The sequence below is a fragment of the Xiphophorus maculatus genome, chromosome 21 (genome assembly GCF_002775205.1).
Source record: "Xiphophorus maculatus strain JP 163 A chromosome 21, X_maculatus-5.0-male, whole genome shotgun sequence".
NCBI classification, from domain to species: domain Eukaryota; kingdom Metazoa; phylum Chordata; class Actinopteri; order Cyprinodontiformes; family Poeciliidae; genus Xiphophorus; species Xiphophorus maculatus.
Genome location: NC_036463.1, coordinates 930260 through 1002348, shown reverse-complemented (window position 1 = coordinate 1002348; position 72089 = coordinate 930260). Strand labels below are relative to the sequence as shown.

Here is a 72089-nt window from a genome sequence, read left to right as displayed (position 1 = left end):
TCAGTGTCATGGGTGCTAAAGCATACAGACTTTTATGAAACTTAGTATAGCCTGAAAAACCTAAAGACAAGACATTTGGTGAGATTGTGGACATTTTGAAAGATTATGAACCCAAGCCCATATTAGTTGCTGAACGTTTCCGTGTTAATAGATCCAACCAAAAGACGAGTCAGACTGTTGCCCAGTATGTCGCAGAGATAAAACAACAAGAAGCTAACTGTGATTTTGGTGCGTCGCTGGATTCTGCACTGAAGTACCGCTTTGTAAGCGGAATTAAAAACGATGCGTGCCAGAGGAGGTTACTTTCAGAGGACTGACTGACTTTCGCCAAAGCTTTTGAGATTGCTCTCAATATGGAGACTGCAGACAGAGACACTCGACAGCTTAGAGGTGCGGAGGGACTAGTGAGGCAAACATTCACAAGGTGAGGCCAGTAAAAACAAATATGTACTACAGATGCAAAGGAAAAAATCACAATGCAAATGAATGTCATTTCAAAGAGACTAAATGCCATAATTGTGGGAAGATTGGAAACATTAGAAAAGCACGTTGAACTAAAGTGCCAAAGGGTCATGAAAAGAATGTGCCAAGCAGGGGCAGCATGTGACAGCTGAGGAAGACCCAGAAGAGGAGTTAGCCATTTTGACTGTTAATGGTGAGGATGATGAACGATATAAAGCAACATTTGCAATAGACAATGTTGCTTTGGAAATGGAAATTGACACAGGCGCAGCACAACGTGTCATTTCACATCCTACATACTTGAAAAAGTTCTCTCACCTACCTTTGCAGCCAGCTAAAGTGAAGCTCAAAGCTTACAATGGAGGATGCATTTGTGTTTTGGGACAGCTTGTAGCAAAAGTGGTGTATGAAGACCACGCTGCGGATTTGCCACTGTTGGTTGTTAAGGGACATGGTGCATCACTGTGTGGAAGGAACTGGTTGACAAAACTTTGGCTTAACTGGCAGCAGATTAAGTACGTGGGTGAGCCAAAACACCTATCACTCAATGAGCTTTTGGATACTTACGGTGATGTATTCAAGGAGGAGTTAGGCACATTGAAAGACATTAAAGCTACCATCATGGTCAAACCTGAGATGCTGCCCAAATTTAATAAACACAGGCCTCTTCCATTTGCAATGAAGGAAAAGGTGGAAAAAGAACTCGAAAGACTGGAAAAGTGTAACATTATTACACCTGTGAGACACAGCGAGTGGGCAGCACCTATAGTGCCGGTGCTAAAGAGCGACGCTTCTATTCGCTTATGTGGGGATTACAAAGTGTCAGTGAACCAAGCCCTTGAAGCAGATGCGTACCCTCTACCACGTTTGGAGGAACTATTGGCAACACTCAGGGGGGAAGTATTTCTCAAAGATAGATCTGGCAGCAGCCTATCAACAAGTACTGTTGAATGAGGATTCCAAGAAGTACACAACTATCAATACTCATAAAGGACTGTTCGTTTACAACAGGCTCCCTTTTGGAATCAGCACAGCTCCATCGATTTTTCAGCGCATTATGGAAAACATAATGAAAGAGTTACCAGTGGTGGTCTACCTAGATGACTTGCTCATCACTGGATGCTCAAAAGCAGAACATCTGAGCAACCTGGAGAAGGTCCTGCAATTTCTTCAGGAGAATGGTCTGTGAGTAAAACATCCCAAGTGTGAGTTTAACAAGCCACAAATTGAATATCTGGGACCTGTATGAACACGGAGTCCACCCTTCAGAAGAAAAGGTGAGGGCAATACAGGATGCTCCTGCTCCTACTAATGTGAAAGAACTTCAAGTGTTCCTGGGACTTGTTAACTATTATGGGAGATTTGTGCCAATGCAAAGCACGGCCCTGGCTCCACTTTACATGTTACTAAAAGACAGTGTGACCTGGAGATGGACCGACCCAGAGCAGGCAGCATTTGATAGGTGCAAAGGTCTGCTGACAAGTGATTGGCTGCTAGCGCATTATGACTCCAACCTGCCCCTCACTTTAGCATGTGATGCTTCTGCATATGGCATCGGTGCGGTAATACAGCACACAATGCCAAGTGGGGAGGAGCGACCAACAGCATACGCTTCCCGAACACTGTCCCCAGCAGAAAAAATGTACTCTCAAATAGAAAAAGAGGCTCTTGGTCTGATTTATGGAGTAAAAAAGTTTCAACAGTGCCTTTGGGGCAGGCATTTCACCTTAGGAACAGACCATCGCCCCCTGTTGACTCTTTTTGGTGAGCACAAGAACCTACCTACCCTAGCTGCAGCATGCATTCAAAGGTGGGCTATCATATTGTCAGCATATGATTACCACATTGTATTAAAAAAATCAGCAGAACACAGCAATGCAGATGGGCTCTCTCGCTGTCCTCTGCCGGAAACAAGCGACACTGGAACAGCATTGAGTTCAGCAGCAGTACACTCACTGTTAATTGCGCATATGGAAGAAGCTCCACTAAATGCAACCCAGGTCGCTCGGGCCACACGCACGGACAGGGACTTGTCAAAGGTTTACCAGTATGTCACGGAAAGTTGGCCTACTGTTACAGATGAGAGTTTAAAGGCTTATCACAACAAGAGGAAATGAGCTTTCAACTGAGAGGGGTTGTGTTTTGTGGGGAACCAGAGTGATTATACCCTCTAAAATGAGAACGGCTGTGTTAAATGAGATTCACTCTGGTCACCAAGGCATCGTAAAATCCAAGGCCTTAGCTCGCAAATATGTCTGGTGGCCAAATCTGGATCATGACCTGGAACAGGTTTGCAAAACATGTGAAACATGTCAGCTGGAACAGAAGATGCCGCAGCATGTTCCATTGCATCCCTGGGAGTTCCCTGGTGAATCCTGGAAGAGACTGCATATCGACTTTGCTGGACCTTTCCTCGAAAGCATGTTCATGATTGTGGTTGATCCATATTCGAAGTGGTTGGAGGTATTTCGTATGCCACACATGACATCACAAGCCACGATTAAAAAGTTGAAGAGACTGTTTGCTTCTTATGGACTCCCTGAACAAATATTCACAGACAATGCCACCACTTTTACATCTGCAGAGTTCCAAACGTTTGTGACACAAAATGGCATTTTGCACACAAGTGCACCAGGACACCCTCCCACAAACGGTTTGGCTGAAAGATATGTGCAGACATTTAAAGTAGGCATGAAAAAGCTTGCCAGCTGATCAGCCAGCATTGAGGACCAACTTTCATTGTTTTTGCTACAGTACCGTTACGCCAAACTGCATGACGGGCCAGTCTCCAGGTGAATTGTTCTTGCACAGACGCATCCACACCAGACTAGATTTCATCAAACCTAACACCAAGGAGACTGTTCGCAGGAAGCAGTATCGACAAAAGGCTCAACATGACTTCACAGCCGTGGACCGTTCCTTTTCTGTTGATGATGATGTTTATCTTCACAACACAGGGGAAGGAGTTCACAAGTGGATACGTGGACAGGTTGTAAGACAAACTGGTCCAGTCTCTTATGAAGTAAAAGAGCGGTACTCGAAGACTGTGCACAGACGACAAGGGGATCAGCTTCGTACCCAAGCTGTAGCTGAACCAGATATTGAGGACATTGAAACACCAACACAAGAGCAAAATGATGTAAACATTACACCAGAACAAAGTGCTCTGGAGTCTGGGGTGCACCCTCCTGTTTCCCCAGATCCTTCAGTGGTTGTGAGGCATTCCACACGACCACGGAAGACACCAAAACAATATTGTGAATAGCCTTGTGTTTATCTAGGCATAACAGTTATGCATGTTATGTTCTGTTATTATTCATGTTGCATTAAGGGTTATATCTGAGTTAGATGCAGAGGTAAACGGAAAGGAAAAATGTCTTGAGTATCAAGTAAATATACATTTGGGTCATTGTTTGGTTCTACATGAAAATGCACTTAAGCTGGAATGAGTGACCTTTAGCTTATTTTAGTTAATGTAGATCACAGGTGTCAAACTCCAGTCCTCGAGGGCCGCAGTCCTGCAGTTTTTAGATGTGCCACAGCTACAAAACACTGAAATGAAATGTCTTAATTACCTCCTCCTTGTGTAGATCAGTTCTCCCAGCCTTGCTAATGACCTAATTATTCTATTCAGGTGTGGTGCAGCAGAGGCACATCTAAAAGTTGCAGGACAGTGGCCCTCGAGGACTGGAGTTTGACACCCCTGATGTAGATGAAATTGTTATTTTCATCTAAAAGGGGGATGATGTGGTGTATTTACCCGAGTTGGTACAGTTCTTGTATTCTGTGACGTGCAAGCTCTCTCTCTGTAGTTTCCAGTAGGATAGCACAACAATAAAGAGATACAAATATAGTCTGAGCCTCCTCTGTTTATTAAGACATTACAAATACAATAACTTAAACTTACTACCTGTCGGTGTTTTATTCACACACACGGTCTCCTCAGCTGACCCTTTCTGACTGCCTATTACCATAGTCAGGCGCCTAGCCTGGCTAGCTAGCCAGGAGCCTGTGGGTGTGAATATTTTCTTTGTTACTTATTTACATTTTGAATATTTATTTCAGTCTTGGGGAAGAAAATCTTGAGTAAAATATTCAAAATAAATAAAACAATCAAAGATGGATTTTGCTGCGCAATCTGGCATGAATGTATCACAGTCAGTAGCACCAAGGCCGATGAAGAAATACTTGATTGCTTGAATAGCTATGGTAAACTTATCGCACTTTGTATGCAACTTATTCCTCAAGCATTTAAAAAAACAAAACCTGATCATTGAGTTTGTGGATTTAACTGCTTTTTCGGAGTTACAACCGCTTCTACCTCATACTTACTACTCTCAAACTAATACTGACCTTGTATTCCCTGTCACTGCTTTGGCACTCGAGTACGCAGCCACAGAGGATAGCAGCAGCAGCAGCCATCAGCTCAACTACATTGCTGAACTTAAGAAAACTGCCGATCAAAGCGACCATAATTTTGAAGATGTCCTGAAGACAGTAATGAGCCAGATAGGCCAACATTTGCACGCAGCTGGAGCAGATGAAAATTTTGGAGGTGATGATAACGATGATGAGGAGGAGAATGGAATAAAGGTAAAAGAGGAATTCACTGCTGCACAGCCAGTGCAAACAGGGCCGAAATCAGGGTCATTATCCTCACTTTCTCCTGTTCATTCTTTCACGTACCAGGGAGCACAACCCTGTTGAAGGCAAATGGGACCAGCTCCAAGGCTGTCAATGTCCACCAATGACCTCAATCCACCTCAAATGGAATGGGTTGTTATTGAACATGTAGTCAGAAATACTGATTTGACTGGTTCAACCTCGCTTCGTCTCCGTACTTTTTCTGGAAGGCTTCCTAAGCCGAGTAATGAAGCTGATTTTGAGTCTTGGCATTTCCAGATTGAGTCTCTGCTTGCTGACCCCAACCTTCCAGTGCTTCATGTCACCAGATGAATCACAGAGAGCCTGTCATCACCTGCAGCTGATTTGGTCAAAGGTTTGAGCCCCAACACATTACCAAAAGTTTTGCTAAATATACTGGATTCTGCCTTTGGACCAGTGCAGGATGGCAAAGAATTGTATGCCCAATACTTAAACATTCTCCAGAATCCAGGAAAACGACCGTCCACTTACCTTCCACAAGGCTTCTGCTCACTCTCAACACTGTTGTGAAGCAAGGAGGATTTTCACCTGCTGACATTAATAAACATTTACTGAAAAAATTTTGTCGTGGGTGTTGGGACAACATTGTCATAACCAAGTTACAGCTGGAACAAAAGAAAGATAACCCACCATCTTTTTCTGATATGTTGTTGCTACTGAAGACAGAAGAAGACAGACAACATGCTAAAGAATCACTTATGCACATCAAAACAGAAAGTTCACATCCAGTCCCTAAGTGCCTGCCCTTGTGAACATTCTACATCCAATGAAGAGCTGAAAGAAATTAAAAAACAACCTCAGAAATTACAGCAGCAAATGTCTCAACTTCTGTCCAGGAAGAGTTCAGCTGAATTCAAGTCCACGTCAAGACAGAACAAATCCTACTCTCCTTCACCTCAGTTAAAAACTAAGCCCAAGCTTTGGTACTGTTTTAATTGTGGAGAAGATGGCCATCTTTCCTCCTGCACAAATCAAGTAAACCCCAGTTTTGTTGGGCAGAAAACAAAACTGTTACGCCAAAAGCAGCAAGCATGGGATGCCAAGAATTCAAATTCATTAAACTAGACACGGCTTCTGTTGTGGGACACAGAAGCTGTGTATATGGACAGTCCCAAATAACGCAAAAATAAGAACACTGCCACGAAGTCTTGTTGACACAAAGAGCACAGGTCAAGTTCAAATAAAAGGAGACCAGTTCAACTGCCTCATTGATTCCGGCTCACAAGTTACTACTATCCCCTACTTTTTCTACAATACTTACCTCACGGATCATGAACCAATAAACAAACTATTGGAAATAGAAGGAGCAAATGGACAAATTGTGCCTTACCTGGGATATGTAGAGGTCAACATAACTTTCCCGCCTGAATTTTTTGGTTTACCTGTTGAGGTCGACACACTTGCTCTTGTAGTGCCTGATATTAAACCATCTCAACATCTGATTCTCATTGGCACCAACACCCTAGATGTTGCTTACAGCAAACATTTTGATACTCATCCTGACCAGTCATTTCAACCCATAATCTCTGGTTATATAGCAGTGTACAAGATCATCCAGCACCACTGCACTCAGAGTTTGGATCTCCAGAATGGAAGCAGCAAATCATCCAGAAACTCAACAGTATTCCTGAGGTATTTGCAAAGCACGACCTGGACTTTGGCCGGACAGACAAAGTTAAACATCAAATCAAGTTGTCTGATCCCACTCCTTTTAAACAAAGGCCAAGAAAAATCCACCCTCAGAATGTCAACACTGAAAGAAAGCACTTGCAAGAACTTTCTGATTCAGGAGTCATACGAGAGTGATTTGCCATTTGCTTCTCCAATTGTGGTTGTACGCAAGAAGAATGGCAGTGTACACCTCTGTATTGACTACAGAAAACTAAATCTCCAAACAATAAAGGACGCCTATGCTCTACCAAAGCTCAGACACATTTTCTGCCCTTTCTGGATCAAAGTGGTTCACTGTGTTAGACCTCAAGTTGGGTTATTACCAGATTGAGATGGAGGAAAAGGGCAAGTCCAAGATTGCCTTTGTCTGTCTATTGGGGTTTTGGGAATTTAACCACATGACAAGGGGTCACCAAGCACATTCCAACGGTTGATGGAAAGATGCATGGGAGAATTATATCTAAAAGAAGTTTTGGTTTTCAGTGATGATTTGATCATTTTTGCACCTACCTTGGAGGAATATGAAGAACACCTGATGAAAGTTCTCAATAAACTTAGACTTTGGGTTAAAATTGTCAATTGAGAAATGTGTATTTTTCCAAACATCTGTGAAATATCTTGGGCATGTGGTGTCCCAGAATAGTGTTGAGACAGATCCCGATAAGATCAAAACACGTGCCTCCTGGCCAGTGCCCAAGAACCTGAAAGAATTGAGATCTTTCCTAGGTTTCTCTGGATATTACCTCCGTTTTGTCCAAGGATATTCAGCCATAGTTAAGCCACTGCATGACCTGACTGCTGGTTATCTGCCATCCCAGAAGAAACTGAGATCAACTGTAAAACCAGAGAATTACCTGAACCCCAAAGCACCATTTGGAGGATGGTGGACACCAGTGTGCCAGCAGGCCTTTGAAACCATCATTGAGAAACTAACTTCTGCTCCTGTACTGGCATTTGCTGATCTACAAAAGCCCTACACACTGCACACCGACGCCAGTTCCACCGGTCTCCAGGAGCAGGGCGGAAAGAACAGAGTTGTGGCATATGCCAGCAGAGGTCTCTCGCGAAGTGAGTCCAAATACCCTGCTCATAAATTAGTTTCTTGCTCTAAAATGGGCAGTGACGAAGAAATATATTGATTATCTCTACGGTGCTTAGTTCACTGTTGTCACAGACAGCAATCCACTAACTTACCTGTTGTCCTCAGCAAAACTCGACGCTACGAGTTACACATGTCTACTTTTACGTTATTAAAATGTCTCCATCGACCAGCACACCATCGCAGCAGTTTGTGCTCGTCACATGGTGTACAGGGCAGGTGTACATCTTGACCATACTCTGGTGTTGTCTATGTCTGCCCATGTCAACAGTCTACCTGACAGTTTTACTGAGGAGTTCAGCTCCTCTTTTCTTCCTCAATTCTCAGCAGATGACATCACAGCAGGGCAGCATGACGACCCGGTTATCTGTCATGTCACAGCTCAGCTTGAACGAGGAGAGTCATCCTCACCATCGGTGAGGGAAGAACTTCCTGAACTGCCCCTTCTACTGTGAGAAGTAAACAAAATGGAGCTCCAAAACAATCTTCTCGTTAAGAGATGAGTGGGAAGTGAACCAACATACCAACTACTGTAGTATTACCTGAGAATTATCAAGCTGTTGTGCTGCATCAACTGCATAACCAAATGGGCCATATGGAAATTGAAAGAACTCTCGACTTAGTCCGTTCCCGTTTTTACTGACATAGAATGTTCATCGATGTTGTCGACAAAGTCAGAACCTGTGAAAGGTGTGCGAGATGCAAATCATTACCTAAGCGAGCTGCACCTTTGGTCAACATTAAATCCACTCATCCTTTGGAGTTGGTGTGTATAGATTTCCTCTCTGTAGAACCGGATCGCAGAGTCAAAGACATTCTTGTCATAAAAGACCACTTTACAAACTATGCCATTGCTGTGCCTACTTCAAACCAAAAAGCCAGGACTGTTGCAAAGTGTTTGTGTAACAATTTCCTTGTGGCATTCCGGAAAAGTTGCACAGTGATCAGGGTTCAGATTTTGCATCACAAACCATTTGAGAGTTCTGCAAAATGGCCAACATCCAAAAAATAAGAACCACTCCATACCATTCAAGAGGAAATTCCGCCGAACGCTTTAATCAAACACTGCTGGACATGCTGGGAACGTTAACTGAAAAGTTAACGTTGTCGAAAAAAATTAATTGGAGAGACTTTGTAAAACCGCTAGTGCATGCCTACAATTGCACAAAAAATGATGTTACAGGATACTCACCATATGAGCTGATGTTTGGACACCAACCTCACCTACCAGTGGACTTAGCCTTTGGACTACCATTAAGTAAGGATGGATATACCTCCCACACACAATATGTGCAGAAGTTAAAATGTGCAGAAGTTAAAAATTACAAACTGGCCAGAGGAACTCAGCTAAGGTGATGCTACGTAACAAGACCCAATTCGACCGAAAAGTTAATGCATCAGAGCTGAACATTGGAGACAGAGTTTTGGTGAGGAATGTGCGAATAAGAGGGAAACACAAGTTTGCAGATGAGTGGGAGTCATCTGTGTATATTGTTGTGAAGAAAGCCGGCAATCTTCCTGTGTACACAGTCAGACCAGAAGGCCAGAACAAACCACTAAGAGAAATTTTGCATCGAGACCATTTATTGCCACGTGTGTACTAATCTGTTCCTGAGGAAGATATACCTACCAGATATAAAAAGAAATCTCCTGTGTCTTCTCCAGCATCTGCTGATGATGACGAGGATCCATCAGAGGATGAACTGCGGCTGCATGGGCTCTCAACAACTTGTGAGTATTTGAGCAAAATACGCCGCCTAAAACACTACAAACTTTGCATCCACTCAGTAAGTTAGCATATGATTGCCAGCGTCTGCTGGAATTACGATCATCAAGTGATTTTAGACTCATAAATACGACCACTCTGGAGTGTTTACGTGATCTCGGAGTGCTACGGAAGCAAGACCCAGCGGCCCACAGAGCAGCGAATTCGCGTAGCAGCACTAGTCGGAGGAGGAGAAACCGAAGCGCGGCTGTCGAAGTGGACTAACAGCTAAGCTAAACGCTAACCCCCACAGATCGCTGCTTCCATCCATCTTCCTCTCCAACGTCCACTCTCTGGACAACAAAATAGACCATCTGTAATTAGAACTGTCTTCAAAGAGAGAGTTGAGGAACTGCTGCACTCTCATTCTGACGGAGACATGGCTCAACTCGTCCATACCGGACAACGTTGTTAGCCTGGAGGGGCTCGCTACATTCCGCGCAGACAGGAGCAGCGCTCTCAGCGGTAAAAACCCGAGGAGGGGGGCTGTGTATTTACATCAACAACAACTGGTGTAAAAATGCCATGACTGTCACCAGTTACTGCTCCCCGGACATCAAGCTTCTGACTGTTAACTGAAGACCATTCTACCTGCCCAGGGAGTTTACTGTTGTTAGCAACACTGCTGTGTATGTGCCCCCCAGTGCTAACACTAAAGAGGCTATGAGTGTTCTCTACCGGATTATCAGTGAGTTGCAATCCTGACACACAGAAGGCGTTTTCATCATTGCTGGGGATTTTAACCAGGCCAACAGGCCAACTGTTCTTCCTCACTTCAACCAGTATGCGAATTTTCCAACCAGGGGAGTGAATACTCTAGACTTGGCCTACACCAACATCAAAGAAGCATTCAGAGCAGCCCCCCGCCCCCACCTTGGCTCTTCAGACCACCTATCCGTCATGCTAATTCCTGCATACAAGCCCCTGCTGATCAGAACAAAACCTACAGTGAGGCAGGTGAGAGTGTGGACTGAGGGGACCATGGAGGCACTTCAGGACTGTTTTGAGTTCTCTGACTGGGAGATGTTCAAGGCAGCAGCCACTTACAATGACCAGATCAACATCGATGAGTACGCCATGACTGTGTCAGCCTACATCAACAAGTGCACAGAGGACGTCAGCATCACTAAGAACATTATCACTCTGGTCAACCAAAAACCCTGGATGACTAAGGAGGTACGGGAAATGCTAAAAGCACGGAACTCAGCCTTCACGTCTGGTGACAAGGAGGGACTGAGGACAGCGAGAGCCAACTTGAACCATGCTATCAGGTTAGCAAAGCGAACCCACAGTCAGAAAATACAGGAGTTCTTCCACGACACCAGCAACACCAGGAGTATGTGGCAAGGCATACGGGCGATCACAGATTACAACCCCCCCCCCCCACACCCCCCCCCCAAGTGGGTGAAGTTGATGCTGACTTTCTAAATGGACTCAATAACGTCTTTGGGAGGTTCGAGGCACTGAACAGTACTCCGGCAAAGAAAACTGTTCCCCACCAGGAAGAGGAGGCACTCTGCCTGGACACAGCCAATGTGTTGAAGACTCTGAAAAGAGTCAACCCACGGAAGGCCCCAGGCCCCAACAACATACCTGGGCGGGTGTTCAGGGAATGCGCAGGTCAGCTGGCTGGTGTCCTAACAGACATTTTTAACAACTCACTGCCACAGTGCCAGCCTGTCTCAAAACTGCCTCCATCATTCCAGTGCCAAAGAAACCTCAAGTCACCTCTTTCAACGATTACCGGCCTGTGGCACTGACTCCCATTATGATGAAGTGCTTTGAAAGGCTGGTAAAAGAACACATCGTCTCCAGACTCCCCTCCACATTCGACCCGTTCCAGATTGCCTACTGCCGAAACCGCTCCACTGAGGACGCCATCTCCTCTGCCCTACACCTGAGCCTGGCTCACCTGGAGGAGAAGAACACTCATGTGTGGATGTTGTTCCTGGACTTCAGCTCAGCGTTCAACATAATCATCCCACAGCATCTGGCAGAAAAACTGGGACACCTGGGCTTCAGCACCCCCCTGCGCAACTGGCTGCTAGACTTCCTCACTGACAGACCTCAGTCAGTCCGGATCGGACAACACACCTCCCATGTCTTCACCCTCAGCACAGGGTCCCCTCAGGGCTGCGTCCTGAGCCCTCTGCTGTTCAGTCTGATGACACACGACTGCGCCCCCAGGTTCGCCACCAATCACATCGTGAAGTTCGCGGATGACACAATGGTGGTGGGCCTCATCAGAGACGACAACGACCTGGACTACAGAGAGGAGGTGGAGCAGCTGGTGGACTGGTGCAGAGACAGCAGCCTGATCCTGAACGTTGACAAGACGAAGGAGATGATCGTCGACTTCAGGAAGAACCGGCCCAGCCACGCTCCACTGCTCATCAACAGCTCGGCTGTGGAGGTGGTCAGCAGCACCAAATTCCTGGGGGTGCACATCACAAACGACCTCACCTGGACTATGAACACCATGTCTCTGGTCAAGAGGGCACAGAAACGCTTGTATTTCCTGCGGAGGATGAGAAGAGCACACCTGCCCCCGCCCATCCTCAAGACGTTCTACAGAAGCACCATAGAGAGCATTCTGACCAGCTGCCTCTCTGTGTGGTGTGGAGGCTGCAGCGCCTCCGACTGGAAGAACGTGAGGAGAGTGGTGCGGACCGCAGAGAGGATCATCGGAGCCCCCCTTGCCTCCATTCAGGACATTTCATCCCAGCGCTGCGTGTCCCCAGGCCGAAACATCGTCAGTGACCCCTCACACCCCCACCATGGACTGTTCTCCCTGCTGCCCTCTGGAAAGAGGTTCCGCAGCATCCGGTGCAGGTCCACCAGGTTCCGAAACAGCTTTTTCCCACTTGCCATCAGACTGCTGAACTCTTAACTGGACTGCACTCAAAAACTGGTCTCCACTTCATACCTTGCACATATACAGAGCTAAATAACTTATATTTTACTGTCAGTCCTGCACTTTATATTTTATATTCATATTTATATTCATATTTTATACTGTATTTTATTCTATTCTGGAATAACCTCACAACATTGGAACCTCAAAACATTGTCCTGAGCCGTGTGCAACGAAATTTCGTTCTGTATACACCCTGTGCATGCAAAATGACAATAAAGTCAGTCTAAGTCAAACTAATCGATCCACCTCTGCACATTCCATCATCTTTGATGGAGGGCAAAGGAGATCTACACACAGCTCCCTCTGGTGGTCATTATGAAGCCATGCTTTTCCACTCGGCTACATACTCCCCTGCTAAAACAGTCAACGTCCTCGATGACTTAAGTTTTCTTTCATTACACTTCTGGCCTATCTGAAGCTACATTGCATGCTGACTAGGGTCATGATGGGGGTTTGAATGAAACCCTGCACTTGTTCTCAAAGTCCTACGAGGTTCAGGGGCCGGTACAGTCCATGTAGTCATCTGGATGACTGTGAAGGACTTCAGGTCCAACATAATCCTTAGTTGCTTTCCAAATCAATGGTTCAGTTTCTGGCCATAAATCATGTATTTACTCTGCACCCTGGTCCTCTGTGTCCCTTTTCTTTTGAAGTGGTTGCCTCACATTTAAGAAAGGGTGTTCCTCTAAAACAATATACTCAACAAACTTGTCAAATTTATGATTGACATTGCTTCCTACCTCCTGCCGAGCAGTCTGTCCCCCTCGCACAATCTCCAGTACCCTGTCACTGAAGAGGACAGTGATGCTGAGGAAGACGAACCCAAACCTGTGGAAAGGGAACCCACAACTGCTAAAGAGGAACAACTAGCAATGGACAGTGAGGAACCTGAAATTGACTCTGAACAAATCAATCCTGCAGAAGTCTCCAGAGTTGAAGGAAGTCTCTCTCTAGAACCCGATACTCCAGAGTCTGACAATGCAGGACTTGATACACAAGAGTCTGAAGTGCCAGACATTTCCAGCTATGCTGAAGAACCTCATTCACCAGTGGAATCAGTAGCTCTGGATACTGAGGACCAAACCCTGAGACATTCCAGCCGTACAAGAAATCCACCTGAGCGGCTGCAGTTTTTTAAACCTGGCAAACAATTATTGAAAAGCATCCAGACTTTGCTCCATGGGTTGAGTTCTGCTTTCTCCTATGCCCTCCAAGAAGACTAAGAAGAACAGTTGATTGCTCCATACCCCAACCAACCACCTATTTACTGCGAGCCTGGTACATGTATGAGGATGTACAGTACATGGGATGAAGAGGGGAGAGTGTAACCTACACAAAATAATCAACTCGTATTTTATTTTGGCGGGTCAAACTGACAGCACACTTTAAGTTCTGGGTCAGAGGTGAACGCTGATCTCCTCCATTGTTGTTGCTGCTGTTGCTGTGGCTAGCTGCTTCTGTTGGCGTTTTTCAAAATCGCTGAAGAATATTTCCGAATCAAGCCTAATTAACATAGACGAAGGATTACATTGGGTGTTTTCTGGCAACCACTCGACGGTGAGTCTTTTATTTTACGTCTTTTGGGGTTTTTTATACTAGAAATGTGGTGGCGACATTCCCACTTAAAATCTATGTATTGGCATCTTAAAATGGTCTTGTAGCTTAAAAGATCATTCTCTGTTTGTTGATTTTGGGGCCGAATAGAAGATCCCCCTATTAAATAAGCCCTTTGATTTTTCTAAATTTGTCCTTTAAGGCAGCGGTCCCCAACCTTTTTAGTTGCGCGGACCGGTCAGCCCTTCGCAATTTTGCTGCAGACCAGGGCGGGGGGGTGCGCCGCAGTACTCCGATGTTGTTTTGTTACTCATTCTGCTGCAAGTTGGCTCAATTTTGACACGCAAGACGTAACCGGTAAAATTTTCAAAATAAAAGATCCGGAAGTAGTTCATTATTTCTTGCGCGGCCAGTACCAATTGGTCTGTGGCCCGGTTTAAGGATACTTTTAGTTACTTTTCATTGATTTTGTTGACGGCCTATAGAACTCTGGAATTGGTTCATTTCTTTGGAGTTGCGCAACAAAACAAAACAAAACAAAAACAATTCATTGTTTATTGAAACAACATGTAAGTCAATTAAGTTTAATTGACTTTAGTGTCAAGTAAACTTAGATATAGCTTGAAAGTGCACTTTACTTTGATCTGTGACTTTACTTGGATTTGTAACATTAATGTGATCTTTTAACTTAAAATTAATTTTAATTATTCCTGACAAATACTTTATGGAATATAGCTATTTTTTATGAATGTTTAGTTGTTTTGGATAGCAGTTTAACCCTGTTTAAATGCAAATTTTTGTTTTTATTTATGGCCTTGTTTAGGTGAGGTTTTTTTTCCACCCCCTGTTTCAACCCAGGATGGCGAGCTACAGGATCACTGCAGCTTTACAGTAGGACTTAATTGAACCAAACTACTTCATTTTTTGAACCTATTGCCTTGGATCATAGACTAAAAACAGTCAGAATATTGATTGATGGACCATTAATCACCCACCAAACAAAAGAAGAGACTTGATTAAGAGGGGAAAAAAACTCTTGGGTGTTATCAGGGTTTATTTTATTTATTTATTTTTTGTTATTGTTGTCTTCCTGTTGTTTGTTGTTTATACTTATAGGAAAATATTATTATTATTATTATTATTATTATTATTGAATACCTCCCTAAATATATGCAAAAGTATAAGTTTGAATACAATAACTTAAACTTACTACCTGTCTGTTGGTGTTTTATTCACACACACGGGCTCTTCAGCCAAACCTTTGTGACTGCCTATTACCATATTTGGCTGTAGTCAGGTGCCCAGACTTAATTAGCGTCACAATTAGGACAACCTATGAGAGCCTCAGTGTCACAAGTATATTTATTAACAATTTTAATATCACTGAAAGTCAGGTAATATTACTAAACAAAACCTGAAGAATAAATTTGGTTAGGATATTTTACTAGAAACTAATAATTTATGACTTTGATAATCTGGTGGTCATGTCAGTTGTGTATTTTCTATACCTATGAACTTCCACAGAATTAACTTGTGTGAGCTAACACACTGACAGTTTGTTCTTATCTTCTGTGCTTGGGTATGAAAAAATATGTTAAAAACTGGTGACTCATAATTAATCACTTTTGCTGCAGGCCACAACAGCAAAACAGCTCTACTTTGTCCTAAAGATGCTTTCCATGAAGGGATTTAATACGTTAAAGACTGTAGTTTTCATTATATGTGGTATTTCCATAGAATTTAAAGAAATTGTTATAATATTAGTTGTACTGAGCAATTTCAATTGTTCTTATTTGCTTTGTTTATTATATTTACTGCTAATTTTGACAAAAAGAAAAATACAGTGTGGGTTTTAATATTTTAGGTGCAACTGCTGGTGCATAACATGGTGCATTGCTGTTGTAACTGAGCCAGTAGTGCTGGGCTTTTTTTCTCCAGCATTTCCCCTACTAATGTTTAAGGAGGGCACCCTTCACACCCCTCTTTAAGGTCGTCATATGTAGGAGGAAAAAAATAATTGATACTGGATAATGCTATGGTGACTGATAATGCACACTGGCCAAACTGTAAGTACAGTCATAGGTTGTGACCCTTTAGGGTCAAAGGGTTCCTTTGACCTGGTCTGTCAAAGGGGTCTCTCCAGGGTTTTACTCCCTACATCCACCAATCCATGTGGGAGAACATGCTTCACCATATCTATGAAGGACATCTTGGTATGGATAAATGTAAAAGGAAAGCAAGAGAAGTAGTTTACTGGTCAGGCATCAACAGGGATATTGAAGATGTGATGAGGAAATGTGAAACATGTCTCAAACATCACTATACGCAAACAACATAGCCAATGCTGATAACAGACCTACCCACTGGGCACTGGCAAAAGGTAGACACTGATTTATTTTGGATGGAAAGCACTTTCTTCTGGTGATTGACTACTACTCTATTTATCCAGAAGTTACAGTACATCAGTCCAGTCTATCATCACACACATGCACTTTTTTATTAGAAGTGTAAGAGTAAGAATTTTACAGCCACAGTTAATATTCCTGTTTATTTTAGCTTATCCAAATGAAGTCAAATCACTATTGAGCTATTTCCATCCCTATGTGGTCATTTATCTAGTATCAGCTCTCTCTCTCAAGCTTGGTAAATAGTGACCACACAATGAGCTGCGCAAGGGTGCACGCAACAAACTACAATGTTTGCGTGAGCTCATTGACGAAAACGTGCTTCTACTCTGTGTCATAAACGCTCAGACACACTCAGTCAATTGACCTTGCACAGAGGTCAATTGACTAGCTTTTTTTTTAACTTGTTGAACTTAATATCAATGTCAGCAGTTTGCTGCTGACATTTGCTGCTGCAATGTCAGCAGCAACAAAAAAAACAATAAGAACAATAATAATAATAATAATAATAATAATAATAATAATAATACAGACCTTTGGGCACTTAAATAACTTAAAAACAACATTATATGTAGGAGAAAACATAAGATACAGGAGTAACTGCAACTGCTACTTGCAGTTACTCCTGCAAGTAGCAGCAGGAGTAACTCTCCTACTCCTCCTGGTACAAGGTGTGTAATGCCCTGCCCTTGACAAACACGAAAAAATGTAGTCATCAGCAAATAAAAGTTCTTGACCTGGTTTGGATGTCAGAGAGAAAATACTCCCCCACCTCCTTGCTGTATAATACTAACCTTGGTAAGGAAGTACATACATGATGCGATAGTTAGAGAGGGCAAGAAAAAGATTCAGTAGACCAATATTGAAGGAATATATAAACAGGTTGTGGAAGATACATAGGTAGACATAAGACATATTCTAGTACTTCAATAGTTAAATATTATTTGTTTGTTTTAATTGTCTTTACTCAATTCTACAGACTGACTGCTGTTATTAAAAGAAAGTAATGGTGCACCAATTTCAGTTTCCTATCGAATCTCCAATATTTAAAAAAGTCTGACTGATTTTGGCCTGTACCAATTTGTTGCCAAAAAGTTGCAAAGTTGGCAACAGTAGGCTGAGTATTGTTAAGTGCATACCCCTCGTGGACCCTTGTGGTTGTAGAAAAAATTGAGTAGGTAAGATCACTTTCCCATGTATTGCCCAACCATCGATCACCCAAAATTAAAGAAATCGGAGGCAATAAACTATGCATCCTAAAAACAACCCCTCCTCCCAACTCCCCCAAAATCTAGTCCCTCTGGGAAACACTGACTTTGCAACCTGTCAGACCTCAGACTATTCCCCTGGCATTGTTCTAAGGATGATTATGTTCTAACTATGCTAAATTTGCTTAATTTTCTTATTTGGGTGGTGGTGAGCAATCTCCATTGAAAGGTCAGTGTCAGCAGTGGTTAGCACGATCGATAGAAAGAGGCACAGCTTGAAGGTCAAATGGTATAATGAGAAAGCTGTAATTGTAAATATTAATCTTTTGAGTACTTACCTTTGGGATGAGATTATCAATAACACATGCTCATAGATTTGTTTTTTCCATAAATGAAAAAATTAATGTACGTACAAGTGACAGTATTGTACATTGCATCATGTGTGCAACATGAAAAGAGGTTAACAGGTTAAGCACAAAAACACATCAGATTGCAAGTCCTGGGAAAGAACTATAGTAGCATACATTTTGACTCTTCCGATCTCTGCTGGCATGTTTATAAGCAATTTTATCTTGTAGCAGCTGTAGTAACTTTGCATCTTCGGCATCACAGTATTTTCTTTTCAACAAGTTAGTTATTGTTTACTGCACTTTACTGCACTTTTATCAAATTTTGATTTTATTTTAATTAAGAATTCACTGTCCCGCTGTGTTTTCCCGGTTTTAAATTAAAGTCTATAAATTAGCTATAAATTCAGTGTCATTATTTGTACATGAAAATAAATTCAGTGTCATTATTTGTACATGCTTGCAATTTTCATTTGTTAAAAAAATTCACATTCCTATTTCAAAGTGATCAAATTTTCAATATACATATTTTTTTCAGTTTAAATTTTCAGTGTTAAAAAATTCAGCATATAAAAAAATTCAACTTTTAAAAATTCAAATGCAATATTTTATTGTCCTCCAATTCAACTTGCTCAAACTCGCTGTCTCAAATTCAGCGTCTAAAAATTTGCTGTAAACATGGCAAGGTTACTTCAGGTCACAGACATTAGCAATGGATGTCAGATTCTAACACCCAGCTAATCACGTGACACAACCGTCATATTGAAAAACTACCAGCATCACCGAGGCTGGCGACCATGGAGGCGACCGCAAACCCAACGGTGAGTTTAATGCTTTCATATTTCTGTATTATATTTTATTTTGCGCATGAAGTTTGATACATTACCTTAAAGCTTGATTTAAAACACGGTTTTGGGCCGTTGTTAATCTTACACCATGTAGTGCTAGCATATTACTTCTCGCTACCTCCTAGCCCCCCCAGCCCCTCCCCGCTGCCCCTCACCCAATTTACCCCGTTTTATTTCAAAAAGAAATACCACTTGCGCCAAGTCTAGAATCTTGAAAGAGAACTGATGGGTGGCGACTTTCTGGGTTGTTTGATGTTGTCTTAGGTGAGACTGAGACAGGCAGTCTTAGTAAAGTCATAATTTTTCAGGAGATGCTACCGCTAATGTACTAAGCTAATATGGCTGCTGCCTTGTGTGCTTCAAGGAGGGGCTGTGAACACTACCGACATTAATTATAACCACAACCCCATTCTGTTCAGCTACTGTATTGTTCAGGTGACTTCATTTATGAATTAATTAAGAAATTTATTGTCAGTATAACATCATCCAAAATACTGCTTCTCTTGAGATACAATATTAATTTACATTATTTTCTTTCTTGCTTTTCTTCCCTCTGAGTCATTTGTGATGTCTTTTGCAGCTCGAAGGAGAATCCAGGCTCTCTGATACTCAAATGGAAAGAGCTTGGCATATTCATGTGACCTTCTTTGCCCCACAGAGAACAATAGGAAGTGGCTTTCTGAGAAGCTGTTACTTCATGCAGTGAGTCAGCATTCATTTCTACTGTATGTATTTTTTTCTTTAACTTGTTTTAAATGACATTTTATTTAAAATCCAATTTTGATACACAGAAGGATAAAGAATTGTGCAGGTTTACCACTGTTTTAACATTTTGAAATAGTCTGGCACCAATTTATCTTAAGTGTTTTCTATAAACATAATCAAAGGTAAGAGGTAGAATCTTTTGAAGAAGACTCTACCTCTTGTCTGTGGGGATTTCAATTTCTTTAGATTGCCTCAGACAAATGACAGCTTTTTAAGCTTAAGCTCCTATCCTGAGGAACAGTCTCATACTTTCTCTGAGGTCTTGCAAAACTCAAGTGATTCACTTTTAAATATTAATCTTTTTACATTAGTTGTTAATTGTACAGATTGTCATATCTTCAGTGTCACATGAATTACATTTTTTATACACATTGTGTTTTACTGTATACTGCTTTGATCCCTGTTATTAGTTTTGATTACCAGAGCAGCACAATGACTGTAATGAAATTAGTTGTTTAGAAATAAACTATTACCATTTTCTAAAATAGGTTCTTGGACATGTCGCAAGACAAATAAAGCAGCTTAGACGAGGCTTGAAAGAAACCCCAATATGGTCACTGGTAACTCACTATCATTCAACACCAGTGAAGTCTACGGTTACAAGTTGATAAGCGGTTGTTCTGGAGGTGTGTCGTGTTGTTTTAATTGAGCAAAATAACATGAAAACACAATTAGATGCTCTCCATTTGCTCTGTATTGAGACATTTTGTAAGACGACCGCTGGAACAGGAGAGGCTAAAGCACAATTATTCTTTTTTTTCATTGAGGAATTTTAAGAGCATAATTACTCTTACAACGTCTCAAAATCATGTTAGAATTACCACATATAAATAAAACAGAAAACTTGAAAATTGCCTTGAGGAAGATTGCAAACCAAACAAACAGGAAGCCAATCAATCCTAAAACAAATGGAAAAAATAAAAAAATAAATCAATGAGATCTTTAGGAAAGAAATTGAGAAGAGAGCAAGATTTTTGAAACAAAGTCATTATGATTTATGACCAAAAGCAACTAGGATGTTGGCAAGGCGACAGCGTAAACAACAAAAATCAATGATGATAAGCAAAATTAGAGACGCGAATAGCAGCCAGTTGTATTACAAACCAAATGATTCAGAGAATTATAGGAAAGAACAGATCTACAATATGTGAGGTAGAAAACAGGTCAGACTTTTAGACTTTATTGTCCCTAAGGGGAAATTCTTTTCGACAAACGAGACTCTGCACTCTCTTCGCCAAGTAGACAATAACATCCAACAAATAGGTAGAAAGGTCATGCACATGATCCGTTTCATGTAACGTTACAACAAGGATGCTGACAGATCCTACCACACTGGATAAATGCAGAAAAGGAGCTTACGTAGACAGCACCTCAACTGGAATAAGTCATCAGCAGATTATATTCTTGTGGTCTTACCAACAAACACTTGGAGAAAGAACACTTAAATAGTAGAATTATTTCATCAACTTCATTTCTGCCATCAACTTCCCAGTGGATACTTAATTTTTGTATCCAGTTGGTGTAGAAATGGTCTTAGCTTTACCTTATAAACTACAATGTATTAGGATTTTACGTTACACAGTTGTGTAATCAATCTGTAGACCTATATAAGCAGCAAGGAAACTAAGACTCTTTGTTAAAGGACTTTTTCCACCTTTCACTTAGAATCTTTTTTAGTCTATTTCATTTTTACTTGCATAGGTCATGTGTATGCATTTTTATTAGTGTTTAAAACCAATAAAAAGGTGTTTGACAAAAAAATCAGCATAATTTTAATAGAGAAAAGGCAAAAAATGAATGAAGACACCATTTTTTTTATTGGTGTTTAAAAAGGCAGACACATTCTCCCCCGGTGACAAACAAGAGACGAGAAGGTTAAAAAGTGAAAGCTTTAGAGGAAATGACACAAACAAAATAAAGGCATTATGAAAGCAATAAATCTGAATTCAGTGACAAAGTGTGGCATCGTGTTGTTTTCAACCATCCAGAGGCAAACAAGCAGCATCTGGTGGTTGGAAAACAGATGCTGTTTTTCAACCACTACACTACAAAGACCTCACTGCAAAGTTAATAACTCAATCACACACAAATGAAGTTAGGATATTTAATACGCCATGTCGTCTTAAAATGTTCCTGTATTTTAATATGAAAATGTTGGCTCAATTCTTATTGTCCATGACTTCCAACCAGTGCTTTTACAAGCTTTTTAAATGTCAGCCTGAGCTTTGACTGATATGCAAATTATTTGCTGGTGCAGTGGCTAAATGAGTAGACATTGAGGAAACCAGAAAAGGGCACTGTTTCCTGATTTAGGCTTAAGATGGATGAACACTTTAATCAGCTGTCTAACTGACTGTTACCCTTTAACTGTTCATTCCAAAAGGTATGAGAGGGTTCTCCACAGTGCTGCCCTGAAAGCCTGGCATGTAGTATAAGACCAGACAGAACTTAAACAAAAATTCTACTGAGACTCGATGAACAATAAAAAAGTGAAAATCAAATTTCTGAGTCAACTGTTATTAGAAATATAAAAAAAAGTGCAGTGTTGTCAGATTGTAAGACATTTACTCTTGACTCCTTAGTCAAGAGTAAATGTATGTAACATTCATGTAACATTCAGACAATAGAATGTTGGTGTGATATGTATGTATGTTAGGCTATGCCTGCTTCCAATGTATTGCAGCAGTCAAAGAGGTAGAAGGTTTAGGATTAGCAATGAGGATTTCAGCTCATTTGACCGAACAGGCTCTTGTGACTTGGCTCAAACAGACAAATCTACCGAAAAGATCCATAATAATTTATTATTGTAAAATATCTTTAAACTAGGACTACCAGGATTTTGAGAAATTCCTATCTCTACCAAGAGGGGCCAGATTGGGTATCTTCCTAGAGCTACCGAGAGGGGCCAAACTGGGTTATTAGCATCCAAATGTGGCCAAACTGAGGACTCTGAATGGTTTAATTAGCATCCCTGTAGATGAGCAGGGGGGAGGAGAGCCAAACTCACTACATCAACTTTCACGCTCAATACACAGCAGTTAAAGTCACCTTCTCCCCACTCCCCAATTCAACATTTAGGCGTATGCTCACATTTTATACATATAAAAATGACTGCAAACAGACGTGCAATTGCACTGTTTCTCTTAATTTTAAAACATTTCAGTGGATAATTATGTAAATGGAATAGAAGATAATTTATTTTTAAGATTTTTTACTCAATTTTTACCATTTGCATGTGAAAAAGGCAGAATTTTGTGTTTCATAGACTCAAGTGTGCTCACCAAAGTGTTTAATGTAAACATTTTCATCAAATCCAAGGTTCTTTATTGCATTTACATTTTTATCAACCCTGATGGAATTGAGTTACAGAGACCAATACCTTTACCCAAGCAATTCAGAAATGTTCTTCTGACATTTTTACTGTACCAGCTTACATCTTATTCAGGCCCAAAAACTGGATACAGTTATCTGTCGATGATAGGCAGAATGTATCTTAGGGAGAATTTAAAGTTCAACACAGGGCTAACACAGAAACACACCAAGATGGCTACTTAGATGTACTAAAACAAGGTATTTTGAATATTATTAATATTTATGCTTTAGCACTGCTAGAGGAAGTCCAAACACTAGGGCACGAGAGAACGCAAACTCTACAGAATAAATCCAAGGCTACGATTCAAACTGGAGATCTTTTTTTCCAAGGAGACATTGGTAATTACCACACTGCTGTGCTGCTTCTGTGTAACTTTGTATTTATTGATATTGTACATGAAAAATGTTTGAAATGTATCTTTGTTCAATGCATTTGTGATTTTTTTTTCACAAGTGAATTGGATAAAATACACAGCAATCTTCAGCATAAGATAGCTCATCTTCTCCACAAGTTGAAAAAAATTGCATTTCCTTTCCCACTTATAACACATTGGCATGTGATGTACAAGATATTGAGAGTGGATTTGCACACATCTGCCACAGGTTCCCAAAGTTTCAGGAGAATTGGGGTAAATTCACACCAGCCCTCTTTAGCCCACGTTAATACTCTTTTTCATTTGCCTAGAAAATTTGGTTGATTTAGGGAGGTGTGAATGTGTACTCAAACTCTAATGCGGACCAAAGAAGTGAACTCTGGTCCTCCTAAAAGCCTAGGTCTCGGTTCAGCTGAAGTGAACTGTAGTGCGGTTTGAATGTATACGTGAATGCCAAGTGGTCCTGAGACCGCTCCAAAAGCAGGAAACGCACTACAGCAGAGGGTACTTGTGTGAAAAACAACATTCTCCATAGTTTGATGCCTCATCCCCGACTCATGCTGAGCAGATTTTGTTGAACAGTGTTTGTTTTTTCACATTTACCCAAAGACAAAATAAACATCCAACAACAGCTAAAATCTGAGGCCACCCCACTTTTGCTTACATTTTTAAGAATCAAGTTGTGCTTAGTGTCTTGTTCAGATTTTGTTCTGTCATTTCCTTCAGTGATTCTTAGTGCAGCATTTTCACAGGCAAGAGAATAAACAAGTTGCTAATGGGGTTTCATTTGTTTAACACTAGAACTACCAAAGATTCCCAAAATGGGAATCTTCGTCCAGGTACCAGAGAGGGGTCAGTTTGGCCCTGTCCCTAGAGCTACCAAAGAGGGGCCAGTTTGGCCCTCCAAGAGAGGGTGTGAAGAGGCGCCTTTGTTATGTAAATAAGGCCATTACTATCCTGTTCCAAGGACAATCAGCGTGAAAGTTGATGTGGTGAGTTTGGCTCTCCTCCCCCCTGCTCACCAAATGCAGTATATTTCAAGTCCCATGCATAGTTTCTCTTTGCATGGTAATTCTTACAACAAATCCTGATGTTGTTTTCTAAGTTTTGTCCCTCTAGTACAGGGGTGGGCACTCCTGGTCCTCGAGGGCCGGTGTCCTGCAACTCTTAGATGTCTCCCTGGTCCAACACACCTGAATCCAACAGCTGAATCTCCTCCTAAGTGCAGTCAAGTTCTCCAGAGTCCTGTTAACGACCTCATTATTTGACTCAGGTGTGTTGAAGTAGAGATGCATCTAAAAGTTGCAGGACACCGGCCCTCGAGGACCAGGAGTGCCCACCCCTGCTCTAGTATCTTGTCTTGACTCTCAATTTTCTTTTTTAAACAACATGTTAACCAGTTTAATAGCAGATGCGCTCTAAAACTTTGTATATTTTGCATCCTTTGTTTACGGCTTTTTTTTTGTGCAAACTTTACAACAAAATTAAATGTCTTTTCTTAGTGGTTAAATTATCAGCTAATAAACTGTTCATGATCTACTGCATACGTTTTGTTAGGTCAGTTGTTAACCTAACAAGCAACAACAACTGCACCATTTAATTGATTTTAAATGTGTACTATAGGCAGAAATGTCTGTCCACTAGCCTATATTAATTATTTAGTAATAAGCTGTTGTAGTGACTGGTGGATGGTTATGGTCTTTTCTATAATTTCTTCTCTGAAATTGCAATAGAGGACTGGGGTTTCACAGTACACTATGGTGAAAAGTCAATTTAATGATGTCGATGAAAGGATGTTAGCTGCCATCTTCCAGGTGTGTTCAGTTGGAATCAGAGAGTAATTAGCAGGAAAACTAAGAGTACTTGTTCCATGCAGGTCATCTACATCCTTTCAACAATTGTCAATGTCTAAGCCTATCACACTGCATGCATCCTCACCCCCGTCTGTTGACTGCCTCTTCTGCTGTTGGTTTTGTAGGTTTAAATACTCAACAAGCTGTCGATCTTTTACACAGCCTCAATGTTATTCTTATCTCTATAAAAAACACAGAAATAACCCCCGGCATTTATGACATGGAACCATAAAGAAATCGAAAAGCAAACTCTGGTCTACCTAATAACCAGGGTTATTAGGTGTGGTTTGAATGCATAAGTATGTGCCAAGCAAAGTGAATACCATTCCAAAAGCAAAACGTGAATTGTAGGTCAAAGCATTCTGGATAAATAAACCAAAGCAAATGTGCATGTCTTGCGCTAGCGGGAGGAATTGCTGGTAGTCTTTTGCCAAAGATAAAAATGAAGTCATACAACTGCTAAAATCTGACGTGACTCTGTTTTTGTTTACATGTCATGATAATCATTACATTCAAAATTGTAACATCTGTTACATTTTAAGTTGATAAGATATGCTTTCACACTGCATTGTGTTAATCTTTAGCCAGATACTGTTTCTCTTACAAGTATCACTTGTATTTACGGTTTTTGCAATGCACTCTCCTCACCACTGTCTACTTACAGAGGGGATGGACTAACCTTAGACTTAGACTTAGACTGACTTTATTATCATTTTGCATGCACAGGGTGTATACAGAACGAAATTTTGTTGCATACGGCTCAGGACAATGGTGCTTCTGTAGAACGTCTTGAGGATGGGCAGGGGTAGGTGTGCTCTTCTCATCCTCCGCAGGAAATACAAGCGTTTCTGTGCCCTCTTGACCAGAGACGTGGTGTTCATAGTCCAGGTGAGGTCGTTTGTGATGTGCACCCCCAGGAATTTGGTGCTGCTGACCACCTCCACAGCCGAGCTGTTGATGAGCAGTGAAGCGTGGTTGGGCCGGTTCTTCCTGAAGTCGACGATCATCTCCTTCATCTTGTCAACGTTCAGGATCAGGCTGTTGTCTCTGCACCAGTCCACCAGCTGCTCCACCTCCTCTCTGTAGTCCAGGTCGTTGTCGTCTCTGATGAGGCCCACCACCATTGTGTCATCCGCGAACTTCACGATGTGATTGGTGGCGAACCTGGGGGCGCAGTCGTGTGTCATCAGACTGAACAGCAGAGGGCTCAGGACGCAGCCCTGAGGGGACCCTGTGCTGAGGATGATGACATGGGAGGTGTGTTGTCCGATCCGGACTGACTGAGGTCTGTCGGTGAGGAAGTCTAGCAGCCAGTTGCGCAGGGGGGTGCTGAAGCCCAGGTGTCCCAGTTTTTCTGCCAGATGCTGTGGGATGATTATGTTGAACGCTGAGCTGAAGTCCAGGAACAACATCCGCACATGAGTGTTCTTCTCCTCCAGGTGAGCCAGGCTCAGGTGTAGGGCGGAGGTAGGCCGAAACCGCTCCTCAGTGGAGCGGTTTCAGCGGTAGGCAAACTGGAACGGGTTGAATGTGGAGGGGAGTCTGGAGACGATGTGTTCTTTTACCAGCCTTTCAAAGCACTTCATCATGATGGGAGTCAGTGCCACAGGCCGGTAATTGTTGAAAGAGGTGACTTGAGGTTCCTTTGGCACCGGAATGATGGAGGCAGTTTTGAGACAGGCTGACACTGTGGCTTGGTCCAGTGAGGTGTTAAAAATGCCTGTTAGGACACCAGCCAGCTGACCTGTGCATTCCCTGAACACCCGCCCAGGTATGTTGTCGGGGCCTGGGGCCTTCCGTGGGTTGACTCTTTTCAGAGTCTTCAACACATCGGCTGTGTCCAGGCAGAGTGCCTCCTCTTCCTGGTGGGGAACAGTTTTCTTTGCCGGAGTACTGTTCAGTGCCTCGAACCTCCCAAAGACGTTATTGAGTTCATTGAGAAAGTCAGCATCAACTTCGCCCACTGGGGGGGAGGATGGATTGTAGTCTGTGATCGCCCGTATGCCTTGCCACATACTCCTGGTGTTGCTGGTGTTGTGGAAGAACTCCTGTATTTTCTGACTGTGGGTTCGCTTTGCTAACCTGATAGCATGGTTCAAGTTGGCTCTCGCTGTCCTCAGTGCCTCCTTGTTGCCAGACGTGAAGGCTGAGTTCCGTGCTTTTAGCATTTCCCGTACCTCCTTAGTCATCCAGGGTTTTTGGTTGGCCCGAGTGATAATGTTCTTAGTGATGCTGACGTCCTCTGTTCACTTGTTGATGTAGGCTGACACAGTCATGGCGTACTCATCGATGTTGATCTGGTCGTTGTAAGTGGCTGCTGCCTTGAACATCTCCCAGTCAGAGCACTCAAAACAGTCCTGAAGTGCCTCCATGGCCCCCTCAGTCCACACCCTCAACTGCTTCACTGTAGGTTTTGTTCTGATCAGCAGGGGCTTGTATGCAGGAATTAGCATGACAGATAGGTGGTCTGAAGACCCAAGGTGGGGACGGGGGGCTGCTCTGAATGCTTCTTTGATGTTGGTGTAGGCCAAGTCTAGAGTATTCACTCCCCTGGTTGGAAAATTCACAAACTGGTTGAAGTGAGGGAGAACAGTCTTGTTGGCCGGGTTAAAATCCCCAGCAATGATGAAAACGCCCTCTGTGTGTGAGGATTGCAACTCACTGATGGTCCGGTAGAGAACACTCATAGCCTCTTTAGTGTTAGCACTGGGGGGCACATACACAGCAGTGATGCTAACAACAGTAAACTCCCTGGGCAGGTAGAATGGTCTGCAGTTAACAGTCAGAAGCTCGATGTCCGGGGAGCAGTAACTGGTGACAGTCATGGTATTTTTACACCAGTAAAAATGCCATGATGTTGATGGCATCATGGCATTGATGTAAATACACAGCCCCCCTCCTCGGGTTTTACCGCTGAGAGCGCTGCTCCTGTCTGCGCGGAATGTAGCGAGCCCCTCCAGGCTAACAACGTTGTCCGGTATGGACAAGTTGAGCCATGTCTCCGTCAGAATGAGAGCGCAGCAGTTCCTCAACTCTCTCTTTGAAGACAGTTCCAGTTGCAGATGGTCTATTTTGTTGTCCAGAGAGTGGATGTTGGAGAGGAAGATGGACGGAAGCGGCGATCTGTGGGGGTTAGCCTTTAGCTTAGCTGTTAGTCCACTTCGACAGCCGTGCTTCCGCTGCTGGTCGCACCGCTTTCGCTTGCTCCTCCTCTGACTAGTGCTGCTAGGCGAGTCCGCTGCGCTGTGGGCCGCTGGGTCTTGCCTCCGTAGCACTCCGAGGTCACGTAAACACTCCAGAGTAGTCGTATTTATGAGTCCAAAATCACTTGATGATCGTAATTCCAGCAGACGCTGGCGATCATATTCTAACTTACTGAGTGTATGCAAAGTTTGTAGCGTTTTAGGCGGCGTATTTTGCTCAAATACTCGCAAGTTGTCGAGAGCCCATGCAGCTGCAGCCATACAGGGCGCTGCCATTTTAAGTGACTTAACCTGACTGTTGCGTCTGTCCCCCTCTCTGTTTTCCCATAATGGCATGACTCTTAATCCTCACATATGATTGGCCACAAGGCTCCCATATTAATAGAAACAAATTTGCGCCATGAGCAGAGCATTCAAAGGGAAAAGAAATGGGGAGACGTCTGTCTGTCTCTTTCTTTCTCTCTCTCTCTCCTGCACTTCTTATAATGAAGAATGGCTCTCAGTGAGGAGTCGAGTCTGTAGTTCACTTCAAAGAGCCGGCTCAAAAAACCAAAAGGTTCAAGAACAACCACTCACTAAAAGGGTGAGACTTTACTATAGAGAAGAGGCTTAACACTCTATAATCATACATGATTATAGAGTTCTGAAGCCTACTTCAGTGTTTTCCAATCCTGGTCCTCAGGGCACACTGCCCTGCATATTTTAGATGTTTCTTGATTTCTGCCTGATTCAGCCGACTGCAGTTCAGCAAACACCTGTGTCAGGTCTAAATACCTATTAAACAAACACAGGAAAGACAAGAGAGTTAGATTCTTTGTTTCTCGCGAGGAGAGCAGACAGAGATGTGCTTTCAGTTACAAATCTCCAACCTGCTCTGAAACACATCTGTCTGTTCCTCTCTTTTATTGCTCTTAGGAACCCTCTCACACTGAGCACTGCAACTCTAAAGGGGTGGGGTCAAAGCATTTTAGTTGCAGTGCTAAAAGACAATCACTAAACTAAACACATGTTATCTACAATCTAAATCCTTCTTGCTCCAGGCACGGCGTTGAATAGGACACGTTGTATAGCTTCAAAGCAACGGCTTTGTAGCACAGAGCAGAGTTTATTGCAGGACTGTAAAACTCTGCTGGGAGAAACTAACACCTCTGTCTTGTAGGAAGTCCTGCAGGGCAACAGCTGCTGAGAGTAGCTGTCACCTCTATTTCCCAGGGAAGTCTCAGGAAGGAATCAAAGTTATTTAACACACAGAAACATTATCTAAATGTAACTACAAGGCTACATGATACAACAAATATTTGATGATACTAATAATACAATTTACCCAACAACCTGTCAATTGAAATCACCTGGGCTGACTCTTCCGGGGGAATCCCGAGGCGTTCCCAGGCCAGCCGAGAGACATAGTCTCTCCAGCGTGTCCTGGGTCTTCCCCGGGGCCTCCTCCCGGTGGGACGTGCCCGGAACACCTCACCAGGGAGGCGTCCAGGAGGCATCCTGACCAGATGCCCAAGCCACCTCAACTGGCTCCTCTCGATGTGAAGGAGCAGCGGCTCTACTCTGAGTCCCTCCCGGATGACTGAGCTTCTAACCCTATCTCTAAGGGAGAGCCCAGCCACCCTACGGAGAAAACCCATTTCGGTCGCTTGTATCCGCGATCTCGTTCTTTCGGTCATGACCCAAAGCTCATGACCATAGATGAGGGTGGGAACGTAGATCGACCGGTAAATCAAGAGCTTCGTTTTTTGGCTCAGCTCTCTCTTCACCACAACGGACCGGTACAGCGCCCGGTTGACAGCAGACGCTGCGCCAATCCGCCTGTCGATCTCCCGCTCCCTTCTTCCCCCATTCGTGAAAAAGATCCCGAGATACTTAAACTCCTCCACTTGGGGCAGGACACCCCCCCTGACCCGGAGAAGGCACTCTACCCTTTTCCGGCTCAAGACCATGGCCTCGGATTTGGAGGCACTGATCCCCATCCCGGCCGCTTCACACTCGGCTGCGAACCGCTCCAGCGAGAGCTGCAGATTACGATCTGATGAAGCCAAAAGGACCACATCGTCTGCGAAAAGCAGAGATGAGATCCTAAGGCCACCAAATCGGATCCCCTCAACACCTTGGCTGCGCCTAGAAATTCTGTCCATGAAAGTGATGAACAGAATCGGTGACAAAGGGCAGCCCTGGCGGAGTCCAACTCTCACCGGAAACGAGCCCGACTTACTGCCGGCAATGCGGACCAGACTCTGACACTGGTCATACAGGGACCTGACAGCCCGTATCAAAGGGCCCGGTACCCCATACTCCCGGAGAACCCCCCACAGGGCTCCCCGAGGGACACGGTCGAACGCCTTCTCCAAGTCCACAAAACACATGTAGACTGGTTGGGCGAACTCCCATGCACCCTCCAGGACCCTGCCGAGGGTGTAGAGCTGGTCCAGTGTTCCACGACCAGGACGAAAACCACACTGCTCTTCCTGAATCCGAGGTTCGACTATCCGACGGACCCTCCTCTCCAGGACCCCTGAATAGACCTTGCCAGGGAGGCTTAAGAGTGTGACCCCTCTATAATTGGAGCACACCCTCCGGTCCCCCTTTTTGAACAGGGGGACCACCACCCCAGTCTGCCAATCCAGGGGAACTGCCCCCGATGTCCATGCGATATTGCAGAGTCGCGTCAACCAACACAACCCTACAACATCTAGAGCCTTAAGGAACTCTGGGCGGATCTCATCCTCCCCCGGGGCCTTGCCACCGAGGAGCTTTTTAACCACCTCGGCGACCTCGCCCCCAGAGATTGGAGAGCCCAACCCAGAGTCCCCAGGCTCCGCTTCCTCAGTGGAAGGCATGTTGGTGGGATTGAGGAGGTCTTCAAAGTACTCTGCCCACCGGCCCACAACGTCCCGAGTAGAGGTCAGCAGCACACCATCCCCACTATAAACAGTGTTGGTGCTGCACCGCTTCCCCCCCCTGAGACGCCGGATGGTGGACCAGAATCGCCTCGAAGCCGTACGGAAGTCTTTCTCCATGGCCTCTCCAAACTCCTCCCACGCCCGAGTTTTTGCCTCAGCAACCGCCCGAGCCGCATGCCGCTTTGCCCGCCGGTACCCATCAGCTGCTTCCGGAGTCCCACAGGCCAAAAAGGCCCGATAGGACTTCTTCTTCAGCCTGACGGCATCCCTCACCGAAGGTGTCCACCAGCGGGTTCGAGGGTTGCCGCCGCGACAGGCACCGACAACCTTGCGGCCACAGCTCCGATCGGCCGCCTCGACAATGGAGGCACGGAACACGGTCCACTCAGACTCCATGTCCCCCACCTCCCCCGGGACGTGTTCGAAGTTTTGCCGGAGATGGGAGTTAAAGCTCCGTCTCACAGGGGATTCCGCCAGACGTTCCCAGCAGACCCTCACAACACGTTTGGGCCTGCCAGGTCTGACCGGCTTCCTCCCCCACCACCGGAGCCAACTCACCACCAGGTAGTGGTCAGTGGACAGCTCCGCACCTCTCTTCACCCGAGTGTCCAAGACATACGGCCGCAGATCCGATGAAACGATGACAAAGTCGATCATCGAACTGCGGCCTAGGGTGTCCTGGTGCCAAGTGCACATATGGACACCCTTATGCTTGAACATGGTGTTCGTTATGGACAATCCATGGCGAGCACAGAAGTCCAGCAACAGAACACCGCTCGAGTTCAGGTCGGGCGGGCCGTTCCTCCCAACCACGCCCCTCCAGGTCTCACTGTCATTGCCCACGTGAGCGTTGAAGTCCCCCAGCAGAACAAGGGAGTCCCCAGGAGGAGCACTCTCCAGTACCCCCTCTAAGGACTCCAAAAAGGGTGGGTAATCTGAACTGTCGTTCGGCCCGTAACCACAAACGACAGTCAGAACCCGTCCCCCCACCCGTAGGCGGAGGGATGCTACCCTCTCGTTCACCGGGGTAAACCCCAACGTACAGGCGCCGAGATGGGGAGCAACAAGTATGCCCACTCCTGCCCGACGCCTCTCACCTTGGGCAACTCCAGAGTGGAAGTATGTCCAGCCCCTCTCAAGGAGACTGGTTCCAGAACCAGAGCCGTGCGTCGAGGTGAGACCGACTATTTCTAGCCGGAACCTCTCGACCTCACGCACTAGCTCCGGCTCCTTCCCCACCAGAGAGGTGACATTCCACGTCCCAAGAGCCAGTTTCTGCAACCGAGGATCGGACCGCCAGGGTCCCCTCCCTCTGCTGCCACCCATCCCACACTGCACCCGACCCCTTTGGCCCCTCCCATGGGTGGTGGGCCCATGGGAGGGGGGGCCCATGTTTCCTCTTCGGGCTGAGCCCGGCCGGGCTCCATGGGTAAAAGCCCGGCCACCAGACGCTCGCCATCGTGCCCCCCCTCCAGGCCTGGCTCCAGAGTGGGGCCCCGGTGACCCGCGTCCGGGCGAGGGAACACCAAGTCCAAGGTTTTCCTTCATCATTGGGGTCTTCAGGCTGCTCTTTGTCTGGTCCCTCACCTAGGACCTGTCTGCCTTGGGTGACCCTACCAGGGGCATGAAGCCCCAGACAGCATAGCTCCTAGGATCATTGGAGCACTCAAACCCCTCCACCACGATAAGGTGGCAGCCCATGGAGGAGTATTTGGGTTTTACACTTAGTTTTAGCTTTTACATGGGTTTTTTGACTCAGCATAGACTAAGTCACTGTAGGTCAACATGCTAGCAGTAGCCTAGATGCTAACATTAATTATTTTGCTAGCTTTAGCTTTTTATCTAATTTTAGCTTTTACATGGGTTTTTTCACATTGCATGGAATATTTTACTGTGATTCAACATGCTAGTGATAGCCGCGATTCTGTCATTACTATTTTAACATCTCGGCTTCAAACACTTTTTGCCATTTTTATCAAAAGCATTCAGCAGTCGGGCTTGCGTTTTCATAGGAAATGCACACTTTCTAGTTTTATAAAAAATTCTGAAACCCAAACTTGCATGAATTTTTGAAAAATGAATCCTAGTTTTAGTGATTAGACAAAAGCAGCATTGTGATCACAATGGTGACTGCTGTAAGTTCTGTTCACCCAATAGTATTTTATCATGTTTGTTGTGTTGCAGAACATTCAACACAGATGGCTCCATATTATCCTCTTGGTGTTTTGCTTTTATGCCCCATACAGCCATCTCTCTCTTTATGCTACCAGTGCTGAGAATCTCTTTTAGTAGACAATGTTCCACTTTTTCTTTTGCAGTGCCTTGGTATAAAACTGCCAAATTCCCTCTGTTTTCACTTAAAATGTTCTCTGCTGGAAATGAGAAGCATAAATCATGGTGAATGTCTGGCACCAACGTGCCCGCTGTGTCACATCAGCTTGAATTTTTTACAACATGGAAGGGAAGTAGCGGGTCCATTGACAGTTTCTAGCCTGGGAGCCACTGTTAGTCAACCACTCATATCCATTTTTAATGAGCTCTCAACCATGATATAGTGTAATTTCACCTCCAGGTCCCACTGATGCTATTTACTTTTAACAAGAAACAGCACAGGACTGGCCAAATTCTTCCCGATAGGAGCGTTTGTAAATTCCATCTGTTTATGACTACAAGGTAATATGCTTCTTTTAGCGTGTGTGTGTGTATTTAGTTATGACAGCACTGATATTCTTGCATTTAAAGAGAAGTTTCTTTTTAAAGGATACCGCATAGTTAGGCATAAAGTGAAAAGGCTGTGTTAAAGCTACAGTGACACCAGAAAGTACATACAATACACCTATTTGCTCTTACAGGTTTTTGTTACTTTTAGGCCATTTCTAAAACTAGTTTTCCTCTTTTTAACTGTCACAGAATAGCTCATTGCAAAAAATAAATAATGTTTTCTGACTTTTTTCTAAATTTACAATCAAAAATAACTTAATAGGTAAAACTACTCACAACCTTTTCTATAACACTATAGACGTCAATCAAATGCATCAGATTTCCGTTAATTTTGAAGGGATCCAAAATTAATTTAACATATTAGTCTAAATTTGCTGTAGCTTTTCTATTAACTAAAAATTGCTGTTTGTGATATGCCAAAACTCATAATCACTTCAAAAAATTTATATATTTTGTTACATTTTTCACCCATGGAAGTCGCCATTTTTTCACCTGCTGTGTTGATAACACAGATGGGTTCATTCTGTACTGCAATCTACAGAATAAACACAGGAAGGTTAACTTTATCTGAGTTGTTTTTTTAATTATATTGCATTTGAGTGATGTAATTGTAAATAATTCCACTATGTAGACTGTAATTTAAAACCCACATGAAAAAAAAGAACGCAGTGAGAGTGATCTGAACACCTGAAGGACCTACATTTGTGTTGTTAACATTTCTCTCCAGAAGACTTTGAGTCATTTGTACAAGAAAATATGACAAAGACTCTTAACAGGTGACTGTTACCTTTACGAGCTAAAAACAAATGCTGTGCCGACAGTTGTCCACAAAGCGCCTAAACTTCAAGAACCAAACAATGAAGTCAAAGCCTTTAGGAGTAGCAGGGGAAGAAGGTCAAAAAGTTGATTAAAATGTTATTGCTGAGGAAAGCTGTTTTTCCTAGTTTATTGAGTAGACTTTTCTTGAGATACTTCTGTGACAAAAAGCAGGTGAAAAACCAAGTGACCATCAGAGTGGAAAATCCTGAGTATAAAATATAAAAGCAATGTCCCTAATAAAACTAAGACACACCATACTGAGTAACAGAATATTAATGGAACACACCATCAGTCTCATAAACCATAAGACACATTCTCACCTTAAACACAACACAACCCACAGATCTTGATCTAACAAATCTCATCTCCGAAGAGTACATGACCATATCTTACCTCCCTCCTCACTTACAAGGGAAAGCAGGGTTTGTTGTGCCTGTTGTCTGTTGTATTCCCTAGGGATAACTAGTTTGGCACAACACCTGTACGTCAATTCAAGCCCTTATAGCTTGCAGGATCGCACACTATGCCCTCATGCAGATGCGCTGAAGTTCGCTGTCAGCTCGCTTCACTCTGACCAGCTGCAGCCCTGACACACTAAGTAAACCCCATTTATCCCGCTTTAGTAACCTTCTACTGTCAACTCCAGTAGCACCTGCAGGTGTACGGCTGTACACACCATGTGTACCTTGAGATTTTCCTGATTAAAAAAAATTGTAGTTGTTGGATATTTTTATTAATTTCCACCTTTACAATTAACCAAATTGTGGAGTAAAAAAAGGTCTTGTGTCAAAACATCCTGTATGTAGCCCACATCTGTGCGCATCTGTGGGGGTTTAGGAACATGTACTTCCTAAACCTAAATGTTATTGGTCAATTTGACAATGCAGTCACAGAAATTAATAAGCCTATTTCTATCCCTCCTGCAGTTCCAGCAAGTTGTTTTTTTATATAGTTTCTGAAACTGAAGAGTGGGACACGCCCATCGCTTCTCCGATGATCGACTGTGACATCTGCCAAGCTCTTCCTGAGCTAAGACCAGGGGAGAGTTAAACAGTTAAACTTGTCAAAATGTTTGCCAGAAAGAGTGGAAATTAAGCAAACAATGTTGTTTCACCTTCTCCTCTGGATGGAAGTCTCAGACTTAGCTTTCCTGTCTTTATTTAGTTGAATTTTAATAAAAGTAGGCATATTCAGGCACATACGTGTGTGTATGTGCATGTGTTGCATTGCACACATTGGTCCTTGTATAAACCAGATCCGCTGTTTTTGTGGTGCTGGTTTTGTGCACCATGCACATGATGCGTGTTGAGGATGTGGTTGTGCTTGTGTGGGTCAAGTACAGAGGTAGTTTTGTGTGTACACTCTGGTCACAGTGATGCTCTGTGCATTACTAGTAGTTGGTAGACTAACTACTAAGGGCTAGTAGGTAATTTACTGTAAAGATGCAAATGGAGTGTTCCATCATTTAATAACTATATTATTGATACATATCTTTTTTTAATTCTCACGATAATACGGGACAAAGTGCATCCTGTTTCAGCTCAATAAATTTTTTCCGAAATTCAGACAATACCATTTTTTGTGGGACGGTTGGCAACGGTATAGACCAAAATATCATAATTAGCTTTTATCTGCAAGCTAAGATGGGCATGTTGCCTACGTGGATGTTGCTACTTGTACTTACTCCGACAGTCACCAGAACCTTGTTATTCACACAAAGAGTTGTACGTCCTTTACAAATCCATTCAAACATAATGTTTATGGATTTCAGGCTAAGAAGCAAAGTAGAAACCCCATCTCAAGCCAAAGATGGTGAAGGAGGAGCTCTGCTCCCCTTAAGTGGGACGTTGGCATCATAAGGCGCTTTTCGACTATCCCGTCTCTCGGTCCGCCTCAGCTAGATTTGTTTTCCATTAGTAAATCTAGCGCGGCTCAGTCCGGCTGTTCTCAGATGTTACTACCTACTTCAGGAGTAGTACTAGCAACACTGAGTAGGGTATAGCACCGAAATCATTTGATTAACAGCTGACCGCATTTACTGATTGGCTTGTGATCTATGTCACTGAAAAGGGCAAACAACATTTAAGATTTAGCTGTGGACCGCGGACCTGCCGTCTGTCAGAGAGCTACTCAGTATGGAGGAGTTTATTTATGAGTTTAATCAGGAGCTGCACCACCAACACATGCCGTAACTTTTGCAGCAGAATGACCGTGAATTAGTAGCACTGCTAGCAGCTTATCTCTCTAAAATGTAGACAGTGATATAAAAGAGAAAAACCGACCAGATGTGATCAACTTTCTGATGGAGCTGCAGTCGACAGTGTGAAACACCAGAACTACATAATACACTGCCTGGCCAAAGAAAAAGTCGCCACCAAAAAATGGTCACACTCTCTAATATTTTGTTGGCCCGCCTTTAGCTTTGATTACAGCCCGCATTCACTGTGGCATTGTTTCAATAAGCTTCTGCAGTGTCACAAGATTTATTTCCATCCAGTGTTGCATTAATCTTTCACTAAGATCTTGTATTGATGATGGGAGAGTCTGACCACTGCGCAAAGCCTTCTCCAGCACATCCCAAAGATTCTCAATGGGGTTAAGGTCTGGACTCTGTGGTGGCCAATCCATGTGTGAAAAAGATGTCTCATGCTCCCTGAACCACTCTTTCACAATGTGAGCCCGATGAATCCTGGCATTATCATCTTGGAATATGCCCGTTCCATTTGGGAAGACAAAATCCATTGATGGAATAACCTGGTCATTCAGTATATTCAGGTAGTCAGCTGACCTCATTCTTTGGGCACACAATGTTGCTGAACCTAGACCTGACCAACTGCAGCAACCCCAGATCATAGTACTGCCCCCACAGGCTTGTACAGTAGGCACTAGGCATGATGGGTGCATCACTTCACCTGCCTCTCTTCTTACCCTGATGCGCCCATCACTCTGGAACAGGGTAAATCTGGACTCATCAGACCACATGACCCTCTTCCATTCCTCCAGAGTCCAATCTTTATGCTCCCTAGCAAACTGAAGCCTTTTTTTCTGGTTAGCCTTACTGATTAGAGGTTTTCTTACGGCTACACAGCTGTTCAATCCCAACCCCTTGAGTTCCCTTCGCATTGTGCGTGTGGAAATGCTTTTGCTTTCACAATTAAACATACTCCTGAGTTCTGCTGTTGTTTTTCTTCGATTTGATTTGACCAAACGTTTAAGTAATCGCCTATCACAATCATTGAGGATTTTTTTCCAACCACATTTCTTCCTGGAAGACGATGGTTCCCCACCATCCTTCCAGTTTTTAATGATGCGTTGGACAGTTCTTAACCCAATTCTAGTAGTTTCTGCAATCTCCTTAGATGTTTTCTCTGCTTGATGCATGCCAATGATTTGACCCTTCTTATTAAACAGACTAACGTCTTTTCCACGACCACAGGATGTGTCTTTTGCTATGGTTGTTTAAGATATGAGGAGTTACTCATTGCATCAGCTGGGGTTAAATAACTTGTTGCCAGCTGAAAGATAATCACCTATGCAGTACTTATCCAATAGGAGGCTTGTACCTATTTGCTTAGTTAAATCCAGGTGGCGACTTTTTTTTGGGCCAGGCAGTGTATTACCTTGTGATGTGAATTTTATTTTTCATTTGGATTCAAAATACTAACATTTATGCGTGGCTATTGGTCTACATCTTTTAACTGCTTACAAAAATCCAAAAGGTTGCACATTTTAAAAAACAAAGTGCCAGAATGTACTTTTATTGATACAATGAGCTGATCAGGGCCTTTTTCATTATGGCACTTTGTTGCCATAATGAAGCAAGAAATTTCTATAAGGCAAAATGAAATATCTGGGTTTATTTTAGTCCATTAGAACGAAAACCTTGAGGTTCTTCGTTGCTGAGTGTCTGCAAACATCAGCAGAGAGTTGACCACAGCTGCTGCTGCTTACGTCCCTCCCACAATAGCAAGGAACAGAACAGATATTGTAAAAGCTCACTATATGGTGTTACACATGGAGTGGCCAAGCCTCACCTTAACCGATGTTTGCTTGTGTTCATTTCCTTTTTTCATCCAGTGGTCTGTTTTTTACCGCTGTGTTGATGCTGGAGAAAAAATGTGAAAATAAGTTCTTCAATGAGTTGTTGGCTCTTCTCTGGGCACAGGCTCACCATCTCCATCCAGAGAGAATGCTGCAGTATTAAATATGTGAACTCTCCCAGATTTCAAGAGTTTAAAGAATTAGACTAGAGAAAAGGAACTCACTTGAACTTTGTGAAGATTACAAACACTTAAAGTGACTTGCAAACGTATGAATTTTTCCGTTTTATGTGAATTTTATGTGAAAGATCAACACAGAGTGGTATACAATTGTAAACTATAAAGACAATTATACATAATCCGAGACATGTTTTTGCAAATAAAAAAACTGAAAAGTGTATTGTGAAAAGTATGGTGTGGTTTTTTACATAAATTCCAATGAAATATATTCAGTTTGTGGTTGCAATGTGACAAAATATGAAAAGGTTTAAGGCGTATAAATACTTTTGAGAACATCTGTAAGCTTTGTCACTGAAAGTAATTTGCAACTCCTGGTTTGTTCACTTGTCTTCAGTTCATTTAAGAATAGTAAAGCCCTACAAGTTATTTAAGTTTCTTTGCTACTTTTAATAATAATAGCCTTGAGGTCATGTATGGATATAATCCATTTGGAAAAGTGACTTTTGGCATACACAGTGTTATCTGTTAGCAATTCATACCCAACTCCTCCCCCTTTAATGATTATAAAAATATAATGTGATAATCAGCATCTGTTTGCCAGCTTTGTAACCCCCCTCAACAGCTCTGCACAGCTCATACTGCAAACATCACTTCCTACTAATTAGGTTTGTTTCTAAGGGATATGAAGTTTAGGAGGTACGTAGGCGTAAGTAACCTTCACAAAGCCCAGATGATAGAACAAGACATGAGCCTCTATTGTATGAAACACAATGAGGAATTAGATGAGCTGTATACAGAGAGGGGAGCTCACATCTATTTAAGCACACATACACCACCACTCATGCCCAAATGCATGTATTAAGATCCACTTAAGAAACTCCTGTGTATTACATCTAAATAATTCACCATGGTGAACATGGGGAAAAAAATTATACTTTTTGTTCTTTTCCCCCTTGTAGTGGTTTGGTAAATGATTTAGTTGTATCTAAAACATTTACCAAATAATTTAGAAATGTGCAGTTGTCACATTTACTGAATACATAATTTCTTGAAGATTTTTTAAAATGGGAAGGCATCCTCTCTAGCTGGGTTGGAAATGACCTTCTCTTGCACCCTTCCTTCCAGGGAGGGGTGCAAGTTTTGTATGACTTTGTAGTTTTGCTGTGGCTGCTGGGCATAGCAGTTGTTCTCACTTTTGGCTAACAGAGAGAAGGTCCTGGGTTTGAATCCCAGCCATTGTGGATTTTGGGTGCTGTTCTTGTCCTTTACTCTGACTTTCTACCAATGTTAGGTGAAATGGCCACTCTAATCATTAGGCATGAGTGTGTCTGCATGTGTGTGCGTGTGTGGAATAGGAGTTAGTGCGAATAGGTCAACTTGAGGTGCATAACTGTGAAAATTTCCTAGTTTGACCAACGTGGAGATAGGTTCTCACAGGAACAGCAGCTGCCAGGCCAAGCAAGGACAGGGAGTGATGCAGGCCACTGCAGGCTCAGGCACTGCAGTCATGGAAGAAATAATCCAAGAAGTTTCTGTTCCAGAATCTGTGTGAAACACAACTAAGGAGCTTCTGATTTCACTCTGCCTAGTCCAGGCCGATGAACAACACAACTCAAACTGTCAGGCATGAGTGCCATCAAACTCATGCCTGAGCACAAATACAAAAACCAGATGCAGATGTCTGAGGACTGTAGGCAGCGGTAACATTGAAAAGTATGCTCTACTCTGATAAGTTCTGTGTCTGGGAATTATTGTGTTTTATTTAAACTATTGATTTTTTCAATGCCCATCATACTAATTGCATTGTTGTGGGGGAATTTTAAGTCAAGAGCACACATTTTCAGTTTGAAAGCAGGACTTCATGTCTTTCTTCTCAAAACTTGTAATGCTTGTACTCAAAACTTGCTACATGTGCTTATTTCTCCTGATGTGCCATTTCTTTGACCTGTCTGTCTAGTTTATTATACTTTTTAGATTATTATTCAGAGAAACTCCTTCTAGCTTATAAATTATGGAGTACTTATACTTATCCAGCAACCCAGAACAGGAGCATCTAGTTTATATACTTCACTCAACAGGAATCAAACCTATTAGTTAGAACAAAAAGATCCTGATAAACTGCAGAACAGATCTGACCTGGCAGATCAAACTTCCTGTGTTAGAGCCTTGGAAACCAGGTATTTTAGTCAACCGCTCTTTCTCTGTGGTGTCCTTCAGGGCTAATGCTTTGGGCTCACTTTCTTCCTCATCACTCCTGGCTCCATATTAAAAACCTCCTATTTATTTCCACTGTTTAACACTCAAATGTATGATACTTCATTATAATGTCAAAGAAAAGTAACTGTGTAAATGAAGCTAGTTACTACCCACATCTATGGCAACAGATAAGCTGCTCCTGTGTACCAAAGCCTACAAAGTAGGGACAATGCACCTTTTCGATTGAATGTTCTAAATTGTGGAATGAACCGTCGCTGCAAATTAGACAGACTTCTTTCATGTCTGTAGTTTTTATCACGTCTTAAAACTTGTCTCTTTGCTCTGGCCTCTGGCCTTTGACATTACAGGAGTTGATTATTTTATTTTATTTTGTGTAGTTTAATTTGTTTTGTATAGTTGCTCTTACGCCAGTTTTATGTATACTAAAGTTTGTTTGAATTGTTTAATTTTTGCCAATTTTTATTTCATTTTGATGTCGTTATGCTACATATGGCAGGATTTAAAGGGAATGTTGACTGCATTTTAATAACCAATTAGGTTTGCGCTACATAGCATTTTGCAATAAGTTTTTCTAACATAAACTTTTTTGTACCAATCAATTCCACAATCCCATTTTTTCTAACAGCCTTGCTTTTAGTCAACAGTACTTAACAACAGAGCATAAAAACTCTGTTGGCTGATGATTTTTCTGCTTTATGATATACTATCCAAATCCTCCACCATTGATGTGTGAAAATAATGGTTAGTGCAGGCAGTTTCCCTAAAGTTTCCAAACATCTGAGTGTTGATTCAATTGTGTGAACAGATTTTTGCTTCATCTTTACTGTTGTTTGATCGCTAAATTAGGTCAGTAGTGAAGAGAAGAGATCATTCAATAACAGGCCAGCTGAGTCTGTTCTGAAGTTTTAATGTCACACTTCAGCAGTTCATATTTATCTGTCAAATTAGGACTTCAGTTTATCCTGGTTGTGGACAGAAAGAGAGGGCAGAGAGTCTAAACACAGTGGGCTCATTAGCGCTTTACTTATATGTTTGCTATTTCTAAATACACCTAATTGGTAGAGTAAAATGTTTGTGATTAGCTCCCAGCTGAAAGGCCAGCTAACCACAGCCTATTCACTGCTTATGTGATCAACTGCACCTTTATCTAGAAGTTTGTTCTGAGATCAGTCAGATGTACCTCAGTGACAAAGGGATGCTTCTGCTTCATTTCATGGGCATTTTATGTTTTTCATTAAAAGACTAAACTGTTTTTGTTTTATGTCAGCTTTGTGGCATTAGCTCGTAATAGCGTTTGTTCTTTTTTCTTATGTAGATTAAAACTGTTTGTTTTTTCATTTATATTCCAGATATATTATAACACATACAAAGGAATCTACCTCCAAAACATTTTCTATGTGACTGAATTTCTGTGCCGACACCGTTCCTCTTCACCCTCTACACTTCAGACTTCTCCATCAACGCCCCATGCTGCCACTTTCAGAAGTTCTCTGATGACTCTACCATAGTCAGCCTCATCACAGGTGAGGACAACTCGGAGTACAGTGAGTGGACTCAGGATTTTGTGGACAGGTACCAGTCCTCTGATCAACGTTGCTGAAAACAATGAGCTGGTGGTGGATTTCTGCTGGTGTAGACCCATCTCAGTGACATCAGTGAACATCCAGGGAGCAGATATTGAAATAGGAGGCTTTCTTAAGTATCTGGATGTCCACCTGGACAATAAACTAGAGTGGACTCACAGCGCTGATGGTTTTTATAGAAAGGGTCAGAACAGATTCAGCCTGCTGAGGAGGAAGAGCCTGCAGCTACAAGCCACTGGCTGAAGACCATTAGATGTTTGGTCTTTGCAATCAGTACCACACAGGAGCTACTACTGAACTACTTTCCCCTGCTTCAGGCTCTGGTTGAACATGTATCCCAGGATGCCACATTTGATGTGTGCAGCACTTCAGGAGCCTGAGGCTGATGCCATCTGGACTTGTAGCCTTTCGCATCTTTATCTTTTATAGCTCAGTCCTCACCTGATGTGTTGAAAAGGACAAGACAATGGTGGAGAAGAGGGGTTGTGGAATGAAGTCCTCTGAAGTGTAGGGGTGAATGATGTTGCTCTGCTGCAACTGTCCCCATATTTCTGTAGATGTTTTTTTTTTTTTTTCCATTCCTAATTTTCAGGGTTCTCACTGGGATTTTTAAAAAACAATGACAATGACTCTCCAGACTGTCTTTTGAATTTGTAGAAAATGCTAAATAGCGTATTATCTATAAACAAAAAATTCTATGAAGCAAACATTTAGTATTTATTTCCAGAAAATGAGAAATGGTCAAAATAAGAAAAAAGATGTAGTTCTTTCAGACCTCAAATAATACAAAGAAAACAAGTTCATACTCATTTAGAAACAACAATGCTATTGTTTTAACTCAGGAATACTACAGAAATCAAAATTGGGTGAAATAACCATGAGGTTTTCAATGGGGTTCAGTGCAGTGGTCTCGTAATGTTTTCCAGAGCTGTATATGTATATGTGCAGTTTTCTGTAGAATGTTCTTCAATTGTAGAGGAAAATCTGAAAAAATTGGAGTTAGTCAATTTGTATTTGGGGATTTTATATTTTGATATTTACAACTATCAAATTAACTATGCAGAGAAATACATCTTGAGGTGTTAGACATTTTTTTGCATTTGATATGAACTTTGCTATCACACAACTTTCTGGTTGTTCCTAAATTCAGTAATGATGCCTCTGATTGGGCATACACTTAGCCACTTAGCCAAAGGCTAGGTGACTGGCTAACAGATTTCAACACAAAGAAGTTCAATAGTAATCTTATAACTTTACATGTAGGATTTGTCAGTATGGAATTATTTTACAAAGTCTCGAAATTGATGGAAAAAATATGATATGAATATCAGAGCGTTAGATAAACTAAACTTCCTTTTACCTTGGCTCATACAGTACTTTTGATATTCGGCTCTGTGGCGTGTTTCACAGGTAAGGTGAGAATGAGTTTAAAGAGAATTTAAATATCCCTTGTTACTAAAAAATATCCCTTTTCTCTGCCTTAAACTGTAGACAGAGAGGCACCTGCAGGATATTATCACAGGGTACGCACAATACTATCAATGCACAACCACTTTCCCAACACGTTATGCGCATCATGTGCATGTCACAATAAAATAGCACAAACCTAGTCCACACAAATACAGGCCATATTTCCATAATGTGCATGATCTAATCGCCTTTAAATTCAGATTTTACAAATTAATAAAGACAGGAAAGCAAAGCCTGCCCATGTGATCCACAAGAGGAGGATAGAGATTCCCAGGTTCAGGTGCTGTGTCTATTCAGTTCTCCACTCAGACATTGTACATTACACAATGTCTCAGGAGCCCGTTGATTGATTTGGATTATTGAAATGTATATCAAATTGTCCCCAATAGAATCCGGGGACGTTTACATTTGTAAGGTTCTTAGTTTTGTCAAATTTGATTTTGTGTTTATGCAAAAATATATTTTTCCAGGGCGTGCTGTGGTGGCGCAGGGTGTTGGCATGCCCCACGTTTGGAGGCCTTAGTCCTCGACGCGGACGTCGCGGGTTCGACTCCCGGTCCCGACGACCTTTGCCGCATGTCTTCCCCCCTCTCCTCACCCTCCTTCCTGTCTGCCTACTGTCGAAAAAATATGAGCCACTAGCGCCGCAAAAACTCTTCGGAGAAAAAAATATATATATATTTTTCCAGGTGGTTTTATTTACATCTGCTCCAATTTCTGTCAGAAAACATTGTGCAATAGAAATTCAGACTATTCGCTTAGTTTTAAATAAAAGAATGGTATGTGGAAAAACTGTTAATTATTAACTAAGTGTTAAACTTGACTAGATGTTTGTGAATGTGTTTTTTGGGCTTTTATCAACAAATTCTCCGTAATGCTAATCATTACTTTAAGTTGAGTAAATATGACACAACAGTCTAAACATATTTTTCAGTTTCGGAGTGGAAGCTTTTATTTATTTATTTAATTTAATTCATTAATGTTTTTGAATAGCACAATGTTCAAGGAATCACATTGCTTCAGTTTAAATTTCTTGCCAGCAATTAAAAAAAGAAAAAATACTCAAGAAAGTCAGTGTTCTGTTTTTTTCTCTTTCCACATGAATGCCATCTGCAAAATTCAGAAATGCTATACAGTGAGGATTAAACTGTAGAATTACCGTATTCTTTGACTACGTCTCTTTAAAGCCCCTGAACAGATCAGTTTTACTGTCTTGTAATAACAAGAACATGTGATTTATTTGTATGTTACTTTGCAGATGAGTGTGATGAATACCCAGCTATGCTTATTATGCACATATTTCAAACAGGCCTTTTACAAAACTGACACTTATCTAGTCTTTATAAGTCACTCGCACTGGAAAATACTGTCTGTATCGGGTCTCACAATTCACTTAGATCTGAAATAATTGTGTGTGAGGTTATTGCCCTCATAAGTCACATAAACCAGACAATGTCCCCATATGTTGCATAAAAATTACCAAAATGTAGGCATGGCTAAAATCTCAATGGATTAATGTTTTGCTGGAAGTAATTCACAAAAAGCATTTGTTTCTCAGGCCTCTAGAATCTTTTAAAGCCACGTACCCATTTGTTCTATTTTTGACATGCATCCTAATATTTCATAAAACGCTATATATGTGTTCTGTACATACTGATACAGAGCAGTATGTATCATCATTTAATGATGGCGCAGGCGCTGGAACATGTACAGTTGACAAAGATGAATGGGGTTCTTAAATCCCAGAATTTGCTGCTGTGTGACGCCTCTGTCTGTCTTTTTCTTCCTACATGATATTGGAGTCTACAAATAGTAAGCTGGAGCATCTGGGGTCCACTGGGGCCAGGAAAGGAAAGAGCTGAGCTATAGGGGCCAAGTCTTTGATTTTGTTGTCATCGCTGCTTATAGTGATTAATGTCTGGACTTTGGGGTCACTCTGTGTGATTATGGGACCTACAAGCTCTCATTTCTCTAATACTGTGAATTTAAATCTTTGGAAATAAAAGACAGACATATCATCCTATGTAATGGGAAAAAAAACATGTAGTCTGCTGTTTAACAGGTGACTGCATTTGAAAAGCCAACAACAAAAATGGATTACAGAATGTTAGCAGAGTGTTGCTCCATTCTGCCCTAAGATTTTTGCATCTGTTTGCTTTTTTACCTGTTTTATTTGATCATTAGATTTTTAAATGCGTCAAAGGAAGAGGACTGATTGAAATTAACAGCAGAGCAATGGGTTTCAGCTCAGCAATGACAATCTTTATTCCCCTGTAATTTGAAGGGCCCTGTAATCTCAAAAGGGCCCTGTAATCTAAAAAAAAAAAATCTCAAAATGGCGCCGGCTTAGCTGGCTGCCTGCAGATGCAGCTCCCGTCGTGTGTGTTAATCTGTGTATATTTTCTTAACCGATTAAGGATCCGTGCTTAAAGAACCCATAGATCATCAGTTAAGCTTCCACAATGGCTGGATGTAGTTCTGTCCACTAAAGATCAAAGGGGAAGTGGTGGAGGAGGTGGAGGATTACAAATACCTGGGAGTTGTAATCGGCAACAGACTGGACTGGGCATCTAACACTGACGCTGTGTGCAAGAAGGGGATGAGCAGACTCTATTTTTTAAGGAAGCTGATATCCTTCAATGTGTGCAGCAAGATGTTGGAGACCTTTTATCACAGTGTTGTTGCCGGTGCCATCTTCTTTGCTGCTGTGTGTTGGGGAAGCAGCATCAGAGCCAGCGACTCTAATAGACTGGACAAAATCATCAGGAAAGCTGGCTCTGTACTGGGACTAAGGCTGGAGTCCCTGGAAACTGTGGGGAAGAGGAGGACACTGAAGAAGGTTCTGTCTATTATGGACAATAAACAGCACCCTCTCCACCACATAGTGGACAGACAGCGGAGCACCTTCTCACATAGGCTGCTCCAGCTCCACCTTCGTAGGGACAGATACAGGAAATCCTTCCTGCCACATGCCATCTCACTGTACAATAAAAGCTAAATCATTGTTCTGCACTAATCAGTCCAATTCTGCACAACTGCACTGTGGCACACTTGCTGTACATATATTTACATATACATACTGTATCTGCATTTTTGGAATCTTTGCAAGGACTGCTCTAAGCTGCTTTTTATATTGACAGCATGTTATATTTTATTTTTATTTTGTCTACATTGCTACTCAGTGGTGGTTGGTGTGTGTCTTGTCTCTATGCTGTTGTAACTGCGAAATAATTTCCCTGCTGGGATGAATAAAGTAATTCTATTCTATTCTATTCTATTCTATTCTATAATGCCATTCACATTGATTGTAAGAATGACTGCTACTGGAGATACTCGATTTATTTTTTTTCCCTTTAGTATTCCCCATTCATTAGAGGAAGGAGTAATATTAGTAGAATATTAGTATTAGATTACATTGAGTAGAACTTAGTGTCCTCCAGCTCTACTAATCTATTGGCTTCTCTCAACAGCTCTGACACATACTCCCTCAGCACACAGTGCTTAGATCTTGATGTTGACCAATAGGAGAGACGCTGGCCTACTCCTCACTCTCTTCCCATTACCTTTTATCACTTTACCTGACTGAAACTTTGCCCGCCTGGCTCCTTTCCCTTCCCTTTTCTTTTTAACTCCTATAGTGTCAAAAGGGAACAGAAAAGAACTGGTTTTGTAACCAGAAGGCTATGTATTGGAGACTTCTGCCCAGGTTCCTCTTGAAAATGAGATCTAGATCTAAACAGGGTTTATCTGGTTAAATAAAGGAAATAATAATAATAATAATTAATAAAAAAACCCCATCAGCAATAGAAAAATGAAATCTGTAAATAAACAGACAATATAAAGTTTTGGGAAAATCTTTTAACCCACATACAGAATCATGCAATGAACACAGGATGAAAGGTAATAGTTATTTACTATATGTACAAATAAATGAAATGTACAATTCAGTAGGTTCTGAAAGGGAGACTGGTGTAGACACTGGAGGGTCACAGATAGGTTTTCTAGAATGTTCTAGAGAATATTCTAGAACGTTGTTTGAAGTTGAGTTCTGCTGTGGATTAGGTTGAATAGTTTGGCAGGAAGAATCCAGCTTATATCTGAGACCAGTGTGAGAATTCGAGGATTACTCACAGAGAGAGAGATGGAGGTTCAGAGAGCAGGCAGACAGGTAAGTATTGGAACCAGAGTGGCTTGGACCAAACTGAAGGCATCCACACTACGTGTTGCTGGGAGGTCAACAGGTGGAAAATCCAGTTAACTCAGGTAGGAAGGCAGACCAGAGAACACAGAGAAAGGGTTTACTTAAATGTCCATTATTATTGGACGTTATTGGACTAATTCTCAGACATTGAGGAGAAAGTATATTATGATAAAAACAGTGGCATTAAATAAAAAATTACTAAATAAATCCAAAATAAAAAAAAGTAGACACAATTTCCCAGCTTCTCTTTGTCACTATCAGTGAATTTCCTTGGTCTGTGGTTTCCTGGTTTCCCTCCTGAGGGCTGAAGAGGAATAATAGTTCAGTCAGTCTGGAAAGAAAGAATTCCCAAAGAGGTCAATCACCTGGGTCAATGTGCTGCCACAAATCCAGAAAGGAAACTGGCTTTTGTTTCATTCCCTGTCACTTCTCCATCTCCTTTGTAGTCACTAACCTGTACTTTTGCACTGCAGAGTTACTTGCGCTCTCTCATGAGGTTTCCTGGTACCTACAGGTTGCACCTTTAAAATTTTCCCTGTCTGGTTGAATTGTGATACAGTTACATCAACTATTAAAGGGGAAGTCTCATGTAAAATTGACTTTTTCCAGCTTTAAAACATGTTATAACATTTTTCTCATCATACCTGGAATGGTGCTTTGGTACTTTCAAGGATGTTTGGGAAGTCTTTTGGTCTCCCACGGCAACTATTCTGGGTGCAGAAAAAGAGTGCTGCCTTTTCTACGAACCTCCATCCCAAAGCTGCAGTCTCCAAGCCGACCTTCTGCCTCACACAGCTCCTCTCCCCTAATCAGTTCCTCCAGACTAGCAGCAGCAGCAGCAATTAGCAAACACCTGGTGGAACTGTGCATCTGTTGATGTCATTATACAAGCTACTTCTCACTGAAATGCTGGTAAAAAAACATTACTGGCTTCATAGAGGGCTGTTGATGTGATGACATGCTGAAGGTGGAGTGTCGTGCAGAGCAGGAGCTTCTTAAAGAGACAGAGGCCCATTTTTAAAAAAACAATTTTTTGTTGACTCTCGTGGTCTTTATTTTGCAGTTGTCAGACAGGAAGGTGGACTATGAGAAAGAGGGAAGACCTGCATCGAGTCTGGACTCGACTGCGCAACGTCTGCGTCAATGGATTGCGCTTTAAACCTGCACCACCGCTGCTCCCACTGTGGCCCAATTTCAAGGCAATAAATTATGAAGATAACTTCAATTTCCCTATGGGATTATAATAAAGTTTAACCTAACCTAACCTAAGTCAAATTTCTTTTAAGTCATAATTGATATATACAGCATTTTTATAACAGTTACTTGATTGCACATTATGACATTGTTCCTGGAATATACTAGGGTTGTAGTGATTCCTCAAATGATTCAACTAACTACAATTATTAAAATTCCTCGAGAAAAATTACCTGCCTAGATACTTCGTTATGTTATGTTTTATTATTTAGCGCACCATGTTCTGTCCTGGTGATTATTTATGTTGCGCAAAACTCTTATTTCCGCATATGAGTTATTGACGAAAGCTAAGTGCTAGCAGCATAACATCCGATTTTCTAGTTGGCTCCCTTGTCCAGGATTTCCTGACACTATTCTTCTTTGCTTTCTGCAGCCAGTTCTCCTGTCAATTGATTGATTTATCAATTTTTGATAAATCAATCAAAAATTGATTTATCATTTTTTGGGGATCAATAAGCATCCTTATTTGGACTGGTGTGATACCTGGAGTACAGCAGCCGTTCTCCCCACAGAGCTTCTGTCTGGTGCCGGTGAAGAGCAAACAGCGGGTGAGAGTGTGACAAGTGTATTTATACAGGTGAGTGGATAGACTAAACATGGCGGGCTTCTGAGCTATAGTTGATGCTTAACGTAAGTGTAGTTTCATGGACAAACTGCAAAATGAATTTCCCACCATCCTCGTCACAAAAATGGGTGGCGGAGCGCATTGTGAGGGTACATAGCTGGTGGATGTGTTTCTGTTTGTGACAAAGGAGCAAAATCCACTCATTTACATGGACACAAAGCTATAAATGGCTGGGCAAGTTGAAAGTTCATCTATTAAACTGACTGAAGATGAATACTTAAAGACTGGAGTAAAGACATTTTTATAAGTGTCTTTGTGACTCTACCTCTATTATTAAATTGTACATAATTTCCGATTTTTGTATAATTTTGTCCAGGTTAACTGAAAATGTGAGGTATCATAGTTACAGGCAAATTTTCTAAACTACAGAAAAGTAATTGTAGGGATCATGCACAAATAAAAATTTGAGGCGATGGTGATATCCGATAGTAATACTGCTGTTATGGTAGGATTTACCAATATTTTTTAAATCAAATATTTGTTCGATTAATTAATTGATAGAATACTTGATTATTAAAATAATTGTTTACAACAGCCCTAGAATATACAAAATATCACCCCTTTAATTCACCTTTAGAAGGCATAAATTATTTTAATTAAGGTGAACCACTGTACAGTATTTGTTCTGAAAGTTTTAAAATTAAGCCTAACAATTTGATAATTTCTTTGCATGGCTTATTTCAAGTTCTAACCAGCTTCAGCATAATCAAATGCTTGTGATTTCACGAAGCGGTCAATGAAACAACAAAGGAGGTTAGCCTAAAATTAGGAAATTCAGTCGTGTTACAGGTGAATTCTTTTGCTTTGCTCACCGATGAGCAAACATATTAAGAATATTCTTATGGGAACTTCTTCACTTAAACTTTAATTAAACAATATCCACACCAGCGGATTAGCTGTTTATTTGATATTTACCCGGAAAAATCTTTGGTCCAATCTAAACTTCGCCTGGTAACAGTTTAGAGAAAAATGCAAATAATATTATTAAAGTGTTTTAAGCAGTTACAATGCTCTATGTGTTGGATCTATGTTATCATTGCAACACTTATAATGCCCCTGCATGCAGCTTGGCCGTCTTTTCTGACTGTGATAGGGATCACAGGCAGTCAGCCTTCCCTGGCTGACTTTGAATACTTAGCTATTTGATTTGGAATTAGCAGCTTTTACAGGCTATAATAACTAGGATTATCTGCTCTTCACTTCAGTGTAATGCTGACCTCCCCTGATCACTTAGAGGCAAAGAGATGGAGGAAGAGACTGTGAGGGGAGAACTGGCTGCAGAAAGCAAAGAAGAATAGTGTCAGGAAATCCTGGACAAGGGAGCCTAGTGTGGAGTAGTGACAAATGGCTACAATCTGTTGGATGGTAATAATGCAAAAATACTGAGCAGCTAGTGCCAGGATTCAAAGCAAACTCTTTAGTAAATGAAGCAAACGGCTAAAAGGTATACCTCAGGTTGGAAATAACTGCCTGTAACATTATTACATACTGTATATATGTAGGAATATCCTGATAAAGACTTTAGACACCTGAGTGTGTCTGGGACAATGCCAAGTCCCAGAGTCAAACTTTTGGAAAATTAGTGCCATGAGTACTTGAATCTAGATACTAGTTTAAAACAACATATAGCCTGTTTTTGAAGTCTGTCATTACATCAGACTGTACTTGCTTGTTTTAGTCAATAAGGATAAGGATTAGATTAGGAGTACTAAGGCTGTTGAAAAAGAATATTCTGGTAATCGAGTAGTCTATTGATTATTTTTACGATTAAGTGAGTACTCAAAAAAATCTCTCTCTCTTTTCTGTTTATCCACTCACCTGTATAAAGCAGCACTCTTCCCACCATTCGCTTTGAAATGGTTACCACTTAGTTCCATGAGGAGAAAGGCTGTTGTACTCAAAGCATCACGCTAGTCAATTTATGAATGCTTATTGGTCCCACAAAATACAATGAAAACCCAGAACATTTGACGTTATGCTGCTTCCACTTACAACAACTCAAAGGCGGTAGTGAGAGCGATGCCCAACACAAATAATGATCCGGCAGGAACATAGTGCGCCAAATAATAAAACATAATTTAATGAACCTTCAAGGCAGATAAATTTTCATTGCGGAATTTTAATAATCAAGGTACTCTGATCATTGTTAGAGTTGAATTGTTAGAATTGTTAGAGTCCTAATGACTACTATGCCTATGGAAAAGCAAGATGATGATGTCATGGTTTATAAAGTTGTAATAGGTCAAGTTACAATATCTAAATTAGCTGGAGTCACACAATGTGGACTCAAACCTGGAAAACACCTCAAACACACAATGTCATTGTTTGACATCAGTTAAAATGATTGAAATCAACCACGTCATGTGTCTCAACAGTTCTGGTTTATCCTTTGATATAATTCCCAGATGCCACGTTTATCTGTTTAACTATTACTCATAAGGATGAACATTATATGAATGAAACTGGTTCTGTGTCCCAGATAAGAACTGGTTTGAAGATGCTTGCTAAGCAGGATTTCATTGTGAATAATGACAATCCCATTGAGACAAGTTCTGTTCACTGCTTGGCTGAAAGGTCACTCTGAAGAGAAGAAGCCAAAAGGAAAACAAAGCTGGTCTGTAGAGGCTTGATCTGGGAAACATGGAATGTGGGATGAATATTGAGACTAGTCGTGAAAACTGGCATAGGGTTGTGAGATCTTTCCAGGTACACGCAGAAAACAGAGCATAAAGGCCTGAGAGAAATAAAGTGATCTTGCAGTTTGATTTAATTATAATTAAGGAGAAATATGTATGTGCACATTTAAACACTGAATGATTTTCTGAAATGTATTTTTGTATCTTGATCTGTAATGGTGGATGTAAATGACAAGATGATTGTGTTAATGATTTATAATGAATTACAGAAATGTGGTGATTTAAAAAGATGGAGTTAAAGTAATGAGTGAGGTCCTGTTCTCAGGCTGTGTCGCAATAGGCAAGCTGAGCAGAGTGGGAGAGCAGGGGAGGTTCAAGGAAATAAGATTACGGAAGATAACGAGAAAGATAACCAGATGGCCAGCAGAAAAGAGGAAGGTCATATGATGTTTAACGCTGTAAGTTATGCAAGAACTGATGGTTGGGGAAGGTTGGGACTTTCCATTGTCTCATCGAACGTTCAAGAGGGCAAGTACACCATCTTCCCATACACAACCATGGGTCGAGATAGTATAAAAGATGGCAGAAAGAGGAACAAACTGTTCTTAGTCCATGGCGCTGAAGACGAGTCAACAAGAGGACGCAGAGAAAAGACCAGCAGAGGACTGCACCCTGGAGCCACAGGGAGGTTGAGACTTTGCGCCGCCAAAAAGGGACAAGATCCTTCAGCCCCCAGCCCTGGCTCCTGATTCTGCCGCCAACTCTGCCTCAACCCAACAATCTCAAACCCACTGCAACAGACTTGGAGAAAAGGCAAAGGTCCCGGAGGGATAAAGAATTGGGCGTTCAAAGGATAATGACCCGTTCTGCTTTGCTTCTATTCTAAAGAGGATTTTACCACACAAGGACAAAGATTCTGACCAAGGAATTGAAGATTTTTGTTGCCGAGATCAACTGCTATCTGGGTATGAGTTGAACTGCTCCCCAAAAGCCTCACTCAGTTAATTAGTGACATAGGTCAGAGAGAGAAGTTAGGATAGTGTGGTTGATTTATGTTGATTTCTATCATTCTACTATAGTATTGTAATCACTGATAATTAATCTGTATGTCACTCGCCCCTGCTAAAGCTTGCTTAATAAATATACTTTTTAAAATTCTGTAGAAGTTGGTGGACATTGAAATTAATTGAGTCATTAATTATTTTAGTTTCTCCAGTTAAAGTAAAATTAGTGTACATGGTTCTAGTAAAGTGGTGGCTTCGGACTTTCCTTTAGTGAGTATAAAAATAACGACCCTGGGACTTGAATCTAAGTCACTAAATCTAATCTAGCCGTTTCCAAGTGCAGGTTATTTTAGAGAGAGGGCTACCGTTAACAGAAGTGGTTATTGGAGCTACGCAGCTGTGAGGGCTACTCAGCTGACTGTTTCTTAACTGTAGAGGGTCGTAACTTCTGGATTGAAGGTAGTTGGAGCTAGACGAGCCTCTCTCACCACCAGTTTAGAAAGATTATCTCTCATAGACCTCCTTTAGGGTAAGACCCAGGTCTTAGAGATATTCCGGACCTGTTAGACAGAGAACTGGACAGTAGTCAACCCAGAGGAGTTGTGAGGAGTGGGCGGGGCTGACTATTGCGTAATAACGAACAGACTGGAAGGACGAATGTCGATGAGAAAGTTGCAGTAAAAAGGATAGCACTCTAACTTCAGAGTGAGAGGAGGCTTCATCAGTTCTGACTGAGGAGTGTTCTTCGGACAAGCTTAAAAACTGGTTACAATCAAATCATCTATAGAATATTAAAACCCAAGAACTGACAGAGGGAGTACTTTCTTTTTACTGTAGTTTGATCACTACATGTTGGAGAAATCATTCTTCCACCTTGGTAGATGCTACTCGACTGACTATAATATGAAACATGGTCTGGGTCTGTTTATGTATATTTGCATATAGGTTAGTGAAAGTGTGTAAGTCTAGGATTAATATTCCCTCCATGCATTGTTGTCTAAAAATGACTCAATGTGCTGCTGAGGATTAGAGACCTGGCTGGAGAAGATAAAGCCGCATAAACACTTTGAGTGTTGCCTACACACAGTAGACTGTCCTGTTTGTGTGTAGAAGCTGTATGCATATGTTTACCAAAATATATCCACATGCAGGGCTGAAAGTAAGCCAGTACGCTTCAGTACTGCATACCACTAAAAGACTGCACCTGTACGCAGTACTGGAAGAATGGCTGCACTTTGAGTCAGAATATACTGTATCTGCTAGCAATAGTCTAAAATACAACAATCAGTTTATAAGTAGCTTTTTTTCTCATTCCAAAATGTTTCTGAAATGAAAGTGCTGTTTGCTGGAGCTTCTCCCTCTCCAGCCCCCAGAGCTCATAGCTTTCGTCAACAGCCAGCCTTCAAAACGTTCACTACTGTGTTTAACATCTGTCTGCTTGTTACAAAATGTCACAATTGACAAGCAGAGTATCGAGTTCTGTTTTATGTTGTTTCAGAACCAAGCAGTTCTTGGGAAGAAAAAAGCCATTTGTCCAATATTCTACTGTCCCTTCTATTTAATAGTTTTAAATGATTGACTCCAAGCCAAGCAGGTGATTATCTGTTTTCAGCTTTAGTCAATACAAATTTTAATCACAAGTACCAGATATAACTGACAATTATGGTTAAAATATTATTCAAATTTACAATGTATGATAAAGCTACTGTCTTTGTCATACCTACAACTAAACTGATACCTTCGTACAGCAAGGAGAAGTTGACTTCAACTAAACTTGATGGGTTTTGCTTTCTCCTCTGTCTTCCAATTCATACAACTGATTTCAATACAAACCCAGACGAAAGATCAAAGGTGTTTGTTCTGGTGTTTTCTTATGTTTTATTTTTACTCTTTAATAGATATGATTTCAAATGGAACTGAGTAAAATACTTTGCTTTACCAAATATATACATATATATATATATATTTGGTTCTGACATAGGGGGTGGAAAGTAATATATTGTAGTTGATTATGTGCAAAGCAGACTGAATGCCGGTCCAAACACACCACTAGGAATCTAAGTCTGACAGACCGCTGCCTTCCAAATAAAAGAAAAAAGACATATATTTGCAGAGAGAATGGAAATACTGTCATAATTTAGAATTTATAAATTTTAGTATGTTTCTTGTGTTATGTAGACATTTAAGTACATCCTGCAAAGTGATCACATTCAATTAAGATCATTAGAGATCAATAGCTTTGTGGAAATTATTTTCTGTCTTATTTGATTGTGGGAAATGTGAGAACAGCATTATAAGCAGCAGGGTGGACATTTACACAGACCTGCATGATAACGAACCAGAGTTTACTGTTTACTACCAAATTTACTGTCCTGTCATGAATAAATATACACAGACACAGATCCAGCCAATTTAAATTTTTTCTTGTAAAGGGGTGTTCAGGTTTTATGCGATTCAAATGCTAATTAGAACCTTCACAATGTGAATTGTTCCCCTGTCACACTTTCCCTATGATTCATTAACAGCAGTTTCTGGCATAGTCAAATATGAACGCTGCAGCTTATAAACAGATGTTCATTGCCTGGAATTGACAATATCCACAGGTGTTCACAGGCCTGGAAATCTGTCTTTTGTCCAGTGTGCCCCACCACACAAAATTAAGTGTAATATAATCCAGCTGAGTCAACAAGATCGGGACAGAATGGAGTAAAAAAGGGGAAACTTGTTGGTCCTCAGCTGTTTCACTAGATGGGTGGGGAGAACTTTAGCTTCCACTTAGCTCCATTCCAAATGGGTGTTCAGTGACCAGCAGATGATGAAACTGAAAAGGGACAGGTTACACCTTGTCTCACTTACCACAGCCCTACATATTGTAAAATGCACTGCAGCTCTGGGTGATAAAGAAATTGCAGACATTATTTGCTGGCCTGTTTAACAGCTCCACTAGAGTACAGCTTAATTCTCTATTTTTGTTCAAATGTCAGGTGGAGTTACTTTATCTATGAGGTCTTTACTGACCTGTTAAAAAGAGATGCAGGGATTTCTGTCAAAAGAGGGTGTTTCCCTTCCTGATAGTTCAGTATACTCTTTGGACCAAATTTACATTTTCATGGTGCAGTTCACTTATACATTGCACTGTCAAACCAACCGAACCCTTTTGAGCAACCTGTTCCCCATTCGCCTGTGGGGGTGCTGCACCAAGAACTACCAAAGAAACGGACATCAAAACCTTGTAAGAAGACACAGAGCACAACTTCCTTTTTTACAAAATGTAAACAAAAGTGGAGTGGTGTCAGATATTAGTGGCTATGGGATTTCTCTTTTTTCTTTGGTAAAAGACGACAAACCATTTCTCATGCTAGCACTAGACTTGTGTTTGCTTTGGTTGTATTTACCCAGAATGCCTTGTGCTATAATTTACTTTCTGCTTTTGGAGCAGTCTTTGGTCCACTTGCATCCACATGTGCATTAAACCCACACCAAATTTCACTTCAACTAAACCTAGACCTAAGTTTGTAGGTGGACTAGAGTTCAGTTTTTAAGTCCACATTGAAGTTCGATTACGCATTCCCACCTCTCCAAACAAACCGGACTTTAGAGGCAAATGAACTAGAGTTAGATTAAAATGGATTCAATAGGGCTGATGTGAATGCACTCTTAGTTCCTGTTACTGTGAGTGTTTCCAGTATCATGGTGCAAGCATACACATGGTCATGGTTAAAGTGTGAGCCTAGTAATAATTTTAATAATTTTATAATTTTAGTAATTATAAAAGCTACAGTGTGATGAGTTGTGTATTCACTTCCTGAATGAAAATACTTTCAGTGCTAATCCTACTAAATTTTAGTTCAAACATGGCCAAACTAAAGGACAAAAGAACATTTAAATGGCATGTCTGAACCTTGATTTGTTGTTCTACTCTTTCTGAAGTTAGATGAGTGACTCGATCTAAGAACAAATGTTTTTTTTCCCTCTTGGTTGTCTGCTGTTAATGACTGTCACCAATATAATGTCTGGGATATCTACCATTTACTTGAGCTGTGAAAGTGCTATTTAGTCCAACTGAAGACATGAAAGAGCTGTGCTTTTCAAATCAGCTTTCTCCTCTTCACTGCCACCTTCTCATACAATGCTAATAGAAAGAGGACAAAAAGCTGGATGCACCGTTTCCTTGTAAATTAGTAGCCTTTCGATGTGTCTCATTTGAACACAATAAACCTGAGGTGTGTGTGTGAGTCTGTAGAAGCTCCATACACAGCTTTCACTGCCTCATACCATCAGGGGGAGGGGAAGGGCAGGAAGCGTCTGTGCGTCTGGCTTTTACAGCACAGGGAGTCCAAATCACTGACAAGTTTGTGTCTGATCTCAAGTCCTTTGTTTTATACTGGGATACGTTAGATCATGGCATATTTCTGAACTCCAAAAGATGGAGTTTATGCATTTTTTAAAATTTTTGTTTTGCTTTAATAAATAAAATATTTTAGCTTATTTTGTGTATGTTCTGTCTGACTTTATTTCTTCCACTGGTATTTTTGTGAGAAGTTACATTGCTTCAATTCATTTTCAGATTCATACAATGCTACGAGAAAGTATTTCAACTCTAAAGAATTTTTGTTACATTTTTGCTTTTTAGTCATCCCTAAATAATTCAGATCATCAGAAATGTTCAGAAAGAATTACCTGAGTGAATACAAAACAGACATTTAAAATTTGGCTTCATTCATCTTACCAAACCAACCTTGTCTATCTTATAAAGTTATCCACTCTGTTAACTGAATTGTCTGTAGTTAACCTCATTTTAGACAACTGAGTTTGATATTCCTCTCCTTGGGCTGCCACCTTATCAAGGTGGAGGGGTTTGAGTGCCCCAACGATCCTAGGAGCTATGCTGTCTGGGGCTTCATGGTAGGGTCACCCAAGGCAGACAGGTCCTAGGTGAGGGACCACACAAAGTGCAGCCCAAAGACCCCGATGATGAATGGAAACTTTGGACTTGGTGTTCCCTTGCCCGGACGCGGGTCACAGGGGCCCCACTCTGGAGCCAGGCCTGGAGGGGGGGAACGATGGCGAGTGCCTGGTGGCCGGGCTTTTTCCCATAGAGCCCGGCCAGGCTCAGCCCGAAGAGGAAACATGGGTCCCCCTTGCCATGGGCCCAACACCTATGAGAGGGGCCAAAGGAGTCGGGTGCATTGTGTGATAGATGGCAGCCAAGGGAGGGATCCCTGGTGGTCTGATCCTCGGTTGCAGAAGCTGGCTCTTGGAACGTGGAATGTCACCTCTCTGGTGGGGAAGGAGTCGGAGCTAGTGTGTGAGGTCGAGAGGTTCCGGCTAGAAATAGTCGGCCTCACCTCGACGCATGGCTCTGGTTCTGGAACCAGTCTCCTTGAGAGGGGCTGGACATACTTACACTCTGGAATTGCCCACGCTGAGAGGCATCAGGCAGGAGTGGGCAAACTTGTTGCTCCCCATCTCGGCGCCTGTACATTGGGGTTTACCCCGGTGAATAAGAGGGCAGCCTCCCTCCGCCTACGGGTGGGGGGGCGGGTCCTGACTGTTGTTTGTGCTTACGGGCCAAACGGCAGTTCAGATTACCCACCCTTCTTGGAGTCCTTAGAGGGGGTACTGGACAGTGCCCCTCCTGGGGACCCCCTTGTTCTGCTGGGAGACTTAAACACTCATGTGGGCAATGACAGTGAGACCTGGAGGGCCGTGGTTGGGAGGAACGGCCCCCTCGATCTGAACTCGAGTGGTGTTCTGTTGCTGGACTTCTGTGCTCATCACGGATTGTCCAGAACGCACACCATTTTTAGGCATAAGGGTAATATGTGCTCTTGGCACCAGGACACCCTAAGCCGCAGTTTGATGAGCGAGTTTGTCATTGTTTCATCGGATCTGCGGCCATATGGTGTGCTGCTGACCTCAACTCGGGATGTTGTGGGCCGGTGGGCAGAATACTTCGAAGACCTCCTCAATCCCACCAACATTCCTTCCATTGAGAAAGCTGAGCCTGGGGACTCTGAGTTGGGTTCTCCAATCTCTGGAGATGGGGTAGCCGAGGTGGTTAAAAAGTTCCTCGGTGGCAGGCCCCCTGGATGAGATCCGCCCTGAATTCCTTAAGGCTCTGGATGTTGCAGAGTTTTGTTGGCTGATGCGAGTCTGCATGGACATCGGGGGCAGTTCCCCTAGATTGGCAGACTGGGGTGGTGGTGGTTGCCCTGTTCAAAAAGGGGGACCTGAGGGTGTGCTCCAATTACAGAACACTGGACCAGCTCTACACCCTCAGCAGGGTGTCCAATATCGTTATTAAACACTGATGTTAAAATTCTCACAAAGATGTTGGCAAAACGAGTCGAACGGATTATCCCTACAATCGTTTCACCTGACCAGACTGGTTTTATTAAAAATCGTCAATCCTTCTTTAATATCAGGCGGCTATTTAATGTGTTGTATACTTCTGCCCCGCCCAGTCACAACTGTAATGAAATTTTAATCTCGCTGGACGCTGAGAAAGCGTTTGACCGGGTGGAATGGAACTATCTATTTAAGACCTTGGTGATGTTTAACTTCGGTCCTAAATTTGTTTCATGGGTGAAGTTGATATATACCTTGCCAATGGCAGCAGTACGCACTAACAGTAATCTATCCAGTTATTTTGAATTGAAACGTGGGACGAGGCAGGGATGCCCACTCTCGCCACTTTTATTCGCAATTGCAATTGAACCACTTGCAGTGGCTTTGCGAAACAGCCCCAAAATTAAAGGTATTAATCGGTTTGGCACTGAACATAAAGTTTCCCTATACGCTGATGATACACTTCTTTATATCTCAGATCCCTTATCTAGTATTCCTGAGTTACTTATTTTACTTCAAAAGTTTGGAAACATTTCTGGCTATAAGGTTAACCTTCAAAAAAGTGAATTGATGCCTGTGACTCCAATGGAAGTGCAGCATATGGGTCCAGTTCCTTTCAAAATTAGCCCTGCTAAATTTAAATACCTTGGTATCTGGATTACTCATAGTCACAAAGATCTTTATACAGCAAACTATCTGCCTCTCCTGGTGAACCTTAGGAAAGACATCACTACATGGGCATCTCTGCCTCTATCCTTGGGAGGTAGAATCAATATAATCAAAATGGCCATACTGCCTAAATTACTTTATCTATTTCAGAGCGTGCCAGTGTTTCTCACCAAGACTTTCTTTACAAAATTAAATAGTGAGTTGTCGTCATTTATTTGGAATAAAAAGCACCCGCGAATAGGCTGTAAGATGCTACAGCTACCCCATGGTCTTGGTGGCTTGTCACTCCCCAATTTCCTATATTATTACTGGGCGGCTAATATTAGAGCCTTACTGTACTGGTTGAGAGAGGACAATCCTGCTCCCACTTGGGTGACTTTAGAGAGGAATTCAGTTACGGCTAGCTCTCTCTCTGCTTTACTCTGCTCCCGGTTACCGTTTAATCAACCAATCTCAACTTATACTTCTAATCCGGTTATAACTCACACAATAAAAATCTGGAATCAGTGCAGGAGGATGTTTAAAAGTACGGAATTATTAGTATCAAATAATCACATGTTTGCGCCTTCACTAATGGATTCTGTTTTTAATGCCTGGAGTTTAAAGGGAATAACTTCTCTAAATGATTGTTATATAGATAATAAGTTTGCCTCATTCGAACAGCTCACACAGAAATTTGACATTCACAAGTCACAGTTTTTCAGGTATTTACAATTGAGACATTTTGTAATGTCAAACTCTGGATGTTTTCCTTTACATCCACCAACTTCTCTTGTTGATGAGGTTTTGATGTGCAAGTCTGTAACAAGACGCTCTATGAGTAGAGTCTATTCTCTGCTCAGTTCATTTAATGATACCAATTTAGATTCCTTGAGGGTCAAGTGGGAGATGGACTTGGAGGAGTCCATATCAGGCACAGTTTGGCAAAAAATTATTCAAAATATTTATTCGTCCTCAATATGTCTGAAACATGTTATAGTTCAATTCAAGGTAGTACATCGTCTACACTGGTCTAAGGACAGATTGTGCAAACTCAAAAGGGACTTGGATCCAACGTGTGATCGTTGTAAACAATCTCCAGCCACACTTTTACACACATTCTGGTCTTGTCCAAAGTTACACAGATATTGGCAAGGCATTTTTGACACTTTTTCAGGAATATTTGGACAAACTGTCTGTCCATCACCACTCATCTCTCTCTTTGGGGTGGCTCCAGCAGAGTCCTCCTTCAGCAAACATCAGAGGACTGTTAGCTTTCTGCTCTCTACTGGCTAGAAGACTCATTCTTCTTCGATGGAAGGATCCACATCCTCCAATATATGGACATTGGTTAAGAGAAGTTATGTCTTACATTCATTTAGAGAAGATCAAATATACTGTTAGGGGATCTGTAAACAAATTCTTTGACATCTGGCAGCCATTTATATCTTATGTCGGGACTATTTCGGCAGATAACTTTGTGTAAAGGTCAAATATTGGTTCTTTGTGTGCAAACCTGTGCTTTGTATAGGCTGATGTATGAATAAAAGGTGTATTCTTGTTGGGGTAGTAGATCCGGTATAGGAGAGGAGGGTTGGGAGGGATTTTTGTTGTATATTTTGTCAGTCTTTTTTTTTTTTTTTGTTTGTTTTTTGTGTGTGTGTGTGTGGTGTATGTAAAAAATAATAAAAAGACCCTGATCAAAAAAAAGCAAAGCTCTTGATTTACTGGTCGATCTACGTTCCCACTATGGAACCCAAAGCTATGGTCATGAGCTTTGGGTCATGACCGAAAGAACGAGATCGTGGATACAAGCGGCTGAAATGGGTTTTCTCTGTAGGGTGTCTGGGCTCTCCCTTAGAGATAGGGTGAGAAGCTCAGTCATCTGGGAGGTGCTCAGAGTAGAGCTGCTGCTCCTTCACATTGAGAGGAACCAGTTGAGTTGGGTCGGGCATCTGGTCAGGATGCCTCCTTGGTGAGGTGTTCCGGGCATGTCCCAGTGGGAGGAGGCCCCGGGGAAGACCCAGGACACGCTGGAGGGACTGTGTTTCTCGGCTGGCCTGGGAATGGCCCCTGGAAGAGCTAGAAGAAGTGGCCGGGGAGAGGGAAGTCTGGGCCTCCCTTCTGAAGCTGCTACCCCCGCGACCCGACCTTGGATAAAGCGGAAGAAAATGAATGGATGGATGGTTGGAGTTTGATTTTATTTGAATCATTTTTATTTATATAGCACCAATTCACAAAACGTATCTTCTGAATGCACTAATACCTCCGGTCCATACAGATAATTTAAAGTAAATTCAATCAGTCCAAAAATATAGATTCCAAATAACCTTTCAGAGTCAGGAGGAGGGTATTAGCGCTGTCAGTCAACCTCATGTACTCGCTGTTTAATGTGCTAATGGTGGTGAAACAACTTACTTTTCTGGAAAACCTGTATTATCTGCTCTCATCAGTGATCTTGGTTTCTAACCTGAGCATTCATGGCAGGATGTGTTGTGGTGATGTAGCTGTAACAGAGAGAGACGGAGGGAGGGGGAGGGTGTGTGTGTGAGAATAATGATTAACAGCACTAAGACCCTCCTCCTGACCATGATTGGTTGTTTCTGATTAAGTTCTGTATTTGTGCAGATGACAGCATTTCCATAGGAGAAGGCAGAGGAACTTGTTTTCAGAGGCTGTGTCTCATACTTATACTGTCATGACACAGTGTTAGTTTTAACAAATATGTTTTTTGTTCCCATTTCTATAGTTTTTTCTTTCTGCTCTGTAGTGCTGTGTTTTTCTTTCTGTTCCATCATGGCATGGTCTGCCAGCAAACTACAGCAAACACATAAATGTGAACCTTGTCCAGTTTCTTCCCATTGATCTCTCACAATTACAATTTACAAATCACGTCTTCAAAACATTTTTTTAATTTAACCAGGTGAGCTGTAAGAACTTATCCATATGTACAGTAATGTCCTGGCAGGGGGAAGAACATAGTTTACAACAGAACGTCCCTCTAGAGTTCATTAAGAAAATAATATTTAGTAAGATGTTAGTCTGAATAAACTAGTTTGCCTTTTATGCAGTGTATGTACAGTATATATATAGTTTTATCTATAGATGTAATTTTTTTCATTCCCACTGGCACAGGAATAAGACACTGAGTAACAATACCTTCCTCCATGAAGACAAGGTTAAAACCTCTCTGTCCTACAAAATGCCACCATACTCTGAAGAGCTGGTGTCCGCTGGCTTATAAAAATATTGGGATAAGAGGCAAGGACTTGTCATTGGACACAGGCACAGTTCAGCCACTTCACAGTTAGTTTTCTGTGATCTGGGAATGAGTCTGAGGGTACTGAGCCATACTCGTGAGAGAGTGTCACCTCTCAATTACAGGAAAATACTAAATTACACTGAAATTCAAAGACATTGTGCTATTCATTTCCACAGATTATGCTCCAATATCAGCTGACAGATTATTTGAGAGAGAGAAAGAAAGAGAGCAGAGCAAATAGTTCCAATTGTGGCTGTCTGCAGAGCAAAATGTGTGGTCATTACCACTGAGCTAAGAGAGAGGAGAGATATGTGCTTGTGTGAATGTGTGTATTAGCAGGTCTCTACTTTACACAGACACTTTGGCCACAGGAGTTGGTGCGATTCTGTGGATGTGAAATGGCCCTAAATTGTCCTTCCAGCCATCAGGCATAGTAGCCATGGTTTGTGGGTGATGTCCAGTTATCTCCATGGAGACTTGTCGTTAAGGGAAGTCATTAGGCTCTTGTTAGCCAAGGTATTCCTGTGGAGATAACAAGTTTTGGGCTGACATGACAGCCCGAATGGTCTGATGCAGCATTACTAAACTGACAGGTTTGAGACCTAAAGAGGGTTGAGAGTAGCTTTCAGGAGGTCACTGGCAACAGGTATAATGGCTCTGCTGCTGGACTCCTTGCATTGTATTTCTACCATTCATCAGAACTGCTTATCACTCACGGACCAAATTAATAGTTACCTCTTTTTCATTCTAAAGATGTATTATTGTCTTGGCTAAATTTCAATGGTAAATGATAAACTTTAATGACACATGAACAAGAAATGCTAAATTTTTGAAATAAAAAAGTTATTCACTGTTAAAACCACAGTGTTCTGCTGTCTATAGTTAGTGATTAGTAATACATACGTTCAGTGCAATGATAAAAATTAAACTAAATAAAATAAAATTATGTGACTATATATTTACTCATCTCCCTATTTGGGAGATGTCATGATTGTTGCAGATACAGAATGAAGGTTGGTTTGTATTACTGTATTAATTAATTCATTTAGTTAATATATTAATTAAACTTATTTATTGGTGTACTTATAATAAATAAATCTTACTTATTATTAAATACATTTGAATTGGACTAAAATAGAAAAATAAGTCAAGAGTAAATATAATAGAATCAACATAACAGTCACAGATCAGATTTTGTGCTTGTCATGTGATCAGTTTTGTAACCAAATAGACACCACATTTTGGTGAATCAGACCCACTATCACTGTTGCAGTTTATTGTGCAGATTTAGATCTCTGCTGTAGTAGCTCACTGCAGTGCCCCCCAGTGGGCCATGTTTGAATGTGGCCTTCGTACATCTCTTCTGGCTATCTGAAAAACCCAGCTTGCAGAGTGCTTGTGTTGGAGCAACAGATTAGCCTCCTTTTGGCACAACTCATGGCTTGGAAGGTGAAATTGACTTAGCCGCTGATCATTCTAACAAAACTGTTGTATCCAGAGGAGGTGTTGTATCCCTCACCTAGTTACAAACTGTTCTGTTGTGGTGGAGCTGTTAAAAATTCTTCCAAACTATAACTGTTCACACACGGTTTAAAAAACAGAAACAGCTTTCTGAAAATGAATTGCTAAGTAAAAATCAGTAGATAGATATAACTCGCAATAAACACATTTTCTGAAACTTTGCATTATTAAACTTCATTTTTCATTAGTCTGGACTTTTGTCCATCACAACTTGATTTCCTGTGCTGCACCACAATTCCACAACTATAAACTTGTGTACAGCTGTTTACTTTCGGTGAAATTTGACCTCATCTTATGCTTATAATCAAACTGAATCAATCCTTAAATGAGCATGAAAATAACCATAGAGCTGGCTTTTTCACCATACACATTTGATACAGGTAAGCCAACCTGCTCTGTTAGTAAAAATGTCTTCACATCAGTGGGAAGTCCCAATTTCTATACTTAATCCTAAGCAGCGAAGCGCTGGCGCAGGGTCTATTGTAATTGGAAGATTTCTCCTATATTATTATTATTAGGCCCGAGCAGCGAAGCGCTAGCGAAGGCCTATTGTATTTGCAAGATTTCTCGATTATTATTATCTTTTTTAATATTATTATTTTTCCGTCACTTTATGTGGCCTTTTGGAGCTTTAACATATTCAAAAGCTCACCAAATTTGACCCAAAATTGTCCTCCAACGAATATTTTCGGATTCCGATGGACTAGCAAGTGGGCGTGGCCAAACTGCTCTACATGGCCCCCTAACTTGAGATGGGAGAAACCGTAGGTCGTAGACATCTGAAACTCGGTATGTAGGTAGAACCCCCTTTCCCCCCGAATCAAGAAAAAAAGTCTCTTGGAGGTACCCTCTAAAATGCACAGGGAGGCGGCCATTTTGGGTCAAAGGTCAGATTTTGGCCATTTTTCACTTTTACTCACATCGAACTTTATGTTGTGTTCCGGGGTTCTTTTTTTTCCTTGTGGGAGTCTGGTTGCTGCTTCTCACCATCTAGCCACCAGATAGCGCCAGACTCACCTCTCTCCAGAGTGGTGTGTCGTTATCCTGCGCACCTGAGATCAATCTGCTTGTCAGGCGAGGTGTACAAGAGGAGCTGACTGCCAGTACTTCAATGCCTGAGTGTTAGCCAGTAATGGTACCTCTGAGCCCCCTTGAGCTAGTCTCTGTTTTCTCCTTGGTGTCTGATCACTTAGTGATTCTCCTTGTTGACTCCTGCCTTCAGGTGTTTTTCCTGAGACGTCCTGGATTCTCCTCGTGACGATTCCCCCTGGCTTCCTATACTAGACCTCCCTCGTGACGCCGTGGAACATACCCCCTGGTTGCCTGAGTTTCCAGACTCACCTCCTCCGTCTGATCGCAAGTTCCTCCTGGATGTTCCGACTGGCAGTCGTGCCGCTCCTCTGTCTCTGTTCTGCCTGAACCTACCTGTCCGCCCTCCGACAACACTCCCTCGCAGCCTTCTGCATCTCTGTGGCTAAGCTCTGTTCCTCCTGGACCACAAGGAAACAAGGACCCCGAGCACTGCAGTTATCCCTCCAAATCTACAAACTTCTGTTCAACAAGTAAGATTATTCCAATTTACTGTCATCACTCCCGTCTCCTATACCCTGTGAACTCACTGTCTTCTTGCTGTGTTCTTTATAGTGTGCCGACCACTCCGTGAGCCTTTCCCCCCCTGGATAGACCCGTTATCTTCAGTGCATTCTATCATTGCTGTTGTAATAAATTCACTTGCATTATATATTGCTCTCCTGTGTCGTGTTCTGCATGTGGGCTAGAAATATAGACTCAACATGACACTTTAGCGAACTTGTCCTATGGATTTTGACGTATCGACTACATTCTTGGTCAAAATGCAGGTAAGGCATATGGCTTTAAAACTTATCGAAAAAATTGACTTTTCATATATGTTCGGGGGGTGGCAGAAAAACAAACGAAACGCTAAAACTTTCACATAAAATGCTAAATTGCCAAACTTGGCATGAGTGATCCTGGTTGGATGCCTGACGATCCTATGTCGTCATAGTCTGACGTCATCTAAGCCTCGCCCTCTCAGAACAGGAAGTGCCTTTTTTTTCTGGAAAGCTCCATCTCTGACTCTCTTGACCTCTTGTGGCAAGAGTTTTCAGTGGAGGGCGTGACCGTGGCGAAGTGACAGGTCACGTCGCTGCCATACGTTTGGCTCTAGATTCCATGTTTCAACCGGAATCACCAAACTCACTGTGATCAATCCTTGTCCAGTACCCCAACCGGAATGTGGTCCAATATTTGGTGGGCGATAATAGAATATTTTTTAAAATCAGCCCCAAGTCATGGGGCTAATTTTTCAAAAGTTCCATAATTCTTTCAACTAGGGGGAGGCTTTGCATCACAAGTGGTCCAGTTTGAGTAAGACTGCTGTAAATCATACATGCATCATTCTATTTGCATTGAACTTAGGATTGACCTTTGTTAGCCTCTACATAGCCCAATAGCTTGAATTTGCAATTCAACTCCACTGTTTCTCCTGGCTTATTCCAACAGCTATGTCTCCTAGTACATCAGGTGATGTGCACCAGATTTTTGGTGCGTCGTCAGGGAGCTCTGCCAAAGACATCAGTGTGTATCGTCTGGCGGACGGCTGCGGGAACTGCACTATAGAGGCGGTGGCGAGAGCGTGCGTTGCTGGAACCCCCACAATTGCCACGAGGCCGGAGGCGTGCTTTGCTGCGAGGGCCTCCAACGTTAATTCAGTATTACAATGCTTGGTAGCCCATAATATTCCAGGTGACAGCCATTCTCAGAGTGCTCTACAGCAATATTTGTGGCCTGTTGGAGGACCAACATGTGAAAGCTTTAGAGATCTTGGTAAACAAGATGTCCACTAGGTTACAGGGACAGGGTTCATTACAATTATAATTTTAATATTATTGTAGTGATATGACAATCTCATGGTTTCCTAATATGATGCATCCCTTGGTTCTTTCTCTTAATAGTTTGAAAGGCATCTTGCTAAAAGTTTACCTTATGCTGAATATTCACCACTAAGCTTACATTGTAACTGTTTCTCTACTTGAACAGAAATGAGCACCTGCTCTGCAGGAGTGCAATGCCCCATGGCATTACCACACCGATAAAATTTGACTCAGCATTCAAGTCATCTTATAAAGACAGATGACTTGAAATATTCAGACCAACATTCAGGCAAAGCCTGTTTACTAGCTGGATTCACTTTGATCGTTGGGTCTATCTTATGGGTAAATACTAACATAAAGCCCACTTGAAAAGCCCTGTTTCTGAGGAACCTCCTGTATTGCAGTCTTTTATTTATGCCGTTACTTAAAAACTGGCAGTGATAATAAAACCACAGCTAGTATTTTACAGCAAAACTTACTGTATAGCTGGGAGGGAAAAGATGGAGAGGGAGAGAGAAGTAAAGAGAGGTAGGGAGAGAAAACAGGACCTTTAATCCAGTCGGGGGTCTTGGCAAACACCTGTCTCAGGGATGTTTTTATTGTTGTAATAACACCAGCATTGCAGTGGATTTGTTCTGATCTTGTAAAATTATAAATATTGATTTTTGTTATGGGAGAAGAGTTTCAGTGGTTAGACAGGTAAGACACCTCTCTCTAAAAACCAAGATAACAAACCTTGCTTCTTTTAGCTGCTTGAAGTATGGGTCTCATGGTTCCTGAATGTTGTGTTCAGTTGCTAATAAAAAAGAAGCAAAAATATAGTTGTAGTCTAACTTCTTCCTCCTTTTAGGACATATCTAGATAAACAGAGAATACTTTGATTGTAATGCTAACTGATAAAAGGAACAACACCTGGCAAATTTAGATCATATTTGTCTGATAGGTTTGGTCCCTGATAGTGTACACACTCCAGTCCTCTTTCTTAAAGGAGAAAGAGGTATGTGAATGCAGACACTTGCTTTAGTGCCTGTTTGATATCACAAAGCAGCTTGTTCCCAGTGTGGGTCGAACTCACATCCCATTGTCCTGGATATTGTTTTATAGCTCTCTCATCTTTGCTCTTTGCAAATGATGTGGTTCTGCGAGTGCCTCCATCTACAACCATCACTATGCAGAAGAGCAGCATAGAACTATCATAGAATCCTATGATAATATTTTTCAGTAATGCTCTACTGTAAATGAGTTGGAGAGCATTGGCAGGAAGAGGAGTTTCCTAATTAATCTTTTCCCTCTAGGGCATAATCTTAAATAAGTAAAAGACTATGGATATATGCAGTGGTGGGAAGTAACGAAGTACAAGTACTTCGTTACTGTACAATTTTCATGTATCTGTACTTAAGTAGATTTAATAATGGGTACTTTCTACTTTTACTCCACTACATTTTACAGTAAGTTTCTACAAAAGTGTCGCGTTACTCGTTACATCCAAGTCGCACTGCTCTCTTTTTGTCCGTTAAAATATGAAGTTCAGGGACTTTAAGGTGGCGCCGTAAAATCCAAGCAATAACGTGACTTAGTGTCTGCTGTCACCCATCGCCTCCCCCTTTACTAGCACGCGGAGCTCCAGACATGCGCAGTGGTTTCCTCTGAGCGGGAGAAGATGTCTAACTAATCGATAATAGCTGCATAAATCACAAGATATGACGACATGTAAAACCAGCAGCGCTTCGCTTTCACAGACGGTGGGACTTTGTCCAACTTTTAGCGTCACTTGGAAGGAAATCTTAAAGAAAGGTAAGATCTGTGGACGTGATGCTAGCAAAGCTAGCTGTACTGAGACATGTTGCATCTGCGATGAAAAAAAGTTGTCACTCATGCGCTGAATTATTGTGTGGATTCAGGAACGATCCGATTCTTCTGGACGGATCTTTACTAAGGTTGATGGGACTGAAGCCTCACTGAGAGCCGTTCTTTGTTCTTGTATACACTGCAATAGCTATATATAGCTATATATATATATATATATATATATATATATATATATATATATATATATATATACACACACACACACATTTATTTAATTGCCGAATAAGTAAAAGTTGAACGTGTGAACACAGAGCATGCTCATTGATTGATTTTGTCTCCTGTCATGGTGGCAAACATGCAGTGGGAGGGAGGATGAGAACAGTCATGGTGCTCCTTCTGACAGTGTTCATAGTGTTGTTGTAATGTTACAATTACAACTGTAATTGTAACATAGCAATTACAGTTAATTGCTATGTTTCATGGTTTAATGGTGCAGACAGTTGTGGTTTCTGACATGGGCAATATGGGCAACCGCCCAGGGCGTTATTTTTATAGGGATGGCAGGCGACCTCTGCGGATTGTAGCACAGCGATGAAAGCAAAACAGAATGAAATGAGTTGTAATTGATACTGGTTAAATATATTTCAGCTCTAAGTATTTATATCTAGGTGTTTTTATGGAAATGTGGATCTTTCAGATCAATCTGAGAACCAGTTTTGATAGGTGCACTTCATTTTATTGTGTCATGTAGCGCAGGGCGCTGGTCTTGGTCTCGTGTTCAGTGGTCTTGACTACAACTCTGCTACGTGGCTCCTCGATTGCATGTCTTCCCCCCCACACCTTCGTTCCATCCCCTTTCAGTTGGATTTCTTTCTAAATAAATGTCACTAATGAAGTTCATGCTACGTTAGGACAGGAAATAAGATGTTTCCATCCCTGAAATTATGATGCATAGAATCACATATCTAAGTCTAAACTCTTACAGAGAATAAACACAATAAGAACATGTTTAATCTGTGACATTGTTTATTAAAATGGCACATTTATGATGTATTCAAATTAAATACTATCGGCACACTTAATGATATTAGCGATTAGGTTATGTATTCAGCAAGTACTTTTACTTTTAATACTTAAGTATTTTTAAAAGATAGTACTTTTTTACTTTTACTTAAGTAAAATGTTAATGTGGTACTTTGACTTTTACTTGAGTACATTTTTGCCTGTGTATTTGTACTTTTACTTAAGTACATTTTTTGAGTACTTTCTCCACCACTGGATATATGTGAATATACTGTATATTTATATGTATGAATTTGCTGTTTGTCTTGTAGGGTCTTGAGATAGTATTTGATCTGATATGTAAGTATACTAGTATGCAAATTCATTCACTGCAGAACTTAAACCTTTAGCCTACATAGTCCAAACTCAAAGCTC

The 72089-nt window shown here is 41.8% G+C and overlaps 1 long non-coding RNA gene across 1 annotated transcript; it reads left to right on the top strand.

The window, feature by feature from the left end:
- The first annotated feature begins 18671 nt into the window (after positions 1 to 18671).
- On the top strand, positions 18672 to 67690 carry LOC111606155. The gene is made up of 3 exons (XR_002751928.1): positions 18672 to 19643; positions 67172 to 67511; positions 67594 to 67690. It is a non-coding gene; the product is annotated as an uncharacterized LOC111606155 (long non-coding RNA).
- Positions 67691 to 72089: the final 4399 nt, after the last annotated feature.